Genomic DNA, 72,089 nt, shown 5'->3' with positions numbered 1-72,089 from the left:
GAAATGCTTAAGCTGTGCGATTTCTTTTTGCACATATTAGTGAAGTTTAAAGCTTTTAAAGGTTTGAAGGACCGGAGATAAATTATGAAAGAAAATAATATTTTTGGACACCCTGCGTTAAAAAATATAGCAATAAGCTTATGATTTTTATTAATAACTTTGATTATAATATGTGCACAAAATTTCGTAAACCTAGCTTAAATATTCATGGATATATTGACATACTTATAAGAAAAAACTAATTTTTTTGCTTTACGTTTTCTTACTAAAATTGTAGAAACCTTTGAAAAATCTGAAAATGATTCGTTAAAAATTGTGTTTGATATGAGTATATAAAGTAATCCTCTCATGTAGTGGATGCTCGGAAGGCATTAAAATTTTTTTTTTATAATTTTGTTCTGAATCGTTTCTGGTAGAATATTAAATTATTTGGTTTAAATATCTTGAAAATTTCAGAAATTTTTAATCAACTTTCTAAGTAGTTTTTGCAAATTTTTAAAGAAAGCTGTGAATGGTAAAGGTGTTTCCATAAATTTTATTTTCTACTATTAACTAAGGTCATTAAAACAGACACTGGCATTGTATAGTACCATTCCTTTTTACAATCACATTTTGTAGTTCAGAACTTCTTTGTAGAATGATATAATTTGTTGCAAAATTTTGTAATATGATGCAATATAAAATTTGTAGAAAATCTCTTATCAGTTGAAGGTCTCTTAAAAAAATACAAAAGCAACTTAGAAATTTGCGAAAATTTTTTTTACATTTTCGAGATATTCAAATCGGACTTTTTTCATAGGTTACAAAATATGATATGATTCAGAACAAAATTATAAAAATTTTTAAATGTTTCCGCGCATTCACAGTGCTGAAGGATTAATTTAAATGCTCATATCTTGTGCAATTTTTAACGAATTATTTTCAAAATAAAAGGATATTTTTGTTATTAACAAAAAATTACTCAAAATTTTTTAAAAAAATTTATTCAATGAAGGCGTGGTAAAAAAACGTAAAACAGAAATTTTATTTTTATTTTTATGAAAATGTTTATATCTTCATGATTATTTAAAATAAGTTTATAAGCTTTTGTACAATTATTTCATATAATAACCAAAGTAATTGATATAATTTATCATCGGTAAATCATTTTTATTTGCTATTTTTTTGGCGCAGGGGGCTCAAAAACATTTTGTTTATTTTGCAATTTATTATCGGTCCCTCAAGCCTCCAAGAGTTTTGAACTTCACTGATATGTACGAGAAATCACATGATCTAAACACTTCTGAAGTTTAAAAATAATTCTAAGTATTTCTTAAGAAATATTAGAAAAAGCAGTTAGTATAGAAGTGTTTTCATAATTTTATCCAACACCTGCATTTATACAGCAAAATTTGGTTATTCTTCAAGCATCATGAAGGAAGCATGGATTTATCTAAATCTCACATAAATTGAATAATTGAATTAACAGTGTAAGAAATAATAACTAATGTCATCTACTTCAATTATTTCCTCCTTTCATAGATTACTCTCAAAGGTGCCTGATGATAAAGAGATGGGGTAATGGGTTGATAACATCAATGTAAATTTTAATGTCAAATAGAACTTGGAGCATCTAAGCATTATTAACTTCAGCCTTAGTCAACAAAAAGTATTTTTAATTAGAGGTTTGTCGAATTCATCGAGTTCTTTGCAAGGATGTTTATACTTCATTTCTCATCCACTTGAAAATATTATTAGAAGAAGCTCCGTGTCGACGACTATGTCATTATCTTCAGTGAAGCTAATTTAATACGCGATAAATTCACTACATCTTTTCTAATTAAGTGCAATTTATAGATTACTTGTTCAACTCAAATCTTAGAACTTTGAATCAGATATTAATAGAAAATTTGAGTGATATTTTTATTTCGCAACCTTACTTACTATGAAATGTTCTGTATTTAATACAAATTTTCAGTGTTTTTAACTTTTATTGCATAAATTTTCATTTGATTAGTAAAGAAAGTAGTTATACTACTTAAAAAAAAATATATAAATCAACTAAATTTCTTAGACAATAAAATCTTCATTTTGCTTAAAAATTTTACTGTAATATTTTAATTTTTTCATTTTAAAGGCATATTTATATTACTGATTGGTTGCACGTGGTGTTACCGTTGTTTGAGCTTGTTATGTTGTAGCGAGCAACGCCCTCTAGTTAAAAAGAATTTGTAAAGTAGTTGTAGTTTGTCGTTCGAAGCATTCGAACCTATCGTGTGTTCAATGTTTCATTTTGGATTTTGTAATTGTTTCGTAATAATAAAATTGTTATTTGTTTATAAGAACCAGCGACCTAGTTATTAGATAGTACAACCGTTTCAGGATTTATCAAATTGTGATTTTTAAAATTTTAAAATGTGCAAGGCTTTGACACTAAATGTTTTTCTAAAGATTTTTACTCTACAATAATTTTCATGTTGCATGCATGCAGTCCTATTCAAGGGTCTGAGTAAAAATCTGTTTTTGCCTCCAGAAATTTCCAAAAAGAAGACATCACTTTATCTGAAGTCTTACCATATGAGTGACTCCAGCAGCTTTGAAGAATCTTCCATAGAAAGAAAAAGGTAATACTTTGTGCTATGTAGACTGAAGCAAAAAGCGTAAATGAAGCACGTATGAAAGCACGCAAATTGACATACTATAGATTCAGTTCTATAAACAAGCACCTAGTTCAGTGTCTACACGTCAAATGAAAGTAGAAAAGTAAAGAGACAAACACGTGCTAAGTGGTTTAACCAATAAGGACAAAAAAAAAGGAAAAAAAAAACGTGAGCAAGGAAATAACAATGGGGAGGTAAGAAACAGATGTGAGAGGATTTGGCGGGAATCACAGGGTTCAACAGATTAAGCTAAAATAGAATTCCAAAAACAGAGAAACGGTAAAATACTCGAAAGATTATAAACTAAATTATTTGAATTTTTCAAAATATATAATGACTCCCAAAAATCAAGTTCGGAAGGTGAAGAATAGCGTTGAATGATTTTAGTAGAAGAAAAATCAGACCTGTGATTGGAATTCCAATAGTGTAGAGCGATAGAAGATCAGTTAATCTCTTTATTTTGGAAGTATCGTTTGTGTTTTTTAAGTCGAAGTTTAAGGGTACGTTTAGTTCGTCCAATATACAAGAGCACAATGACACGAAATTTGATGAATACCCGAGCTATTAAGATCAGCAATATGGTCTTTAAGATTAATAAAATTTAGTTTATTTATAGAGGAAAATACGACTTTGAACTCAAATTTATTTAAAATCTCAGCATTTCGAGAATTATCTTCGGATAGTAAGGTAAAACTATCAAAATGATAAAGTTCGATTTGGAGAGTTTGGTGAAATGCGAGATTAATTTTCTATAGATGGAATGAATCAATAATATTCGAAGAAAATCCACTTTTTACCGAGAAAGCTTTAAAGAAAAGCAGCTCTTCATTGAGGAGTTAACTATTTCAATTTAGATAACTATTTCAAATTTTAGAAACACGGTAAACAAGTGTGCCTAAGGCAGCTAACTTTTGGTTGAGGGGGTGGGATGAACGATTATGAGGGGGGAGTGAAACTGCTAATGGTTTTCGAGGAACAGTATTGAGAAATTTTATCGCAATTATGACTAATAAGAACGTCTAAGAAAGGTAAACATTTATTATTTTTCTATTCAAACCGGAACTGGAAACGTGATTTGGAATTTTGCTTTTTTCTATAGGTGATTTTGCTAAAAAAAAGATTGCTTAGCTTTGTTTCAGAGCAAAAAAATAATTATTTATGATTTGTTTATTTAAATTTTATATTTCGAACTTTGTGAAAAAATTATCAAACTAAGGACGTATTAGTATAGTTTGTTCACCAGGAGTTGGCCCTTGGCTCCGCCTTTATCACGTGGTATCGGATGATACTATTTCACTATTTTAGGGAGAAGGATGTGAACAAGGCTGCTATTTGGCGATCGTATGACAAATATATTTATTTCGCAATCTTCAAGTGCATATTTTGAACATGTACATTTTATTTCATAAACTTGTTGATATTTCTCTCTTTTTATTGTAGTTTGATCTTTCTGAGATATTTTGCTGGGAAAAAGTTTTTAAATATAAATCAGCTAGAATAACGAAAGATATAATAGCTGATGATAAAGCGAAGTAAGTGACTGAAAAATAATTCACTGTTTGCGTTTGGCCATCATCTTCTGCATCAGAAAGCCTCCACACGGTTTCTTATAAGTAGTCTGCGCAGACTATTTAAAAAGTTAACAGTTTGAGAGCATGAAACCAAATTCTATTTTAAAAGTGACTGAGAGGAAATTGTCATAGATATTTGAGAATTGAATCTGTAGTGGCAGACAAGTAAATAAGACAGACTAATCATATTCAAAAATTAAACACATTTTTAGACATATATTTGCTGCCACTTTTTTATTTTTACTAGATTTTCTATTAAAGGGCTCTTTCGTAAATTGGTTTGCCTTCAGAGTGGTCTGATTGGACTACCTACAAAAAACCGTGTGGAGGCTTTGCGCGCATTCGAGGTTATCTCGATTTCAAGCAGGGAAATGTTTTTCCTCTTACTCCCCCGCGCTGAAATGAACTCTGCGTCCGAGGAGGTGGAGCCAAGTGCCAACTCCTGGTGAACGAACTATANTATTTTATAAATGGTTATTCCATAAAAAGCAAGGAATATATTTTTTTAACAAGTAATTCAAATCAAGCAAATTCGAAAATACCCGGAAAACAATAAATTGAATCATTTATACATTTTTTGTAACGATTCCGAAATGGGAGATCGTCTGCTTCCGTCTGCTAATGGCAACCGGATACCAACCCTACCGCACCGATTGTTCTTAAACTAAAGATGTAAACTGAAAGTAACTGAGGCCACGTGACCAGTTTACGCCAATGTCACCAGTGTAACCGGTGTGATTATTGGAACTCGAACTCAGCTCTGCAACTATATTTTCGATTTATAAATTTAACGTAACTGGAAATATTTAATAGAATTCTAGATAATGCTGATATATTTAAATAACGGTGATAACAATATTAATAATAATAGATTAAAGAAACTTTTGTAACTTTCAACATATTAAAACTATTTTCTATAATATGTAGCAAAAACTAAGATAAATAATTGCCCTATAAACAAGTTTAGTGCATTTTATCAACAATTAAAAATATCGTGCATTTATTAACAATAAGAAACATCGTGCATTTATCAGCTGTGCATTTTATTAACAATTAAAAATATTGTAGTATATTTCAGAACAGCCATGATCATATTTTTGTGTAAACTGATACTTGGTATGGAGTTTTTAGGAAAGCCCCACGAATCTAATTAATTAAAAAAAAGAGGTAGTTTTTTAATAGCAAGAGATTGTACAGCGTAAAACGTACCCACAAGCACAAAAACGTACTTTTCTGAATAAACATACCTTTTAGTGAGGGATTTGGATTTCAAATCATTAAATTATGGGGTAGCTGAACTGTGATCTCATGCAGAGGTCAAAATTTGAATCCTTAATAATATAAATTTTTATTTTTGTGGATATCTCCATCTCAGAATTTTTTAGTTACATCTCAGGAGTTTTCATTATATCTTAGGAGGCGAATCAAACAATTTCTGTACGCAATTGTGAAATTCGTATGTCCAAAGATTACTCTACGCAAATAATAAGTTATATATTATTTATTTAATAATAATAAAAAAAATTGCAAAATAATAAGATATTTCTGATAATAATAAAATTTTTATTTCAAATTTTTCAGTTCAATTTTGTTAATCCATCATTAAATAGAACAAAAATAGTTACTAAAATTATTAATATATGAAGTTATTGCTGCATAAATGAGTTTTATAACTGAGCGCAAAACCTTTTTTTGGTTCTCTTCGTAAGTTTCCGAGATATAAAGCAAAAATTGGTCTTAACATAAAGGGGCCCACACTTTTGACCCATCTCTTGACCAGTTTGTGGCTACCCTCCATATTTTTATTGTCAAAAATCGAATTCTGTCCATAAAATGAATGCACATTCAGAAAAAGTTTTTTTTATCTGATTTCGTAACTTCAGTCATAGTTAGGACTAATTAATTAGCATAATTGATGTTAAACTGTAACACCTGAACTATTAAGCTTTTTTTTTTTAAACATGTGAAATTCCGATTATTAATACAAAATGCTTCAAGTTGAATTTTTTTTAGTTGTGATCAACGTAGACCAGTTCTTTACTTACAGTTCTTTAAAAAATAAAAAACAAACTTTTTTTTAATGTTTTATGTAAATATCACGTTTACCCCTCTTACCCTCTTGGCCTTGTCATCAAATATAAACAAAACATATTTTCTTAAGATACTTACGTAGCAATTGAATGGCCTCAAGGAAGAAAATCTCCAGAACACGCAAAGCTTTTTAGGCAATAATGAAAGTTCATAAATTCATTCGGTAATAAATGAATTATGTTATCAACTAATTTAAAATCATTAAGTTGAATAAAAAAGTTTTGATTCTTCAAAACTACAAATTACACTGAACTAAAAATAAATTATATAAATTTATCTCAATAATGAAAATAAATGAATATTTAAAAAAACCCCTCATAGCGAAAGAAATAGGAAGAAAAATGTGAATAGAAAGAAAAAAATATATATATAGAAAAATTTGAATAGTATAGAAATAAAAATTTGTAAAATTACTTATTTTAAAAGTGAAATTTCTATTCTAGGATGTCAGATTTTCTTGAGTAATTTAAGGAAAAGATTAAAAATCACTGAAAATCACTGAAATTAGATTTCCATGAATTAAATTTTTATAATTTTAACATAAATATCATTAGATTTAATATAATTTAATAACGTTTACATTTTCATTTGTTTTAGTGCTTGCCTGTCGGTCAACAATTATAATGCCGATTCTGTTTTACCGATTCAAATACTAAATTGTAATTTCTATATCCTTCCGATTTCATTAATGCCTGTCAAAATTCGATATTTATAATGCATTATCGGTGAAACATGAAATTTCCGTTAATGAAAATATCAAGCTAATGATATCCCGTGAAAGTAATAGAAATTTTAATTTTTTTCTTTAACAATTTTTTCTCACTTTTTTACTTTACATTACATTTTATTTTTCAACCAAAAATGTATGGGACTTAGAGACTTGAAATTACGAAGTTTCTTAGAAAAATCAACAAAGAATGCGATGAAAAGAAAAGTTTAAGTTTTGATTTTTAATTCAAGAATTATTAACTGCTAAACTTAAAGCAAAAAAAAAACATGCGTTGGTTAATCTACTACTCGCTGAATTGAAACTAAAGTTGAAACTTGACGTGTTTAAGATAGCCATTTTCAATTATAAACTTAGCGCAAGTATTTTTCGAAATTCTAATTTATTAGAAAGTTACTGAAATTTTAAGTACTATTTTCGTGAATGTTTCACTTTTTTGTTTAAAAAAATGATTGTTTATCCATGTATCCAAAACCCGTTGTCAAAAAATCGGTCTTTCTCGAGATCATCATTGTGTTAGCTCATTCTTAGCTTGATTTCAAAAATAACAAATAAAACAGATAAACAAATAAATGAAAAAATAAAGCAATCAGTTGCTGCCATAAATCATACCATTTATGTCTAAATTTTTAAAACTGTAAAATGTCTCAAAATGTCTCGTTATAGACTGTTAACAAGTAAAATTTATTTTCATTTATTACTTCCTATTGTGCCCCTTTATCTATATTGATAAGTTAAAATTTTTTTTTCAGGTACAGCTAATTATTTAAACAGTTTATTTTGTTACGATTACTTATTAACAAAATGTTCTTGCAAAAAATTAGAATAATTATGCATTTAATAAGCAAAATGATTTTTTTTGTTTGAAAAGTATTGCATTTTAAGGGATAAAAAACAAAGATAAGTGTGAGGCCACTATGGATTTTGGCAAGCGAAGCCTCCTAGTTAATAAAAATCAGCAGTTAATTTAGTGACTAAATTAACCATTAGTTTTGATGATTGAAATTTCTAATAGTTTCAAGTACCTTTTGAAATGGCATCTACGTGTAGCTAATTTAAAGTTTCATCCCCTTTGAACTCTCGATACAAAATAATTCCTAAGTAATTGAAATTTGAAATAATTAGGGTAAAGCTGAGTATTGTATTAAAAGCAGTAGTTTGAGTTACAAGTTTAGTAGTTTAGTAGAAGTTCTGAGTAGTTTAGTTATGACTAAAGTTTGTTTTCACCTTCGAGATGAGCTTCGGTCGCAGCTTAGAATTTAATGAGCTGGTCAAAAGTGGAAAATACTTAAATATCTATATTTAGACAAGCGAAGTCTGGCTTTCTGTGTATGTTGTTTTACGCTGAATCAAATGACACTAAAAATAGGTTAATAGGACTATTTGTCCGCAAATCATAAGGGATATAGTAAATTTAAAGTATAAAACGTACAATTCGTGATTTATATATATTTACTAACTGACATCTTCTGCGGACCAGTCAACATTTGATAATTTTACCGCCAGGAGGGGAGAGACGTTATATAGTTTTTATGATTTATATTGCTTGACTTAATAATTTTAATTTAACTGATAATAATTTTAATTTAACAAGCCTTCAAAATAAAATTCGTGGTATTGGTGATGTCTTTCATCTCCCGGTTAACCTCTCGTCCATGGAAAGTCGTATAAGCCCGAGAGATAATGTACATCAGTATATAAAATGGAAATAATTCATAGTTTCTTTGGCAGCTTAATACCATTTGATCCACAGACCGGTCCTGGAGGTTGGAGACCACTGGTCAGTTGGATCTTGTATTTCAGCAGTTGATTCTTCCCAGCTTTTCTCTTCCTGATTGGCACGTCTCGCATGTAATATGAACGAAGATGCTGCACATGGACAACTTTCAAAAGTCTATTTCGTGGCTTATAGACTTGATCTCGCGTAATGTTACGTAATACTATACACCGAAGAGTCATTACATTATGACCACCCTCTATCTATAGCAATGGGCTCGAACAGGTTTTCATTTCATGGTTTCTCGCCCAGGAACAATGTTTTCATGGGGCACATTAGGACCCATAATCCTCATAGAACAATCCCTGACGTCTGTAAGCTACTTGAACATAGTTGCAGACCAGGTTCACTCATTCATGGCAGCAGTTTTTCCTGCGGGGGATGATGTTTACCAACAGGATAATGCACCATGTCATCAGGGTCGAATTGTCATGGATTGGTTCGAGGAACATTCCAGTGACATTCAAGTCATGTCTTGGCCACCAAATTCACCTGACCTTAATCCATTAGAGCATTTGTGATCCTATTTGGAAAATCAAATTCGTGCTGCCACGCTACACCGTGCAATGTGAGGGAATTACAGGACCAGTTGGTGAGCGCTTGGTACCAGATACCTCAGATTACATATCAGCACCTTGTGGAATCACAACCACACGGCGGGTGCTAGCAGTTTTGAGGGCTAAAGGTGGTCCTACATGTTATTAGCAGGGTGGTCATAATGTATTGGCTCTTCGGTGTATAATCATAATAATGTGAACCTTACACACTGGGATGTGTATGCCGTAGGCTGGTTAAACATGAATTATGGCGTCACAAATCAAATTGTATTGATCATTGCGAATCTTTTTTTTTAGAAATTCATATGGCAGGGTAAGTATATATTTACTTTTTAGAAATTAAAATTTGGAATTTTCGATAAAATCTTTTGGAATAACTTTAAAGGGGGGCATCTAATTCTGAGTTATACTAATAGTTATTCTCAAAATATTCACTACTTATTTAAAATCCTTATATATAAAAATACCACACTTATTTAAAAAAAATAATTAACACTATAAAAACTTTTTCCATAGAGCTTTAGGTTATCCGATTATAGTATATTTTGTGCTAGATAGAGCGTTTTTTGTTAAAAATAGACGTTTTGGGCATTATTTCAATTTCTGTTTCAATTTAAGTAAATGCTATTTAATATTTTTAACAGAATCATTCATACTGGATTATTTTATAAGCATGGAAAGCATTTTATAAGCATGGAATATTTCTATGCCCGGGGGTAATGAGATATTTTAACTTTGAAAGGCTTTCGGAGAAACGAATTTAAATATTCATTTTTAGGAAAAGATAAGGACGACTATTGTCAGATTTTATTATATATTTCGCAGAATTGATTTGTCATTTAACATCTCTAATAATTTGCTTTTGTATAGTCTTCAAATTACATTCTTCCTGGAATTTTTGCTTTAGTCGTATAATTGATAATATATGAATATAGCAAAGTTAACCTTATTAGTTGATTTCTCTGATTATAAAATTTTATCAAATGGCGCATGGTAGCTTTGGGTTAGCATTATTTATTTTAAGCAACTCTTTTTTCCTAATTCTTTCACCTCGTGCTGACGTTTTCGCTTTCATTTCTTTTTTTGTAAGCGATTTTAAAATTTTATAATCAGAGAAATCAACTAATTATTCAATATTTAAGAGCTTAAGTAAAGTTTCAATTTAAAAATACTAAAAAAGAAAATCATTTTCCGACATTTCTTTTTATATGTTTTTCCTTCTCTAAAATTATTTTCTTGAATAACCTACACAAATTAAACTGGATAATAAATAAAACATAAATGCTTAGATTTTTGCTTTTTATTCAGAACATAATATAATTGAAGATTTAAATGCCCTTACTTATCCCAATGATTGAATCGGAGAAACATATTTAGTTTATTTAAAATAGCGAAAACTAAAAATTTGACCTAAAATCCAAAATGGTGACAAAAGCCCTTAATTTTATTTAAGACGCATGTGGTATTTGATTAAAAAATATTTAACCTTTAAATGTATAGGAATGTAAATCTACATCATATGTGTCAAACCTCATTATATAACCACATTTTCACAGCACTTTCTTTAATTTTAATTTTATCAAAACTGTTTTATCATTTACGCAGGCAACGAGAATCTTTGACAGTTTATTTCTTTATTAGTGGCAATTTTCGTCATTGGCGTGCTATCATTTCGGCGTGTGTTGCGAATTACTATTATTTATATAAAAAGAATAATATTTGAAAAAGATCATTTATGTAAAAAAATATGTTTGAAACATTATATTATTATACGCAGTGAAAAAATTTAAAAAATAAAAATGTGCAGCTTTTTTCTTGTTGTATTATTCATCGTTGGCGAGCTAAGTACAGTTTCATTTCGGTTACGAATGCCGATTATTTATATAAAAAGAAGTATATTTGAAAACGATTATTTACCTAAAAATTATGTTTGAAACATTACATTATAGTACACTGTAAGAAAATATTTTGTAGCTTTTTTTGTATTTTTCTCGCTAACTACAGCGATTTTCCGGTTGATTTTAAACAATATTATTAAAATTAAAAATTTATGCATTTAAAGATTAAAATTATGTTGAAAAAATAATTTCATTTATTTTAATTTTCAATGGTAACATATAAGAAATAGTATAAACAATGTGAAGAATATAATATTTATAAGAATAACAAGGTATACTGTTTGAAATTTCTCAGAAAAAATGAAATGGTAAACAAGCAATTTTTTTAATTGTTACTTTACCATTTTCTTACAAAACAGTCAAATAACCTTAAAAAAGAGAGTTTTTAAACTATAAAATGAGAGTGAAACCGTTTATTAACTGCTTTCACCTGATGCGGTTAAAAAACCAGAATTTTATCGCATCAACTAGGAGCACGTAATGAGGCCACTTAGTTCCTTGCTGCTAGATATCATAGCCGAAAAAGCTAATCCGTCAGTCTCATGACATGAGAATAGGCGCTCGAGTCCCAAGTTTAGTTCCCAATTTGGGACCCTGACTATTAGAATACGATACTCTCATTCACGCATAGATGGCAGCACCATGAAGTTGCTTAACACAAAATAACCCAGTATTTTCCATCTCTTACGATAGACCAAACAACTAGATAAACCAATTAAACCACATCCACGGTTCATTTGATAAAACATAACTCAACCATAATCTAACTCCAGTGCCCATTACCTAACGAAAAGTCTATCTCTTACGTCCAGTTAAAGTTCTTTTTTAAATTTTTGAAGCCATGCTAGTTGTAAAAGGTTAAGAAATCGTAAAGTTTTGTATTCATGGTTGTTAAACAACAAAATGGTTGTTCAACAACATGGTTGTTAAACAACAAACCTCAAAGGTAAAAAATGTTCTTTAACCTAATTTTGTTGGTTAATTGGTTGGAGTAATAAATTGCTATGTTCCGGTTTTTTTTACTCCTTATTTTAATGCAATTAAACCAAATGCTCAGTGAAAGCCATTTTAATACATTTAGTTGAGAAAATTGTGTTATTTGTAAGACATAGCACATCTTAGCTAAAATGGAGTTTTAAAATTACTTTTGAGTTAAATATGGGTAAAAATGGTACATTTCTAAAGGCTTCAAGCAAGTTCAAAGACTTCAAAAAAGTGTGACAACAGTTTTATTATGTAATCATTCAAAACATTTGCTCCAAACGGAAAGTTGCTAACATTAAAAAGTAAAAGAAAAGTTGTTAGGATAGAAAAGTCTCCATATTTTTGTCCGAGCTTCGTATATTTTTATTGTTGAAAAAGAAACAATTTTTGTATCCTAGTTGGTAGTCGGCTAGTTAATAAATGTGTATGGTTTGTTCAATTGTTGCTGAAATAAGAAAACGTCTCTTATCCGGCTTCATCAAAATTATGTCTTCTTATTCAACGCCTTTTTTTTTATACCTTTCAGACGTGAGCATAAGTTTTATAAATAAAAACTTAATAGTAGAGTCAGGCTTTTTATGAAATAAAAGTTTCCTAAAAAAGCAATTTATAACAAAATTTCCCTTAATATGTAAGAAAAAATGCCTTTTAAATAAAAAAATAGTATTTTATTTAAGCAAGAATTTCAATCTGAAACATGATTTACTTCCTAAAAATGCATGTAACATATAATTGTACTAAAATATGTATATATTAAAGTATGTATTATATGCTGTTGAGATTTGAAGTATTGAAATGTGTTTTTCTACATTGACTTTAAAATGGCTATCTAAGTTTAAATTAATATTGTGCTCATTTTAATTCATCTTTAAAATCATGGTATAGATATTATTTGTATCTATATACTATACTATATATTATCTATATACTATATCTTTATACAGCATTTTTCTTTAATGCAATTACTTTGAACTATTAATGATTAACAGCGTTCATTTTGCTTTCATTATTTTATTTCATTTCTACTCGTCAGAGCACAGCATGAAAGTCAGTTTGACTATTAACTAAAGCCCGTGAAAAATGTCATAACATCTGAACTTAGTTTCACTGATTTGCTTAAAATTTATGTATAATAAAATTCAGATAACAACTGTCTGTTTATTCACGGTGCATACACAGTAAAAACTGAAACGTATCTTAGAATGTTACCCAAAATGAAATAACACCTATAACACCTTTCCAAACTCCAATATGTATTTAAGGCTATAAAACCCGTAATGGTTCTAATATCTTTCCAAATTGGACGAGTCCCGCAGTGGACTGATCGTTAAGACACGGTTCGTTCCCAGCAGATCACCGAAGTCAAGCATCACTGGCTACGGTCAGTGTGCTGGTGGGTGACCACTTGGATCAGTCTGCGTAGGGACCGAGGGTGTGCGGTATTGGTGCTCGTTAAACTGTGCTACCGTAAAGTGCTCGAGTTCGCGCTCAGGTCGTCGGGCTACCGAAGCGGGGGTGCCATCCCCTCCGCAGAGGATCAAAATTGTGATGGCATGTCTTCGGATCATTCTCAGGGATGTTTCCCAGACCGTCGCCAATAGCCCATTGTGCAGCTCTAGTGCGACGTAAATTAACAACAACAACAACAAATTGGACGAAAAAAATTACATGTTCAACGACTTTCAGCTTAGAATACCAATTGGGAAACGCCAATATTCAAGTTGGTTTACAGCTCTGCTACTTTAACTGTCAACCGCATTCGTTTTGCTCTTTCGGCCGTGCCATATTTGTTTTCGAACAATCGAATGTGCACTATTTTGAGGTTCCCTGTTGGACTCGGTGGAAGCCTGTTGAATTTGAAGAAGAGCCTCAGAGCTCAGATAAATCTTGATAGGCTAAATTAAACCTTACCTATTGAAACGCAGTGCTATAAGCGAAAGCAGAGAGCACGTCGCACTTTACTCTACTCAATACTCAATACAATCGAATGTTGTTTCGACAAGTCAACAAGGTAATTGTTTGACCTTTTTCTTCCTTTTCATAACTTTATCATTATTATAATATAATTTTTAAACATTATGTGATGGGTTCATATACTGCAGAAGTGGATTTTTTGATATTTAAACCTTTGTAATATCTCATAACATATCGCTCATGGGCTGCAATAGCGGCACAACTAAAAAAAACACGATTTTTGGACTAAGAACAGGTGTAAATATGAAAATACAGATTCTTTCAGCAGCAATACTAGCACAACTCATAATTCAACTTGAAGGTAATCTTCGTTTAAGTAAACGAAAGCATTTCTTATGCGTTTTCTTTAGGAATGAAAATTTTAAAACCACTTATCTCAAAACATGATTTTTTGAGTTGTGCCGCTATTGCAGCCCATGAGCGATATAGATAACATTTTTGCCAATATAAGATTTTATTTTTTGTAATATATTTGTTTGACTTGAAAAAAATTTCTGATTAATTGACTTCGTATTTAATATTAACCCTTAAAACTTTCAAAGTTCAAATTAACATAGCAGGAGCATTTATCAAATTTAAATAGTTTTTTCCTACTTTAATTTACCGCAAATATGAAATCATTAAGGCATCGGGTTGACTTTCATTTTCAAGATTGGGCAGATTCTGTACCATCATCTCTGTTTTACCAAACAATTCAACTTTCTCTGTTTGATTTAATCGTATGCTTGAATTGGTATTTAACGTAGACATAGATTTCCTCTTAATGTTAGAGAGAAAAGGATTATATTCGTAACAAACAGATTGTATTGTAACTCTAAATAGTAAAAAATGATAAAAAATAATGATATTGTTATAACCTATTTTCTTGGTACTGCATAATCATTGAACAGTAACCATATTTTGTTAAATTATAGATTTATATATTTATTAAAATAAAATCGTTGTCACAAGACTCGTTAAAAATATTTTTTTTAATTTCCTAAATAAACAATTTTCCTTAGTATAATTTACAAGCTAGAGCAAACGCTTGCATTGTAAGTTAATTTATATAATACCACAGAAGTTTCTCTAATTTTTCTTTAATCCGATTTAACAAATGTTATCAACCAACAATACGTAACGTTTATAAAAAATAAAATGTGGTTTAAAAGTTGTGTGAAACCGCCAAGTTTGATTATGTATGAATGTGATGAATGAATACGATGTATGTGAATAAAAATTTTATAACGAGAAGAGAATAATATTACGTTTATATTCATAAATAGATACAAAAGCAAAGAGATTTTTACAAATAGAAATAAGTGTTTAACTTTATGAAATTTTAACTAATTAATTGGCAATGATCAGGCTGTTGGGTAACAAGATGCATTCCTTTCGAATAGGAATGTTAAGCTCGTCGTAGCGTTTTGGGGTAGATTAAAAAATATGTAAAAAAAAAAGAAGGAAAATTTACCCTTGAAACTTTTGTAATCAATGTTGTAATGCTAAAATATTTATCACAGGAACGAAAGTCACTGTATGTGGAAGCGCATGAAAGATAAATGTAATTTAAATCTTTGCTTACTGATAAAGCAGAGGGTGAAATTCTGGAAAATGATTATTTTTTATGTTAAAATATGAATTCCTAAAATTTTTTATAATTCGGGATGTTCCGTAACTACAGCTATTCATATGTAATTTTTGAATTCTTCTTATAAATGAAGCAAAACACACATTAATACACATTAGGGGTTAAAAATTAGTCAACAAACATGAAGGGTATCACAATTCAACAAAACATTATAGAGGAAGTTGAGCGGAAGTCATTGAACTTGCTTGATTGCCAAGGAAAACAGGGAAGAAATTTTGTAAACACATTTAAAAAAAAAGAGCAAATTTAGTTTGACTGATTCAGATTTTTCACTCCCAAAATAAAGGAGGTTGCGTAATGGGGGAAATATGGCCCCTTAGTTTGGTCAGGAGAGCAGTCCTAAGTTTGGACTCATTTATGCTAATTTAACTTTTTGCGTATATCTTCATATCTCGTGATATTTTTGAGCGATTTGAAAAAAAAAAAAACTGCTTACAATTAAAAAATTCATTTGTCGAAAAGTAATTCGATGCAAGAAATGACTTTAGCAAATATTTATCATTTTTCATAATTTTATCTAATAATTGTTGAAAAAGTTTTGAGCTGTAAGGTATACAATTTTTTAAATCATTTTAACGAACGCAATTTTACATGGCAAATACAAAATTAGAGCGGAGCCCGTCAAATAGAGCCTGAGAAATCAAATTTTAAACATACGATTTTTTTTAAAATTTGATTTTTCAGGAATTATTCAACCGATTTCTCATTTTTGTATTTGGCCATGTAAAATTACATTCTTTAAAATTATGTAAAATATTGTATACCATAAAATTAAAATTTTTTCCTCTTATTATCAAATAAAATTATAAAAATAAAGAAATATTTACAGAAAGTTACTGTTTGCACGGAATTATCTTTGGGCAAATGAATTTTATAATTGTGTGCAAAAATTTTTCAATTCGTCTTAAAAGTTCGCGATAAATGATGAAATATGCAAAAAATAAAATTAACATTAAGGAGTCCAAAGTTTGAATCGGTCAGTACTGTTGAGAACATGTTTCTCTGATTGCAGTTATATTATATAATTTTGAGGTCAGAAGTCGAATCCATCAAAAAAAGGTATGTTTCAATAGAATATTAAATATTTCTTTTAAACTGAACTATATTAAAGATTTCTTTTTAACTGAACTATATAAAATACTTATTTTAAACTGAATTTCTTCATTAACCAAAATAAAAGTATTTACATTTTGAAATCATTTATTCAATTTACCATATTAAGTTATTTATAGTATATGCAATAAAAAAACATTTTTTTCAAGTATAAATTCCTTTTTTGAAATTATTTCTGGAAAAATTTCAGGCAGTCCTAGATTTTATTAATCCTTACTGACTTCTCTTAAGTTTCCCGGGGGATTTACACAGCTCATAGAGATAGCAGAAATACAAATGAATGATAGATGGCAGGCTTTGTGCGATGCAACAATTTTTTTTTGTGCGGCTGAAACAAAGAACTATGTTCCCAGCAGACGTGATACAGGCATTTTTTTTTATATCAAATTTAAATAAATTGTTTTTTGTATAAATATTAGCAAAAGAAGCAGATGCAGATTTTATTTCTGGCCTGAATAATGACATGCAATATTTTTCATGTACTGAAATTTTATTGAATTCAATTTTGATACAAAAAAAAAACAAAAAAAAAGAAAGAAAGAAAAAAGAAAAAGAAAAAAAGAAAAAGAAAAAAGAAAAGGAAAAGAAAAACATTTTTGCGATCAGTAAAACAATTTAAATAAAATAGGGTTTAAGTTAAAAGCTTTTACAATCTAATCTTTTTAAAAGCTTTCCCCTATCTTACTTGGGAACTGCAATTTCCGTCATCAATAAATTAGTCTTCTTTTTGGCTAACTATTGAAGTCCAAAAAAATCTATGAAAAGTGCAAAACTATAATGTTTTGATTGTGCAACTGCATTACTTTGCTTCGATGACTTTTGCTTTTTCAGATTTCATAACTACAAAAAATATTGTTGAAACTCCCAAATTTGCTACAATCAGACAAAAGGTCGAAAGAAAAAGTTAAACATGAGCTACAAATGTTGGAGGTAATCTTTGAAAAATTGTTACTTACAATTTCCTTTACATTCCTTTTTTAAACTCTTCAATTGCTTATTTCCAATCGTGAAAAACTTCTATTTTATTTAGCTATGTAGTTGTGTGTGCGACTGTAGATTACAAAAACTATTACAATTCTATATTGGAAAAAAATGGCTTTCCCAAGGAGACTATATTTGAGATAATTTAATCTTTTGATCTTTATTACACATTCAAATAAAGAAATTATAATTAATATAGTGAAATTAGTATAATAATAGCAATTAATATATAGAAAATTCGGAATTTTTAACTTGATCATCGGTTGGATAGTAAATTAAGGTTCAGAATTTCATATTTTTTCAGTAAATAAATAACTATATACGTATTTTATGTTTTTAAGTTACGTATTTTAAATTAATATTAATATTTTCAAAGCTTGTTTTTCGTGAAATGATTTATATGAAATCAATTTTTAGTCCAGTGCTATAAATTTCTTCTACCGAAGTTATTTCACATATTTCACCCCTTTTCTTTAATCTATCAAGCTGATTAACAGTAATAATATGTCAGTGTTGATATTATTCATTTTAACAGGAAAATACTACCATTGAGGAGACAATTCCACAAACGACTGAGCCATCAAAATTGATAGCGATTGGCACTGAAGAGAGTGCATGTTTCTACTAAGTGTTTAGCATTTACAACGAATAAGGCTGTCAAAGTTGTAACTTTAACTATGGAGACTTACTGGAGTTTTAACATAGAATTTTCCTCTTTCTTGTTACTAAGCAGTGTGTTGCTGACAGAAAAGATTCATGTTGAAAATTTTTAAATATGAGGTGCAGTTGTTGAATTACTTAAACAACTAAAATTATATGCAAATTTCGAAAAAAATAAATTAAATGTGACATTTTATAATTCGTTCTTCTATGTATGTCCTTGATCTTGTATATCATTTTTATTAAAATAAAATCCCTAAATGTACTTTTTCTCTATTTTCCACCCTGTATGAAATACTTTATAAATGGTGTGACTAAAGTTAACTAATGATTCTTTAATAATAGGTTGATGCTTTCCATTGTATTTCTTGTTTATTGTTTTTGAATTTTTTTTGGATGAAGATGCAAATAATCAAGGATAATAAAATAAAAATTAAGGATAAATAACGACAAAATGGCATTTTTTCCACTTTCCACCCTGCATGAATTACTTTATAAATGCTGTGAATAAAGTTAACTAATGATTCTTTAATAATAGGTTGATGTTTTCGATTGTATTTAGTGTTTATTGTTTTTGAATTTTTTTTGGATGAAGATGCAAATAATCAAGGATAATAAAATAAAAATTAAGGATAAATAACGACAAAATGGCATTTTTTCCACTTTCAACCCTGCATGAATTACTTTATAAATTCTGTGAATAAAGTTAACTAATGATTCTTTAATGATAGGTTGATGTTTTCGATTGTATTTAGTGTTTATTGTTTTTGAATTATTTTTTTGAATGAAGATGCAAATAATCAAGGATAATAAAATAAAAATTAAGGATAAATAACGACAAAATGGCATTTTTTCCACTTTCCACCCTGCATGAATTACTTTATAAATGCTGTGAATAAAGTTAACTAATGATTCTTTAATGATAGGTTGATGTTTTCGATTGTATTTAGTGTTTATTGTTTTTGAATTTTTTTTGGATGAAGATGCAAATAATCAAGGATAATAAAATAAAAATCAAGGATAAATAACGCCAAAATATTTTTTTATCAGGAAAAAATAAAAACTTTTCAGCACAACTACGAACTCTGACATTGCTAAACTAAAAGCTCTTTTATGTTAAAATAAATGAATATTTTATTAATAGCAAACCATTCGTACTAGAAGTTACTTTTACTATTATATTAGGTGTACCTGAAAGTAATGTTGCGCATTAAATATTCGTCAGTCTTAAAACCCAATTCATTTTTTTCGGTTCATTTTTGATCCGGCATTGAAAGGTTGTAGCTAATGAGGGTGAATACATTATTAATTAAAAATGAAATCTTGATAACAAATATCAAATGCACCAAAACGACATTACTTTCCGGTCCTGTTTCATTTTGTAGAAAGTTGATTTTGATTTTTGAGTGTTCTCGAAGAGTAACATAACATGCACTTTAATTTAATTTTTACCCTTTCAAAAATATTATGAATCAATTTTATTATTAATTAAAAAGCTTTTAAATTTATATAATTTTTTTTAGTTTTTCCGTGAGTGAAAAAAGTAAGTTTTTGTAAAATAAACCATTTTATTAATAAGTGTTCTTTTAATAAAAATGTATTTGAAGAAACTAAGTATTATAATTTGTCTATATATTGACTTATTCACGAGAATCGATTATTTCAGCTTTTTGAAATAGGATTAGCTTCTACATTAGGAATTCATAATCCCAATTTCCTTTAAATATCAGTTATTTCTCGTCTTAAGGATATTCGTAGGAGTTTAAGTATAAGCATGTGCTTATATTTATTTTTGCGTACGGGCTTTTAACTAATATGTTTATTCACGATTTCATGCACCTTATGGATAAAACTAGCACGATTATCCAAAAAGATGTTACCATGACAACTGTAAACAATCGAACATTTTCCATTCTTGATCAGGAAAAGGATCGAAAACATCATTAAGATTTAAATTTATAAATGTTCGAAAGCTTTATATTTAAGAATGTTTTGATTGCTCGCACAGTTTGAGAATTATTTTGAGGAAATATGTTTAAAAACGAAATAACAATAAACTTCACTCTTAATTAAATTCGCGTGATTTGACATATTTTGTTTTCAATCGATTATAAAAAAATTAAAGTTAGGAATTTTCTTATAAATGGTAAAAAGCCCCAATGGAAAAAAAAACCCGAAATTTAAAAGACAATTTGAGCAATTTGAAAAATAAGAAATTGCAAAGAAAACAAAACTGCGCCAGACATGAAAATTAAAAAAATGTTTTTCTTATATTTTCTTAAAAATTTCAGCAATTGATTTGAATTTCAAATTTCACCTAGAGTTTTTTTTATATCAGAATACGAGTAATTTTAATTTTTTTTAATTTGTACTTTAAGTATCATTTTTTAAATGTTACATTTTATTTATACAATTCATCACAGTAAACGTTTACTACAGTAATAAAAATTAATACTGAAAAGACAGTAAATGAGTGTAGTATACAAGGCTACTCATTCGGAAAAATTTTATTGTATTGAAAAATTCCAGTAGTTTTTAAATTTGATCTTGTTCAGTAAAATATTTATTACAAATAGTATTTCTACAAATATTTTGTTAAATTAAAAAATAAAAATCATTTTAGCCGTAATTGAAGCATTGATAACTAATACAACACGTGGCAACAATTGAGAAATGAAAAATAGTTATAAAAGATCGAAAATGTTTCCTTTTTCTAAAATAGAAATGTCACAATATACTTTGACATGAGAAAAATATTTTGTACTACATAGGCTAAGGCGAAAAAAAAAAACGTGAATAAAGCACAAATCACACAAATATGGACAGGAATTAAAACTATAAAAAAGGCAAATAAATTTACCCAATAAGTTCCATTTATACCAGAATATCCAAAAGAATAGGGTATATGTAGACTGTCCATTTTTGTATTTGATATTCGGATTATTCGCGTTGTTTTTCACTTTAGTATACTTTGGTATATAATAAAAATGACTTCAGAAAATCTAAAGAAATAAAATTAAAATTCATGTTTAAATTTTATTTTCATATTTTGAATTTCACTTTATACAATATGTATATCTTCTTCTGTGTTAAAAAAAAAAGATAATACATTTCAAATGATATTTTTTATCCCAAAATCCAATTATTTTTAAAGTGGGTTTAGAACAATATTTTATTTCTTTTTATTTTGCTAGAAAATCATCTGAAATTTATGTTTAAGCATTGCTAGAAAATGCTTTTTAAATTTCTTACTCTTGACATTTTAATAGAGGTGGAAATAATCTATTTATTTCGAAGGCTTTAGAGGCATTATAACATGGATTTCAATAATGTAATCAAATTTCATTGGGTTTGCTAAAAATATATTTTTGTGGAAACTGCTTAAATATTGTATAAAGAAAAAATTTATTTCGATTTTTTTAATTTTTTTCTCTACACCATCTTTAGCTAACACAAAAATATCAGATTGCATCCATGCGTAGCTTCTATTTACATTTAAGCGCAATGCATGCTAAAGACAAATAAAAACTTTAATTTTAATCGAAGTATCTTTTGAAATTAGTGGTGAAATATGAATAAAATTGAAATCAGGGAGCATGCATATTTTAAATGCACAATATTTTCAAACTATTAGCCAAAGTATTTAAATCACTTTTTTACACTTCATTTTCATACGAAATTGAACAAGATTTATACAGTACTTTTTGATATACTAATTGTTAATAAAACTATTTACATATTTTTCATTTTCATGAAACATAATTCGGGGCGATTTTTGCACATATTTGCTGAATCAATTAATTGTTATTTTAATTGAAGTAAAAAAAAATCTCTACTGTGCTGAGAGTTAATAAAATTGTGATGAGGGAGCATGCATATTTTAAATACAATGTTAATTAAAGAAGATTTTTCACGGATTGTTACCAATATCAACCTATTTTAGATATTTAATAAAAACGACAAAATTAAATTTATTCCGACATTTGATTTCCAATTTGTCATTTATAGTATTCCACTTTCTAAAATAAAAGATGCTCTTTTGAATGAATACTAAGAATTCGGGGATCTGCTAGTTTTGCTACCAGAAAATTCCAATAATTATGTGTCTTTTTAATAGTTATCTCTATAATGTAAATTGTTTTTTACTCAAATGAATAGAATACTACAAGGATAAATTTTTTCGTCACTTCTTTCAAAACTATTTTCACATTATCAGGAAAAATTTATGCTCCAAACATTAAATTTGCTTTTCGATTTATTGACTCAATCGTTCAATTATCTTTAAATTTCAAAATAGTATAATTTTGTTAAATACAGAGTGCTTAAAAAGTCCCGGACCCATTTTGATGCTTAATAACTCATAAAATAATAAAGATAGATTAAAATTAATAACATAAATGGTTAGATAGACTCAAAAAGTTTCATGACCATTGTCAGTGAACTTCCACGTTGCCCCCTTCGTCGCACGAAGAATATTAAGTCGATAGTTACGCCAGGTAGCTTTCTTTTTTAAAGAAAAGACGGTCTCACCAGTCGTATACTTAGACATGTTGGAAAGCTTTGTATTTCCACAACTAGAAGATCTTCAGCCACATGTCCTTTTGCAACAAGATGGTGTACCACCTCATTGGGGTATCATTATTCGTAGTTTTTTGAATGACCATTTTCCTGAAAGATGGATTGGGCGAGGAGGTCCAATTCCTTGGCTACCCAGATCACCTGGATATAACGCCGCTGGACTTTTTTCTTTGGGGATTTATAAAGGACAATGTTTACAGAAGGATCTTGTCGAACATTGATGACCTAAAAGCCAGAGTTACAATCGCAATAGCCTCTGTGGATGCCGACATGCTTGCCGCTACCTGGCGTGAAATTGACTATCGACTTGACTATCCGTGCGACGAAGGGGGCACATGTGGAAGTTCATTGACGAGGGTCATGAAACTTTTTGAGTCTATCTAACCATTTATGTTATTAATTTTAATCTATCTTTATTATTTTATGAGTTATTAAACATCAAAATGGGTCCGGGACTTTATAATCACCCTGTACTACAGTGATGGAAAAAGATTCCCAACAAGAAGAAGAAAAAAAATTGTGGAGTATTGAAATTTCGGCAATGCGTTTGTCTGATAAAAATATTTAATTGATTAAAGTTTCAAGATCACAGGTAAATGCAATTAAGAGAAAAAGCATTTCGAACGTGAAATACTGGTGCATTAATAACCGGTGTAACCACCAGAATTTTAATTGCAAGCATACAAAACGGTATGCATTGCGTCATACAGATGCTGTATGTCATTTTGTGGAATTCCTTGTTTTAATAAGTAAACCTGTAAACCTTTTTCAAGACCACATAAGTTTGTAAAGCATAAAAGCAGACTAGTGTTGAGACACTTTTCATTAGCTGTTTGCATGAGTGAGGGGAGACAAAGGAGGGAGGTGTTTGCTGGGAGCGGAGGGGAATGGGGCTGTTTAGGGGGTGAGGAGAGCGGGACCCTTTGTTAGGAGGCAGGTTTTTTTCCTGGCAATACTTCCACACCTCGATGGAGTTAACCTGTGCCTCCGGAACAGGTTCACATGGGGGCCTATGAGAGTTGGTCTTCTCCTCACTTATATGTTCTTTGTGTTGCACTTGGTCAGTCAATACGGGGATAGTTAATGCCGGTTGTGGATGACGATGAAGTTGACGTCCAATGATGTCCCATACGTGGTCGATTGGTGAAAGATCTGGTGATTTAGAAGGTCAAGGCAGAATGCAGACATTCTGTAGAGCATGTTAGGTTACAACAGCAGCATGAGGGCGAGTGCTATCCTGTTTGAAAATATCCAATTGAATGCTGTTCATGAATGGCAACAAAATAGGCTGGATCACCCGGCTACAGTACAAATTTACCGTCAAGGTGAGTAGAGTAACCACGAAAGTGCTCTTGCTGTCATAGGAAATTACTCCCCATAATCACAGGTGTAGCTCTTGTGTGTCTAGGCCGGAGTGAGGTCTATAGAAGGCCCTCTCTTGCCCTCCTTCTAACCAATATACGGCTTGCACTGACACCAAGGAAAAACCAATTTTCATCAGAAAACACAATAGATCTCCACTCTGTCCTTCAGTGAGCTCTAACTCGACACCAATCACGTCGTAAACGGCAGTGGTTTGAAGTGAGTGGAATGCAACTTACAGGGCATCTCACTCGGTGCTGTACTTAAAGTTTTCGATTTGTAACAGTTCGTTGTGTCACTGCTGTGCAAACTGCAGCTCGAATTTCTGATGCAGACGTAGTACGGTGCACCACAGTCATACGCCGTATACGAAGATCTTCCCTCCGATTAGTGCCGCGCGGCCTCCCAGAATTCGGTCTTCTTGAAGCAGTATCTTCTCTTGACCACTGCTGCCAACAATCATGCACAGTGAGCCGTGGTGGCTCAGGAGAAATAGTGTCCAATGAGGTGTACCGGGTTCGAATACGACCGATTTGAATACGATACGGCTATAAACTGGAAAATATGGTTTCCAGATAAGCTGACCAGCGTCACGAGAAAACCAAAAAACTGGTAGTAAGGTTTTCAGAAGGATATTCGAAAACTCATTCCTTTACATTTTCAATTTAATATCCGGAAAAAGGATTTCCTGATAGAGAATAGCAGAGAGTTCCTAGCAGAGAGCAGGAATTTCGGGTAAAAACAGAATATTCCTGCAGAGAACAGTAATTCCTGGTAGAGATGAAAAATTCCAAGCAGGAAACAGAAATTCCTGTCAGAGAACAGAAATAATTTAAATTAAAAATTTCTGGTAGAGGACAGAAATTTCAGGCAGAAACCAAAAATAACTTTTGCTAACATAAATAGCTTTCTTTAAAGTTATAAGTAAGGAAAAGAGGAAAGTTATTTTTGAGTGATTCTTTAAAAATTTTGCTACCAGTTTTTTTAATTTTGTCAGGACATTGGTCGGCCTAAATCCTTAGTATAATCGCAATAGTGGTCAAATATTTGGTCTGAATCTTAGTTTCGATTTTTTAAGTATTTTCCATAACACGGGAAATTTTTCAGCGAACTGAAAAGTTTTTAAAAATACATCATCAATTTAAAATAATATAATATCAAAAAATTAAAAAAAACTTCATGTTCCTTCATGTTGACCGTTTAGTCTTATACGTAAAAAAATATATTATTTTTGAAAACATTTTAAATACCAAATATTTCCATCAAGCAATTAATTCTTTTGCTAAAAATATTCGGCTTTAATTTTTCTTTGGCTAAAAATATTCGATGTTTATGTATAATTGTTATATTTTATTGCTGCTTCAAAAGAATCCTTAGAGAATAAATCATTCTCCTAAATATTTTTGTAAGAGAGCGAGGAAGAAAAAAAATCGCCTTAAAAACATTTTCCTACCATTGAGGAAAACATAAAGAATAAAAAGATGCTGCAACTTTAGTACTAAGAAAAACAAATTGAAAACTGATTTGTTTAGTTGTGGCTCTAATTTTTCTCGCTTCGGCATTTTTAATTCATCAGAATAGAGATGTAAATTCTTTCTTTCGAATTGTTGAAAAGATTTAAAAATCCCGGAGAAAAGATCGCTGAGGTATCAAGAATATATTAAGCAACACGTTTTCTTTAGCAAAAGAAGGAGTTCCAGTTCAATACAAAGAATTGAGGATAAACTCATACACCTTTGCATTCAAAACCTATTGTAGAATGAGTTGTTTTTCCGCAAGTATTGGAGTTATATAAATATTTATGCCCTAAAGTAATTTACTTTTATTTGATGCTACAAAAGTCTTTGTGTATTTTGTGCCAAATGATGTTCAGTGATTTTAAAATCTTACATGTCTATTCTAAAAATATAGAAATCCACTAAAAATTAGGCTGTTTAAAATAAATGATACAGCAAATAAATTTGGAGTAAAATGATGAATATAAATTATAGTTCTGAAACATAGATGGAAATATTGGAGCACACATAAAGGTGTTTTCTCAATTTCCATCCATCTTAATATAATTTGATATTAAAGCGTGCTTTGTTAGAAAGTCGATAGAATGTTTTTTATTTGCGTTGGCAACAAGGAACTGAAAACTGAAATATCAAGCGAAGGCGCAGTCATAAGAATGAGAGTCAAAACGACATTTGATGAAAGAAAGGCGCTAGCAAAATAGCATTTTCTTAAGAAAGAACAAGACATCTAATTTAAGTGCAAATTACCTGCATTTAGACATGAGTTTTCATTTATTATAATAATGAATGATAAGTTTGTCTGTCTATGTGTCTGTCTGTCTCTCTTAGAACCCCAGAACCAGTCCTGAAATTTGAGCAGTGGGAGAAAAGGGCAATTTTAGCTCGCTATCCTAATAATTCAGTTACATCGTGCAGGTGAGACAATTAGAAAAGGAAATTTTCTCATTGGTATGGAGCTAGTGCAATTCATATAAAGAAAACTGAAAATGATTCTGATTTTTTAAATATTTATTGATTGCATCAGTGATTGTTATGTTTACTTTCTTATTAGTCTCAATAATAAAAAAATAGGAGTTTATTGCACGCTATCAATAATCAATGTGAGCGTGGTAGCACAGCTGAACTACTCGACCAAATTAGTATTCCTTAAGTAATTTGAAACGCCGTATTTATTTCTTTTTTTTAATAATTTTACTTTTAAATGCATTTCTATAAAACTAAATAATGAAAAATAAACGGTATTTGAAATAAAAAAAAAGTTATGTACTGAAAAGAAAAATTAATGAAGAAATTAAATTAAATTGTTCGGAAGAAAGGTAAAAATCGTCGTTCTATTATTGAAGCCAATGATGCTTGAATAATTTTGAAAACAATTAATAAATGATAGTCACCGATGTAATTTAAAAAAAAATGAACTCCCCACTGAACAGAAAAATTAATTGGAGAATGATATTAAGTCCCTTAGGAGAAGCGTAGTAAATCGTCATACAATTATTTTTGCCTATAACTCTTAATTATTTTGTTAATATGTACTAACTGAAATAAAAAAAATGTACTAAAAAGCAAAATTAATGGAGAAATGGTTCTCTTTCGTTTAGAAGAAAAAATAAAATCGCCATACTATTTTTCGCAGACAATGATGCTAAATTAATTTTGGCAAGAGTTATTAACATAACTAAAAAAATTAACTATATACTGAAATCAAAATTTATGCAGAAATGGTACTAATTCGTTCAGAGAGAAGTAAAAAATAATCTACATACTACTATCGAAGCTAACTATGCTTCTAACGATTTTGATAGTAGGTACTTACTAATTAAAATAAAACTATAAGCTACGTACTGAAACGTTTCGTTTTGGGTGTTTCTTTTCCGTTTTCTACTATTTGACTATTATTTGATTGCGGATCTCCTGTTGAAAATCTACCGTGCCTGTTGAAGCAACAAGTACTCCTTGCTAAACTACACGAAAGAGAAATAAAAACTTTGTTGCTATAGCAACGAGAGCTGCCGCGGTACAAATTAATCAGACTGAACTGCGCATTGACAAATGTACTCAAAGAGATGCGCTGCTCTTCAACAGATTTCATCACTTACCTACCTGTTCGAAACTTGGATATTATATTGTCAGTTAGCTCTCTATTTCGACTAAGAAGTTGCTTTATGCTGCCGACAAACAAGGAGAATCTTCGTGATTCGCATGATTCAACAGATGACTCTTCCTCATCTTCTTTTGAATCTTCTTCTGAAGAAGAAGTAAGAAAAAAAATTTTTTTTCTTCAAATAACTATTTATTTTATTTCATTTCATTTATTTTATTTTGTTTATTTCATTATATTTATTCTATTTTCTTAATTTAATTTATTTATTTTATATTATTTCGTTCTATCTATTTTGTTTATTTAATTTAATTTAATTTATTTTAACGATGAAACAAACACTACAGATAAAAGAAATTCAGTTGCAGTGGTGTATATTGAGAAATTTTAATTTAATTTATTTAATTTTAATTTATTTACTAAGTTTTATTTATTCATTTTATTCTAGTCATTTAATGAATTAAATTTAATTTTATTTACTTTAACAATGAAACACGCACATACAAATAAGAAAATCTAGTGACAGTGGTGTATATTAGGACACATTTAATTAATTTATTTATTTCAATTTCATTTAATTTATCCTACTTAAATTTTTTTTAAAATTTTATTTTACTTATTTTAACGACAAAACACACTTTACATACAAAAAAAACCCAGTTACAGTAGTGTTTATTTCGAAAAATTGAATTTTCTAAATTTATTTTAGTAATTTAATTTAATTTAATTTATTTTAACGATGAAACACAGACTATAGATAAAAAAATCCAGTTATTAAAAATCTAAGTAAAAATACAGTAATTAAGTAAATTAAGTAAAAATCCAGTATCCCAGGGATTTATATAGAGAAAAAATTATCTAATCTATTTAACTTTATTTTATTTATTTTATTTTATTCTATTTTTTAATTCCATTTATTTTATTCATTTAATTGGATTTTATCTCTTTTGTTTCATTTATTTTATTTTATTCTATTTTTTTATTCCATTCATTTTATTCATTTAATTGGATTTTATTTCTTTTGCTTCATTTATTTTATTTTATTTTATCTGCTTTATTTTGTTTTATTTACATTATTTATTTTATTTTATTTACATTATTTATTTTATTTTATTTTATTTTATCAATTTTATTTTATTAATTTTATTTTTCAACGATAAAACCCACACCATAGGTAAAAGAAATCTACTTACAGTGGTGTATATAGAGAAATATTTCTTTCATTTATTTAACTTAATTTTTTTAAAATTTAATTTTATTGTATTTATTTGATTTCATTCTATTTATTTCAGCGACAAAAAACCTTAACAAATAAAAAAAACCCTGTTAAAGTGGTGCATATTGAGAAAAAAAAACGAGCATCAATTCAACAATCAAACATTTAAACATATTTTTTTAAAGCATCAAAAGACATATTAAAAATATCAAGGTCTTTAGCATGTTCTTAAAAATATCGTCAAATATGCATACAGAACAATTTTTTCATAGTTATGCTTACAAAATGAGTTTACAAATAATTATTCCTTTTGTATATAGTGACTTTTTTCAGAAAAAGGAATCCTTCTTAAAACACCAGATCAATTGATATAATTATTTAGCATTTTATGGAAAATAATAAAGTACACGAATTTCTACGAAATCAAAAATATTTTGTAATTTAGAAAGATAAACATCCTGAAAATAATAATAATGCTTAGGTGTTTTATAATGTAGAAATAGTAGAAAAATATTTTGAATCTTAATAGCATAATAATACACTTTTTCTTACAGAGTATATTTTTATGCGTAGGCAGACCAAGTAAACTACAACAAATTAAAAAGTTTTTTCTCGTTATAGGAAAGTCAACAAATAAAGCCAATGCGTATTTTACTGTACGTGCCTTACTGTAACTTGCAGTAACTAACTTAAAAACTTTACCGTAACTTACTTTAACTTTAAGTTAATAAAACTAACCTACTTTACTATAACTTACAGTAAGTAGCTTAAACTGAACCATACAGTAACTTTTTGTTACTAAATTACATCTTACTTAACTGTAACTATTTGCTATTTTAACCAATCGAATGCGTAATCCTGGCACTTTCTTTACCTCTTTTCATGTACAATTTCTTCATTTCGAAAATATTCAAATTCGATTTATAAAAAATAGCTTTTTTTTATAACATTCTCTAAAGTTGTTTAACGTAAATAATTTAGGAAGAAAACTGATAAGTTGTGTTTTTTCTATCTGGTTTGCTATCACAATAAAGATTTTGAAAGTGTCTATATATTCATTGTGTAAAGCATTAACATTTAAAAACGTACATTTCTTTGTAGAAATATGGGTTTTTCTACTTCTTTCAAAATATGCGTTTACTTCTTTAAATTTTATTCTCAATTACATTATTTAAAAAGAAATTTCTTCGATTGTTTTGTTTGGTATTGCAATTTGCGTAATACAAACCATACACAATTGTTTTATTAAATGAGTTGAAACAATTGTACAACTGGAAAAAACATCGGTGATTTCATGGCAATCATTTTTTAATTATTGCTTTCAGATTCAACAGAAATAATAAATAAAATAAAAATTTCGTAATCAAATTTCCCTACTTTTCTACAGAAAATGTAATCATTGCGTAAAACAGAAAGCGATACACGATTCACAAATATGCCCTTACAATTGGAATATTTTACAAAAACAAAAATGTTAAATTTTGAAGTAAAAAATTTTTCAGTGTTAGTTTCATGACTTGACTTATGCCCCAGAGTCATGGAGCATGTTTAGAAAGTAGAAGAAGATATTTACGAATTTCGGAAGGACAGTTTTGAGAACCATCCCTTGACAATATAATATCAGGATAAAAAGTTATAATTTCGACATTTATAAAACTTTTAAGAATGGGGCTATCATTAAATTCATAAAACTAAGTAGAATGTGATGAGTAGGGCACGTAATAAAAATGAGCTCAGGTCAAACAGAATTGATGATTTTTATTAGACCTTAAATAACATGAGAGAGCAACAATTAATGAAGATAAAGATAAAAAAAGAAATGGAAAGAAAGTATAGATGAGGCTTTGGCCATCTTCAAAGTGAAGAACTGGAGATCAATTTCTGCAAGAAAAATAGATTAAGAAAAACCTCTAAGGAAGGCCCAGACACAAAATTCTGTCACGCCAATGCTAATGATGACAGTTAAATTTTATTTATTTATACTTCGTTTAATGCCTCTACTAGTTCTAATATGTGTTTAGATCTACCCTCGGTGGTTCAATTTTATCCCATTACCACTTCAATGAGTCAAACAATTGATTGAAATTTGTATCTTGGTTACATCAAAATCATAAGGTATCTAAACACATATATGCTTCTAGATGTCCAAATCTGAGTTTTTTTTAGCTTTTATTTGATTTTTTATAGGACATTTGCAGTGAGGGGAGTTATAGGAACACATATGGTGTTAGGAGAGATGAATTTAACCCACCGTGAGTATTCTTTATTTTTATATCAAATATATTTACCTTTTCCTTAATGGAAGCTGTTTCCTGTTTTGCTAATAATTTTATTATTAATAAAATTATATCTTTGTATTAACTTTATTAATTGCAAGTATTTGAGTGCTTGCGGTAGTGGACAAGAAGTTGGATGACTGGAAATAGGTTAAAGTATCACCACTGTGGCCACTGTAATGGAAATGACAAAAAGTCTCCTCTCAAATTTTGGAAAACAAAGATTTTGTTGCTTCTGCTGATCTAATGTATATAATGAAATCATTCACTTAAGATTGCAGATATTTTATGAAAAATATTATTAATATCAAAGATATAAAAGTTTAAGTGAATATGATTTGTTGCAATTACACAAATAATCATTCAAAACATTATAAAAACAAATAGAAGAATATTATAAAGAGATATTTTTTCTTTAATAAATTTGATGTCGTTTCAATTGCATAAAATACGCTTTTTGTAACTTTCAGTTTTTAAATGAGTAAGCTTTAAGCTTTTAAATGACAAATATGGGTAAAAAGAGAATTGGTATTTAAGAGAAGTGTATTTAAATCATTTAAAAAATCAATAAATAATTTATTTTAAGAAATATTTCTGAAAAGGTAAGAATATTTCAGAAGCATCATCTGATACCGTTTATATAAAGTTCATAAGTTAAAATACAAATATGTTAATATATGTATTTTAGCATAATAATGAAGGCTAGGAAAGAAATAATACAGTCAACAAATTCAATTGATACTGCCATCTAGTAACCATTATCGAAAATGAAAGGTCTTTATTTCTCATATAAAGAAAATAAAGCATCAAACTTTGCTTTTTATTTGGCTAGTATTTTTAATATTAAAATAAGGGTGGAAGCTATATAAGAAATAAATAAATGATTAAATTATATTTTCTATAAATTTGGAATTGAAAAATAAATACTTTATTACGACCAAGCGGAAATAATCGCTACGATTCTGTTTAANATATATATATATACATACATACAGAATTTAGAAATTCTCCATTGTTCAAATGATTAGTCCAATTATTAAATTATTTGTGATTATTCGAAGGAGATTTAAAATATTGGCTCATCTAAACAGTTTAATAATTTGTGTATGTTAGTTGTAGTACATGTATTTGTTCAAGTTAATTGTTTTGCATTTTGAGTTTGAATCATATTAATTTACAGGTAGAGAAACAGAAAGACAGTAACTGACTTAGAAAAATGTATTTATTTTACTTATAAAATTTACTCTTCTAACTCTTCAGTACTGTACATAAGTTTCTTTTTGCAGGTCGAATTCTGAGGATAGTTCGGAGGGAAGTTTCGCAGTGCATCAATCATCACATTCTGATGGTATTATATATTAACCTACTGTTTAATTTTCTGTACAGCTAATTTAAAAGAATCCTCAGTTCTTCGTTTCATAATTTACAACAATAATTTTTTTCACTAGAGGGCTAAGCCTTTTGTTTTTCGTTGCTCACCAACACCGATGATTGTTTTGCAACTTTATTGTTCCTAAGCATAAAACAGTTTTTTCCCCAAAAGTTGAAATTAAAATATATCTACTATAAATAATTCCTCTTAATTATGCCTGTGTCTCCACTACCTTTACCCAATCCTCATTTCTGTGAATTAATTGTCTATTTTAGGTAAAATTTAATTGATAAATAACATGAAAGATCTCATATGATTCCCTAAGATTTTATTAAGATCTATGAGTGAACATAAAATAATTTTCCATGCAATAACTTTTCTTAAATAACATTTAAAATTAAATATATATTATTATAATTAATTTGGTTAATTCACAACCATAATTTAATATTTTCGCTTAGCAAACATGCTGATATATTTATTACAATTTGTTCATGCAACAGATTAAGCATAAGGTGATCTTTAAATTCTCAATTCTTTCATGAATCTCTTCAATCGTAACTTATACTAGCATGTTAATGTAAAATGACAATTGTAAAACATTTAATGAGCTTAGACGTTGATTCAAATAAGATTATTTTACAATGCTCCTTGATACAATAATATCATAGAATTGTGTAAGAATAACCAAACAACTCTTTTAGTTTTAAACTCTTATTTTAGTAAATAATCAGAATAAAAACGTAATAATACCAAAGTAAAATAAGAAAAATAAATATTGTAAATACACACCTTTAAATTTAGGATACGAAAATATTTTAGTGTAAAACACCACATGTGTGGCTTTAATTAATTTCAAGCTGATGGCAGTCAGAAAAATAAGAAAGTTAACTTTTGAAAACTATTTTCCGGTTAATTAAAATGCAGCAACAACAATGGAAATTTGCGACAACATTATTAGATTTTTTTTAAATAGTTGGAAATGTCAGTTTGATTAAATAATTTCATCTGCCTATTTAGAAAAAAGCAGTTTGATAGTATCTAAATTAACCGTTGAGTTATAATATGGTGAATATTAGCTTAAACTTGATAATGTATTAAATTTAACTAGATTCTCATTAATGATGAAACTTAGTATCAGATTTCATAAGTGCGATAATAAAGTTACTTAACAACAGGCGAAACATGCACCACATTTAAACGATAATATTGTAAAACACGCTCTGAGATAATTTTTTTCTTCAAAATTATCGTTAAATCGTGGAAAAATTATCGTTAAATCGTGGAAAAATTATAGTTAAATCGTGGAAAAATTATCGTTAAATCGAAAAAATATGGAAAAAAATTATAGCTAAATCGAAAAAAATTACCTATAGTAAAGTATTGTCCTTCTTTTCTCTTTTTTTGTTTCGTACTATGTAAATATTTGGTTTCAGTATTAGCGTGCCTTACTACTGCTTTCAAAAATTAGAAAAAAAAGAAAAAACAAACAAAAAACATCATGCTGTGCTGACGTCCGATTCCCTGGCATCAATTTCAATCCATATTATCTTAAGTCATAATCATCAGAATCACAGGATTTTTATTTTATTTGCTAACGAAGGCGCTATTGATTTCTAAAAAGGATATCTTAAAGCTAAATGCCCTACTCTGACTGAAGGGGATTTTTAGGACTATAAAAACATTCCGACTGAAGAGGCTAGAGAAAATTGAAATTGCAATCCCTAGGGTAGAAAAAGCCCATAATAAAGAAGTTTGTTTAAAAGTTATGCAAAATCCGTTTACTTTTCACTATTAGAAGGTTCAACTATTTTTTTACTATTTTACATAACTATTTTATTTATTTCTCTAAAATAGTCAATGTAATTTTGCCGTTGGTGAGGCAATTATTATATGATGTTTCGCCACTTCTCCGCCATTGCCTTAACCTCATAATTCATTTTGTCAGAATGCTGAATCCCTTTCCGGCTAAGTGTTTTTTGAATAACAGAAAAAAATTCTCTAGTCACTGGTTACTGAGTGTAGAATATAGGCAGAGTGTAGGGTGTTGGTAATGATAAACTATTGAAACAGAGTAACGATTTTGAGAAGTGGTGAATCTTGCCATCAAAAGAACTTGCATATATTGCTCAAGATTCTTTTTTTCTCGGTTCTGAAAAGTCTGTTTAATTTTTAGCAGTGTTTCAAAGTATTTTTCAGTATTTAATTCAGTATATTCAGACATAAAGGTTATTTACCTCAACTTTAAACGCTTCTAATTCGTGAATAAGGTGAAATGTGAGTCCAATGCTTTCTTGTGGACAAGGTGGGGAGCTGGTTTCCAACTGGCTTATACAAAAGTGTTTGATGTCTGCATTATTTATAAGCATTGAACCATATTGTGGCGCTAAAAGGGATCAAAACAACTATTTTACTTTAATACAATAGAAGTCAGTTTAAGGTTATAAAAGTATCCCTCCTGATTAGCTAATAAATCACTTAAAAGGAAAACCCGTATTCTAATTTTATTGATAAAAAAATAATGCTTGGATTTTAATGAGTGATGATCGGTAAGATTTATTAAAATCGGATGATTTATTAAAAAATGATCACTCTAGTCCTCTCTTTCCTAAATTTTAAGTTTAATATACATTGAATTAGTTTAATATTCATTGAATTATTTCACTGCTCTATTCATTGGTTTTCTTGGGATTTGAACAAAAACAAATCCAGTAAAGAATTGTTTATTCATTTCTCATTTATACCTTTTATTTCTTTTTGTGTGTAGTTTCATTGTAATTCATCTCACACTTGATTCGTGCAATATTAAAATAGTTCTTCTTTAATAAATAATATATTAATATCTTTTCGTCCTTTTTCGTTTTTGTTTCAAGTTCATAAACATTTGACTTGAAATAGCGAAACTAAGTAAGAAGTTCTTTTTCTCCTAAATTCTAGCTAAATAAAAGTCATATAGGAGTTATTAATTGAGAATGGTCATTTGAGCATCATTGAACTGATTGCTGATTAATGTTGCTGATAAATAATTGCTGTAGTTAACAAAAACGATATACTAAGACGCAATTAAGAAGAGGAAATGGAATAGGATTCATTGAGATAAATTTGAAATTTATCGCATGAGAAGAAGAATATAATTTTTCTAGAATTTCTAAGTATTTTACATTCATCACCTTTAATTTGCCAAATAAAAATTAATCACGATAAGTGTTTCAAAAAGAAATTATGTCTTACTTTGTACCTTAAGATTATTGATTTCAAAACTTGTTTCTGGATGCAAAAGCTTAAATTTATTTTAAATGAAAAATACTAAATAATTTAGATGAGTGCTTATCGCGAAAACATTTATTTTTTCACAATCTTTTCAGTAATAAAATAAATAAAGTAAAAAAAAAAGTGGGCAATGTTTTGAACCAGAGTGCAAGTTATTTTCTTTTAGTAATAACTTTTGGTTACAAGCCTACAATTATCCATAGTTTTTTCAAAAATTTAATAGCATGAACATTGAATTTTAATATTTTAGCATAAAAATACATTACTGGTTTAAGTTAAAATATTATCACACAACTATTCATTTAAACTTATGTACCTTTTTTTAAATTTATGTATCATTATAAAGAAATTTAAATTTTGACACGAAATTCATACCTTTTAAACACGGCTGTATAAAATATGTACCCTATTTTTTTGTTTTAAAAGTATTTGATATATAAGAGACATTTTATGTTGAGACACATAATATGTTGAAGAAAAAGCAAATATGGTATCTCAAATATTTAATAATTGTTAGGATGTATATCAAACACTTTTATAACAATAAAAATGACATAGGATCCAACTGTTGATCTAGCCGTTTCTGAAAGGTTAAGTACCATCGTTAAGAAAAAATAATTTCCTGTGGAGAAACGCCAATTAGAGCAATTTTGAATGATATTGAGTTGAGGTTTAAATTGACAATATTATAATAAATATTTATTCAGTAATTAAATAATATTAAATATAATAAATATTAACTGAGTTAATATTTATATTTATTATAATAATATTATTATAAATATAAATATTAACCCAGCCTCAAATTTAACTTATCTTTTCAAAATTAAACTCTTGGTAAATTGACTGATGCTGATAAATAATTTGAGATTCCACCTGTGTTTATAATGTTCTTTAGATAGGAAGTAATCTTAATAAATCAGCATGTGCAAATGTTAAATTATTTTTTTTGATGCTTTTCTAATAAAAGTATTAAAATTTCAGGAGGTTCATCTGTAAATGATGAAATTACGATCAGAGACTGGTCAACTTCTACAATTTACAGAGCGGTGATCTGTGTAAGGCTCATTGAAAATATATCATTATTATTTGCAGTTCTTTATGTAATGATTTTGCTTGCAATCTGGTATTTATATATGACTTTTGCTATTTGGAACTGGATTGACTCATAAAAAACTTTAATTCATTAACAGTCGCTAAAAACATGAATTTCCTTGTTACACTAACACCAAGGCTGTTAATGTTCCTTTAAATATACTATCAACAGTTTTTGCAATATCAGCATTTTCATCAGTAATGGTTGTTCGTGTAAGAGGTAATGTTATAAATTAAAACTTGTCGATTTCTTGATTTGTCTATGGAGGAAACGGCTTTAAATTCATTTGCATTAATCACTATTTCGATTTTGTTTTATTCATGTGTAATTGTTCCTTTGGTAAGAAAATCATGTTGAATCTTGTGATATGTTGCAAGAATAATTTTTGTATATTTTTGTTAAATTTCCATTGGCAAGGCAAAAAGGTACAAATATTTAAAGAGATGAAAATACAAAAGTGTGTACATGAGAAGACCAAACATGACAGAAGTCATTGCCCTAAATGTTCTCTTGCTTCCCAATACCTTGAAAACCTAGTATCTCTACTCAGAGCCTAGCATGGCAGCAAATTGTCCCTGCCCATTTCTTCTCCAGTATCACAAAATGGACAAAAAGGCGTGGCGAGAAGGCCTATACGATGCAGATGAACAGAATGACAATCATGATCCGTAGATGAACGGTAGGCCGCAACTGCATCACGTCTAGGTTTGTCGGTTATTGAGGAAAGGTTTAACTTCCTGCAACTTTTTGGGGCTATGCGAGTCCGAAGATCCTGCATTGAATTAGTTTTACATAGATATTTCAGAAACAGTTACATTTTCCAAAAGGAAATTGCTGTATTTGAGTGTTGAAATAAATTAATACCTTTTTTTGCAAGTAAATTTGCCTGCTCATTATCCCAGACACAATGGGCAATTTTTTTCAGCATTTTTTTTTATAGATGAATGACAAATTTATGCTGCAAGGAAATCTAATAATTTTGTTACAATCGTTTAAATGGAAGAAATGTTACATTTAGTGAGCAAGTATTAGTTTAATGTATTATTGCAATATTTTATCTACTTATTTAAATTCAGATATTATGAAATTGGGAGTAGTTAAAAGGTTCCCTTACATACAATTTTGATGCGCGAGATTAGCTCGAAAAGCATTATTTATTATCCCTAAAGTCTATAATTAATGTACAATTTTTTTAAAAATTCCTTCATAAGAGGTTGTTTATGTTAGTATATTTATGTTTCAAACTGTCGTTTTCATCCCTTTTTCCCTAAATATAATAATACCAGCACAATTAAATTAGAAAAAAACGTCGCTGCAGAGCGTGATTATCGTTACGTGAATATGTCGAATAATTATTACAATAAATGTTATATTGCTACAATAAATGCTAAATGCGTAATTTGTATATTAATTGTTTTTATCTATAGAGTTTAAGTAAACTTTTATTCCTTAAATTTTTTTTAAAATTTAGTGCAGTAAAAGACATTTTGTCAACAAAATATTAGTTCAAATAAAATAGTTCTGATGTAAAAGACTTTGCACGAGAGTACAAAAACTCGTATTCTTTGTGCTTTTTTTTCTCAATTTGCAGCTGTAAAAATATTTTTTTTTGGCATAATATTAGTTTAAATCAAACTGTTCCAAGGCATAGACATTTATTTTTTGTATATTTTCTGTGCATATATTTTTATTACTGTCATAAGAGACCTTGATTTATAGGCATAGTATTGGTTCAAATAAGGCTGTTGCAATGTACAAGACAGTGAACGATTTTTACTTTAAGTATACTTAGCACTGAAAAAAATTGTGATGTTTTCAAAGATTTTCTTTAGATTCCAAAATTGAGTACGGTTATGTAAGCTAGAAACAATGGTGTGAAAATTCTGTCAAAGTAAACACTCTCCTGGGAAAGGGATTCCTTAAGAAATGGGTGTATACAGGGTGTTTCTTAATCATACAATTTTAGAAGCGTAGTGTATAATGATGGAACAAATGAATACAATTTAGGGTCTACTATTTAGAAGAGAAAAAAACAAAAAGGGCATGGAATTATCATTACCAAGAGGGAGAATATAAAGAATATTAAAACATGAACGCAATGGAAATTTGAAAAAGAATCGCCAAAACAACCATAAGTTTCAACTGGCAATTGAACTTGATTCATTGTTTTTCTTTTAATGTTAATTGTTGTTCCCATTAGTTGTTATTGAATGTTATTTATTGATGTTTAAAAATGAATTGGAGTATAGTGTTTAGCGTCAATTTAAGTTTCATGATATATATTTTTTAAATTTTACTTGATACTCATTTAAATCGATAAAATGATTTAAATACTGAAAAAGACCAAAGTATATTTCCCTCATCAAATGAAGTAAATTATAAGTTTGAAATTAAAAAAGAAAGTAAAATTTATCTGCCGAGTGTTCCGTAATCACTGATCTCGCAAATTAAAGCACATTTGGGCTCACTAATTAATATTTAAACAATGAAAAAAATGTTATCAAAATCTGCAAAAAATTATTTATTAAAGCAGTAGTAAAAATATCAAAATCTGTTTGATTACCAGTTAAAGCTTGCTGGAGTTCCTGATCGGCTTTTAATTTCTAATAGTTTTCTCAGATTTTATTGTATTTAAGACAACCTTTCTAAACAGGGAGTGACAGATTTAAATATTTTTGATCCAATTTAAATACCAATTTTTGAAGCGGACACTTAACTGTTTCCTTTATTATTCAAGATGGTTATAAAAATATATATTTTATAAATTTTTTAAATTTAAATTTGAAAGATTGTTGTCTTAAAATTATTCATTGAACATAACAAAAATATACAATTTTTTAGTTACATTGTGCATGATATTAATATTTTTCACTCGAAAAATTGGTAATACAGGTTGAAAAATGTTGTAAACTTTATTTCTCGATGATTATTAATTTTTGACAATTGTAAATAATGCCGTTTTTGTTGTTTTTTAATATTACTCCAATGTAAGCGTGATAATATCATCCTCGAATTGTGATTTGTGTAAAATGTACCTTCAGAGCACTTAAATCAAAGCGGTGGTTTTTCATAAATATAAAACATCATTATGATTATAGAAAAATGAGATCTTTACCTAAACTTAACTGTAGTGTTCGATGTGATAAAGCATTGTTTAAACGTAACATACTCAATTCCATGAGTTCCACTCACCTGAATGAAATTGCTCAATTGTAAATAAAATAATAAGTACGTACGATTTTATATAAAACTACAAAAGTCATTTCTAACAACATGTACATCACCGAAGTGAACAAGCAAAAAAATATACAAGTAAGAAATGAACAAAAAACAAGAGAAGATAACAATGTTTACTGTTTGCAGCATTGAATGGTCCCGTATTTTTATTAAAATTTAAATCATTAAAATTATTGAAAAAAAATATTATTAAAGTTATTAAAGAAAGAGATTTTATGAGATATTTATTTTTATTCTATTTATTCTCTTGTTTCTGAAAAAATGAATTTTTTTCTTCCTGAGAAAGCAATTATTTTTCTGTGTGTCTTCTGAAAAGCTGAGATGAACTGAGTTAAAGCTTTTTTTTTTTTATCGAATACTTTGTGTTACGTTACCGCTGCTTTTTATATTTTTAATAACACTTGGAAAAAATGACGTCAAAAATTTATAAACAATAAGACAAATTAATATTTTGGATAACATTTTTACCGAAATCTGTTGAATCACAAGAATATATATATATATATTAATATTTATGAAATATACACTAACTATTGTCAAAACCCCCGGAAGATGGCCGTGTTTCTTGATCTTGAATCGCCAAATATCTCGATGATTTTTCTGGAAGCGCTTTGTTAATGATTTCAATAAATTTAACAATAAAATATGGCTTTATAATGTGTAATGGTAAATGTTGTAAAATTTCGTAATTGTATTACGTTTCCTAAGAGCATGGCATAAAAACCATTTATTCGGTTAAGTTTACTTAGCAATTATGCATTTTTTCCTCACGTGTGGTAATAAGAACCATAGTATTGGAAATCAGAATTTCTTGTAAACCGTTATTATATAAACGGAAAAATTATCAAATGAATAATTTAAATATCGTTTATTTTGGTTTTATTAACAGGAATTATGTTTTTACTTCTTTTTTCAAAACCAGAAATGTCATAATTATACTGGTAATTTTAAAGAATTTCTTCATGTAATAATCATTAATTATGGAAAGCTTAATATTGTTATATATGAAATAGTCTTTCTATTTCTTTTCATTTTATGCAATAAAACAGTTTTTTACGTTTTTAGTTGCGTCAAGCGCAATAGTGATTCATTAAATTTAGACAAACCTTTGACACGATTCCTTCAAAATCATCAAGTAAAAAAAACTTCAATCGAAAAGGCAAACAATAAAAAAGTTAAAAAAATGTATATTTAGTATTCGGCATTGGAATTTGTATCATAAAAATAATTTGTAAAGGAATTAATGAATACATTGTCAATTTTACAATGATTTGCATAAAAGTTATTTTTTATTGTTATGAAATATTTTTTCTTCTTCTCCCTTTTTCTGGCATCTCACTTTTTCGGATAAATTTTCTGAAAATGCTCCCAAAAATGCATATATCTGCCAGAAAAAAAAATGAATAAGAGATCATTGAGTTTTAATTTTACTTAACACTACTAAAATTAAACACTAACTAATCCTTATAATGATTTATATTACTGTTATGAGCCAGTAGATAATAGTGAAATTTATTCTGCTCATCTCTAAATTTTTACATTTTTTTGCTGTGTTTTTTTAATATTTTAATTCTATTTTGAAGTATTTATCGATAAATTCCTTTAAATGGTTGCATTTTTAGAAATTAAGCTAAAACTTTTGAGCTGGAAATAGATAAAATTTTCTCCGAATTTTCATGGTTCAGTTTAAATAAAATTTTTTTTCTCTAAAATCTTTCATTTCAAAGGTCATGCGTTCCCCTAAACATTGTTGTGATTCACTACAGATATATATATAGATCCTGTATATTTAAAGAGTAACCTTTAAAATAGCTCATCATTTTTTGTCTTTATTTGATGAGTTCCATTTATTGTTATGTCTGTCAAAACATTTGAACTAACTTATTTTACAAACTAAGAATGTTTTAATTTATAAATCTATGTTTTTGTCCATGTTTGTATTCCAGTCATTATATTGAAAATATAATGGCTGAGCAAGCGCTTAAGAGGACGGCAATTTTTTTCCTTTCCATGTGCTTAAATAGCTGATTGTGTGTGTTAAGTACTTTGATAATGCTGTGTGTACGCAATGCACATTTTCAAACTTATATTTTAACAAATCTATTTGCTGGCTTTCGTATTGTGTTCCATATTTTTACAAATAACATCCTCCTTAACCACTATCTATCTAAGATATTTGAGTGATGTACATGGTATAATAATACAGAATAACCAATATGCAGAATATATTTGAATATATAGATTTCTTTTAACCTTCTATAAAAGAATGGAATTCATAATATTTTCACAGATTAACGCTCACAGTAAACAGATTGTTTTAAGCTGTTTAAAATGATAGATATTTCACATGAAAATCTAGAATATGATAATTAATTAATTTGAAACAATGTTAACATATTTGCAAGTTTTATGAACAGTATTGACCATGCTTTAAGTATTATAGTGTAATATAAATTTGAAATTGTGTACGAAAGTTTTAGTTGTTTCAATGATGTTTTATGTAATGTTGTGTGTGCACTTTAAAATGGCGTTTGTGAAATAAATTTAATATTAAATTGTGAAAAGTTGTATAGTTTTTTTTCTCCATTTCACTGTTTGAATTTTTTCACAAAACGTATAAAAACATCAGGTGGCAAATATATTATTAAATCAATACTATGAATAGAATTTTAATATTAAAATGACACTGTTTTATAAGACCTTTAACTATTTAAAAAATAAATGCAGAAGCAATAATAATCTAGTAATGATTACATTTTCTATAAAAGGTATTTTATTGCTGCAAAGGTTCTGCAATACTATTTCCATCGTATCCTGCAATATGTGAATAAAGAAAGATTTTTAATTGAGATTCTCATGAATTGATATTCATTTAGAATCGTTTAGCTTAGTTTTGTATTAAAATGAATATGTAAAATTAATATATAATTGTTGATAAAAGAATAAATAAAATAAGAAAATAATAAGTTTCCATTTGCAGCATTTTTCTTAAATATTAATACTTATTTGTATTTTTTTTGTTTTTCAACATTCATTAATGCAAAAATCTGTTTAAAGAAGACTGATAAAAAAAGTTTATTTAAAAAAATATTAAAGATGTTGTTTAATAACTGTCGTAAGATAATGTTAAAACCATGTTTCTTAAGGATGTAATGAAAAATGAGTTTTTATATCGTTATAAAATAATACATAACAATTAGCATAACCCAATTGGAAACTAACAATTCAACTGGTGACTACGGAACTTCAACTCAAAGATTTTAGCGTATTTTTATATTAGTACATTCTTTTCCATTAAGTTGTAACACTCGGTGTCTAAAGAGGTCACTGAATATTGTTTCGAAATTTTCAATGGTTTTTTACACCGACTTATATTAAAACAAAGATTACAGACTTTAACTTTCATATACTAATTTTAGCTGCTTTATTTAAAATTTAACGATGTTTTTATTGTTAATGCTTTAGGATTTTCCCTGGATAAAAATGTTATGTGTTATGGATTGTAATAAATAAAGATTTAGTTATGTTTAACTGTAATAAGCAAGGAGTTGTTTATTTTTAAAATCCTGTTTGCGCTTGTTGAAACCTTTGTTTATTTATTAATAAACGATGAAATTTAGATATTTTGTCTGCAATAAATTTTTTTTTACGTTCATTTATTTAATCTTCTTCGTCTCCTTTGATTGATCATGTTAACGCATAAGTAAATAAAAATATATTTTTCAAAAAAACATTTTAGTTTGGAAATTACAGAACAAGTTTAGTCAGAAGAGTCATGTATAAGAGTTTTTTAATCTTATTACAGCTAAGCATATCTAAATCTTTATTTATAGAAATTCGTGTCAAAAAAAAAGAAGAAGAAGAAATGAAAAAAAGAAGAAGAAAAAGAAGAAAAAAAGTAGGGTATGAAAAGTACACATATCAGAAGAAAAATACATGAACAATATGCAAATATAAAACATAAAGATGGCAAACAGGAGTGTCAGGTTTTGCATGAGAAAGTTGGACATAATAAAGAAAATTCATATTAAAAAAAGGGGTGCATAAATAACTATTACAGATCAATTAATTTCTTAGATACAGGAAAAGTAAGACAGCTTAATAATTTTTTGAAAACTTATTTACACTGTAAGTTACTTGCGTTTTGAATTTCAGAAGCCATTTTTTTAAAGCATGAAGCTGATAAAAAGGAAACTTTTCAAACTTTTAAGCATAATATACAATAGTAATAATATTTTTAATACACAGAGAAAAGAAGCAGGACAGAAATAACAAGAATATAGTCATATTTACCTTTTTCAGGCTCTATGGGAACATCAAAAAACTAGGTAATTTTTATCAAAGCGCTTTGGTAATGACTTTTTTGCATAATCAACAATAAAATATGGTTATTATTACCATATTGTTTGTCAGGAAATGTGGTTTAACTAGATAATTTTAAACAAAAGTCGGTAAATTCAACAGTGTCATGAACACTTAACGTCGGTTGATTTTTTTTCCCTATGTTAGCTGTAAGTTAGCATTTACCGACATTTAAAATTATAAAAAACATGCATTTGTAAATGTACGAATGTCAGGACAAATCTGTTACATAGCTTAAAACTTTCTTTAAATGGAATCATCAAGTAGTAATCTCTGGAGGCTAACATGCAACCATGAAAGATAAAGTTCTTTCCAACCAGGATATTCCCTATATATGTTTTGCATAAATTTATGGAGGTCATTATTAGAAGCATGTTTTCAATTCCCAGCATGTTTCAGGCAAAATTTCTTCGGTAAAGTCACGCATGGAATACACGCAAAGACAGGAAATAAAAATAATATTTTTTATGTTTTATCTTTGTAAATATACAAAAAAATAAGTAAATAAAAAGTCAAAAAGTAAAACAATAAAAAATTAACAACAATTTTTACTAAAAAAGAATTAAAAAATGGATTAATTAAAAACTGAAATGGAAACAAATTAATGACAAAAAGATATTAACAAAGAAATTGATGTGCACAAAGTCACAACATATTAAATTCAAAATTCATATTTAATAAAATGTCGCATTTTAAATGCAACTTTTTAATTTAATGTTTTTGTATCGAACTTTTTGATACACATAAAATGATTTTTATTACTTGATTAAATATAGGGAAAGGTTGATAGATCAACTAACCCACATTTGCGTTACATGAAGAGGAAAACCTCTAAAAGCTCCCACAGTTAGACTGACAGCAAGAGAACTCTAATCCATGATCCATTTACCACTGGTCATATTTTACGTCAGCACTGTGGTCAGTGCAAGCCGTGTGCGGAATTCATATTGCTGTGATACGAACCTGGGTTACTGCATTGGTTGGCGGGAGTTATATCGTCTGAGCCACCAATGCTCTGAAATATGGTATTTATATAAATGTTTCTTCAATTATTAAAATTTCATGCGATTACTTCATGGATATTTCAGCTTATTTGAGAAATTTAAAGGGCCCTGACTCATACAAATTATACCTGATTTAAGAAGTTAAGGACTTACTTTAGTTTGGTAACTAAATTCACTCTAATATTTCTATTTAACAAGATTGTTAGATTGAAATTCTTGGAATTAATTATAGCTTTCTTGAAATTTCTATCCCTGTTTCAATTATCTGAATAACTTCAAAGATCATTTTTCTTTAAAACAAATTTTCAATGCTTTTTATTCATTTTGGGGCATTCGTGTAGATTTTATGCTTCATTAAAACAAATAAAAACAATGTTGAGATAACTGATATTTTTGAAGTTACCAATAACTTATGTGCAACTAAAGGATAAAATTTTTGTCATTTATTTTTCAAGCGCCTGACATTGTTACTTAGACAAATGGTCATTCTTTCCTATCTATTTTGCTACTTAAAATTGAATGAGACTAAATCCAACTAAATAAGAGTGATAATTTCAAATTTAAACCATAATATTCGAGTTATAAGAACTTTTTTTCTAATTTGAAATATTAACACTGGTAACTTGCTTGATATTGCTATATAGACAAATGTGACCATAGTTTCTTATTTACTTCGTTACTTCGAATGAGACTAATGAGGATTAAATAAGAGTTTCAAATTTAAAAGTACTGCATTTGTTATGCGAATTTCTGTTCCAATCGGTAACTTTAAACCCATTTACACTGGTAAATCGCAATCTGAAATTTGAAATTCCTATTTTTTTTCAGTTTTTTTTCTTCATAGATTGATATTCATTGCTTTTGAGGCAATGCTTCACCTATAACTTTTAGCTATTCATTTTTAAAACTTTATAAATCAATTTATGAAATCGTGATTTAGAAACATTATTTTCGTATAAGTCGATTTGGAAATTTTGAAAAAATAAATCTATTTTTGCCCTACCATCAAACTATATATATATATATATATATATAAAATTGTAGTGCGTCATTGCTTTACATTAATACTTTCAACGTATTATGAAACATTTAAACATTTTACTGTTTAAAATGTAAAAATATTCTTACAGATTTGAGGAATAGTTAAAAAAAACTTTGTTCTTTGGAATATTGTTTCAACGGGTAACTCAGTTTTTGAAAATTTCAGTTTGGTATCGCTGGCGTTATTTAAATAAGTTATTAAAGTTATATCTATTTTTTATAAGCTCTTTGATGCCATATTAAAAGGATTGGTTTATTTACATGTTTCCGCAAAAAATATACAAGCTAATGAGGTGCACAGTGATAATAAACACTCTATTATTGAGTTAAAAAACGTCGGAAATTTCAAGGACCAAAGGGAAAAGCTCGATCTACATCCATTTTTCACGTAAATAATGGATAGATCTTCCTCTCTTGCATTTTGGGGATTACTATGTTTAAAGTGTGAAATCAGTTCTTCCTGAGAGTTATCATGCAGTGAAATCGGGTCATAATGCGGAAAAAAACCCTTTTGTTCGCTTCTTTGAATCAATTTTTATATACATGAAGAGTTCTTTTTCGTGGTCATAATTTTTTTAATTATAAATATCTATATTATACATTATAAATATCAGTATTTTAATTTATAAATATTTGTAACATTGCTGAAAATTTAATATCTCATCGAAAGATAATAAATCTTAGGAAAGAACATAAATAGTTGTAATGTCATATTTTTGTAGACAGGTCTCTTCAGTCTGAATTAATAGTGAATGGATTTAAGTCATAGCCGATGGAAAAGAAAATATAGGAAATTTAATTTGAAATCAACTCTTTGAATGAATTATTTTATTTTCATCTTTTTGATCTATCGACTTTGAAAAATACCGGTCACTTCAATAAATGATAAATATTTTTTCTCTTTATTCAGCAGAATCATTTATTTATTATTGTTATTATTATTATTGATAATAATAATGAAATAAGAAAGCAAGGTAAATGAGGATAATTTTGCCCTAACTCCCGGCTAATTTGAAAGATCCTCTCTTGTTAAGAAAGTAAGATCATTTCGATTGAAAATTATGTTATCAAATAAATTCTTCTTATTTTATAAATTTTTAAGATTTCTTAAAAAATTATAAACTATAATAACTTTGTTAATTATTTAAAAATAAATATACAAAAATTTTTAATCAATTTTCAAAATAGTATATAAAAGTTTATATCATTCCTTTAAAAAATATTTTATGCTTCAACCGAACTCTAAATTTAAAACNAATAAAATTCATCTTTTTATAAAAAAGGAATTAAAAATTTATTTACGCAACAGTTATAATTTCATTTGAGTTGATTAAAATTTTAATCAATACGAAAAAAACTGTGATTATGAAGAAACATGCTTTTAAAAAAGTATTTAATAGATGTAAACTCTATTTTATTAGTATGAGACTGTAGTTTAAAAATATGTTACTTAAAGTTTAGAAATTAATGAGATTCTTCCTGACTTCATCCTTTCATATTTTATAACTCCTTGCAACAATGATTTTCTTTTATTTCTGAAAACAATTATGAATTTTCATGGGTGAAACTCATTCATGTGTAAATGTGAATTACCCTGAGTATATTAGTCAAGTAAACAATATTACCTAACATTTTATCTATACCTTATAAAGTGATTTTACGTGAAACAAACCATTGCTCGATTTCCCTCCTACTATTTTCTTAAATTTTTTGATGGTCGAGTGGATCATCTTTAAGTGCGAATTTTTAATGAACTTCAAATTTCTTTTTTTATTTGGATATAAGGAGAACTTATTTCTTTTTTACGAATAACAATGAGTTTTCACATTTTTACTATGTGATTATCATCTCCTGCTTGTTATCACTTGTTAACCGGCAAGAGAAAAAATTTGCACACTTTTTTGAGGATTAATTCAGAAGTACTGCTCACTTCTCACGCTAAGTACTAAAACGGTGTGCAGCATTTTTGCTTAAACAACATGTCATTATATATATATATATATAATATTCGACAGTACTGGATAACTAACTTATGCTACCTGGGATTACTGGAAACAAAACATGTTTAACAATGAAAATAGATATTTCTGTTTTATATAAAAATGTACCAGAATTTTTAAAGTAAAAACAAACCTTACTTGTAATTCCTTTTTTAAAAAGGAATTCAATTCAAGAAAGCTTATTTTGCAAATAACTGATATTCACTGCTTACAGTAAAAAGAAGTATGGTCAATCTTTCCAGAATGTAATTTACAACGTGTTTCTGGCTCTATGAGAAAACAAAAATTCGGTAATTTTAACCGAACTACTTTGGCGATAAGGTTGGGAAAATAAACATTAATGTAGGGTTTTATAATGTGTGAGATTTTTTTATTGTAATTACTATGATTATTAATTATTGAATTTATCAATATTAAAGAGAGCTATAACTCTAACTTAACTTTATGAATTTGTGAAATTGTTCAAAATTTTTATGGTATGGATTATTCTTTTTCATAGATTATTCTCAGTTAATCTTGTTTATAATAAATATTAATTTTTTTACGTTAATTATTTTTTCAGTAGTGGAAGGTGTTAATATAATACAATCATATTCATTAACAATAAATGGAAATGTTTTACTTCAATTTTCGTGACCAAATGCGTGATTTTAAAGTTTGATATTTCCAGAGAAAGAAAATGCATATTTAGTCTAAAGGAAATAAAGAATTCTAAATGACAAAAGAAAATAAATTTTTACAAATTCAATAAACATCAATAAACATAATTTAATTTGGTCTAGTAAAATTCAATAATCGTTATTAGTGTAACCATATTAATAAAATTAAAATCGCTAATTTATGTTGCACATATTTCGTAAATTTTAGTCGGAACTAACAACATTAAAAAGTATTTTATTTTTCAGAGAAATATAGAATATGGTAACATTTTGCAGAATACTGTAAAATTTACAGTGTTCTTGTCCCAATGGGAAAAGTAAAGAACCTGGTAAACTTTATTTAATCACCTTGACTATGAGGATAGTATAATAAACAATAAAATATGGTTTCATAGTGCGTGAGAAATACTTTATTGTAATTATTATGATTATCTAACTTTATCAATATTAAGGAAAGCTGTAATTCTGTTAAAAATTTTGTAAATTTCATTGATGATTTTTTTTCATTACTAAGATATTTTTCAGAGAGTTGCCACTGGATTCAGGAAGTAAGTATTTCCGTTTGAATGCTCTTGTCGTTTTATATTGTCTTAAGTTTTAAAAGCATGCTTAAGATCGTAGGAAACGACAAAGTAATCAAATTTGAGCTACACTTATCCTTTGAAGAAGGCTAATTACTAGATGATTGAAGAAATTGATAACCAGATCTTTTGTTTCCTGATCTCATATAATGTTTATAGTCTCCAAAATGGATGAAGATCTAAGATATAACATGCATAGTGTAAAAAATATCCTTTACTTTCTTATTTTTCAAATGTTAATTCTAAAAAGGGAAGTAGATATTGCGCTCTACCCTGTTTTTTAATATTTTGTTCTATTTCTTGCATTGACTACTTTTCTTCCATTGCTAGGTATCAACATGTAACTATAATATTTATAAGCAATAAATGAAAGTGTTTGTTTCTTTTTTGGTGACCAAATATTGGATTTTCAAGCTTGATCCGACCAAAGATACAAAACGTTTTCAGTCTCAAAGCAATAAAGGACGTCATGTGAACAAATAAGAAATATATTTTCAAAGCTCCATAATCATCAATCACGATCAATTCATTTGGTTAAATTAATAAAACAAAAAAAATTCCAAAATAGTTATTAGAGTATCCATACCAGTAAAATTAAAATCTTTAATGTGTTCGAATATGTAATCGTAAATGTGTTGGAATGTAAAACCTACAAAGTGTTCGTAAGTTTTTGTCTGAAATATATACAGTTAAGAAAAGTATTTCCTTTTTTAGAGAAGAAAAAATATTTATTTATTATATATCGAAGAAAATTCTTAAATGAAATATTTGTGAAAAAAATGCTCCCTTAAAGACTCATTTTTTAAGTCTAAAACATTCATCAACATCCATTCTTTCGTACTTTTCAAAGCAAAAAAGAAAAAAAATTATTCAAAGTCAAATAACATTCCTATCTTTAAAATTTAACTATGATTCTTGCAAAATTAACAGTAAAATGCGGTTTTATAATATATCATAAAATTCTGTAAACGTGGTAAAATGTGGAAATTTTATCTTGAATCTTAGAGCATGGCATAAAAACAATATTTTTGGTTAAATTAACTTCTCAATTTTGTATTTTTTACGAAATCTGTGGTAATGAGAACTCTAATTTTGAAAACCAGAATTTCTAGTAAACCTTATGAACGAAAAATATTATTTTCATGTGAACAGAAAAATGATTTAACTATGATTAAACGATTAAACGGAATTAATGGTTTAAATCCTATAGTCTTATTAAACAGTTTATTTTAAATCAGAAATGTTTAAAAAACAGTTTATTTTAAATCAAAAATTGAAATCATCATTATTTTAGTCTTATTGAACAGTTTTTTTTAAAATCAGAAATGTTATTACCAGTTAGTCTATTAATTTTTTCATCCGTTTACAACTGTCGCATAGCTAGTATAAGAAATTAAAATTTAAAATATCTGATTTTTATTTGTCTGCAAATATATAAAATTTAAAATAAAATCGAAATTAATAATTGGGGCTAGCCATTAATGCTTTCGCATCGTCTTTTTTCAATTATTTTTTTAATTATATATTGGCTTGGAAAAATATTGGTTGGTTTGGAAATGGTAACCCTATGAAAGTTTGAAATGCCTCACAAATACATTTGTAAGAATAAGTATTTTAAATAACTATATAATTTTGAATTTTGCTAATTAGATAACTACATTTTAAAAACTTTAGTGTAATTCAACAACAAAATTGGTATCAACTACATAAAAATTACGTATCACTAAGAGTTCCAATACACCAAAAACAAGATTAGTTACTTGTATAGTGAAACACCTAATATGTTCTCTTACATTTTTGGTGTTAAGTAACCGACACCATGTTTGTTATTCAGTACAGCAACTATATAATTTATAAGATATGGCCCACACAAGACTTTTACTACATAAGACTTTTAAACGGAAGAAGTAAATTTGCTTTTGAAATACAATCTAAAGCAAGAATCATATATTTACGATGCATTTATGCAATATTTTTTACAATAAAATTAGTTAGTTAAAAATACAGACAGCACCAGCACAGACATAACATTAATATGATTTCGGACAGGATGGAAGTGAATAAAAGTTAAATGTTACAGAATTATTTTATACAAATTACAGATTGTGCAATTCCAGCGAGGCTAACACTAAAAAAATACACCTGCTTTATAAATGTTTAAATGTAAAATTTGTTAAATCAATTAGACAATGAAATTGGAAATACTTAAAGAATAATCGACCACGATCAATATTTCTTTATCAACCAAGAAGGAGGATTGAAACTCGTTTGGTCTTACATAAGCTATGACAAGTTTGATAATTAAGACCAACAAGAAGTATATCTTATGTGAACAAATCGCCATCTTAGTCTCCATATTGTTAAATTTTTGAAAGTGCGCATTTATACGCATTTGAACTTCTAACAATGGCTCCAAAACATTTGTTATTTCTTTAAGACGTGCCCTGCCATAATTTCACTCAAGAATTTAGTTTAATAATATAGATATACAATAATTTCTCACCAAATTCACGAAACTCAGAAAAACACAACATTCTTCACCAACGAACATCAGAATGGTGTAAACTTTATCAATTATTGGTGTTAAAATTTAACTACACCCTTTGAGGTGTGTAAGAACGCTTTATTTGGTATTAACTGGAAATAAGGTAATCATTCTCAGAATTTTAAATGTTTTTTTAAAAATTATATTATTTTTTTAAATCGTAGCAGAACTTCGTACAATAACTGTCAAGTTTATTTTTGGGCATTACGTAATAGTTAACCTTATTGAAAATGTTTGGCTTATTGGCTTTACTGAATAAAGCTTATTGATTGTTAGCATAAACGTAATATTACTTGTACTTCAAGAAGAGGAAGATCTGGGATACCCACACATGGGACCTATGACGTCAGCGCCAGCTGATATTTATAAACAAAATGGCGCGTTAAAGTGGAGATAAATTTCTCCACGTAAGTTAGAATGTCAACTAACGTAAAACTAAATAAATGCAGTGTTGCGTCGCACCTCAAATTTGTTAAAATATTAAAAATAAAATTTTTTTCTCGTCTACGTCTTTTACTTAGCTTAGATTTATTATTTGTTTATGTATTTTATTGTAACTGTTAGATATTTTTGTTTTATGTACCTGGCAACTTCGATGCATAATTTTTTTTAATATATTTTTTTTTATTGAAGAACAAAATTATTCCTCGTGCACCACTGAAAAAGTACAACACGAGGCTTACAGACGTAAGTATGGTAGCAAACAATGTAGGAATTTTAAACAGAAATACATGCTAAAAGGGCATGTAAAATTTAGAAGAGAAATATAATAGTAACAGAAAAAAAAATAATAAAAATAAAAAAAAAATTACAAAAAAGATAAGAAAAAAGAAAAATTTATAATAGTACACAAAACAAAGTGATCTATAAAATTGCATTAAAAACTGAATCAATGAATTTGCAGAAAAGTTTAAAGATGGTTTTGTTTCCCGCAAGAGTACGAAGAGGGGGAGGAAAGTTAATTAAAAATAATTAATTGTTGCATAATTAGTGTGTTCATGTTCTACAATATTTTGCGTTAAATAAGAAATATATGGTGAAATAATTTAAATCTTTACTAAAAAAATCTTTGTGAAAGCATAATGATTATGACACTAAAAAGAACTAATATATTTGTTCGGATTGGCTTACTCAAAATAGAATGGAAAGAACAGTTGGTAACATAAGCAATGCCACCAATCAGGATCGAGACACCCACACTATGTCACGTGCTGGCATCCCCTTAAAGTTAGGTTTCACAAAAAAAATAATAATAAACTTTATTTTTCAGTTTCATTCGTGCATATTATTATTATTATTATTCTTTTAAATGTTATTATTACTATTGTTGCTGTTTTTGTGGTAAGCATTTTTAACATAAAGTTAACTTAATGAAATACTTTACTACTGGTTAGCAAAAAAACGCAATAATTATCACGAAGCTGGAGAAATAAAGCGACATATTTAAAACATGCCACACGATGATTAATCAGAAATTCTGAACTTATTTAATTTTAAATTCTTCAACGAGTTGTCCTAGTTATTAATAAATGCGCTTTTATAAAAGTTCTTTAATCATCCATTAGATCAATGTATACACAAAGAAAAGGAAAGAAAATATGCATGTAATTAGTAAAGATAACTGCTGACCATCCTGGTTTCGATAAAATATTATGTTACATTATTGTTATATTGTTTGCATGATTCTCGAATTGTCAGAAAATAACAGCTCTTAGAGTATAAAAGTAATTAGCAGAAAATAAAAAAAATGTAATGTAATTATACTCTTAAAAAACTGTGTTTGGAAAGTAATGCCCATATTATGGCAGAACTAATTATACTGTGTTGTTCATACGTCAGTAGAACTGTGCATAAAATCATGCTAAATAGGCTACATATTCGAGTAAAGAAATTGGTGCTCCAATTTAACAGAACTAAAAGCAGGGTCATGTACCTCAAAATGAATTTATATGGGTTTATACACATTTTATCATATTTTATTTTAACTGATTTATCCTTAAATGTTAAATTAATAAATAAATAAATATTTTTTTTCTGAAATAAATTGATTAATATCCTGGAAGGTGCTGGAAAATCCATTCTTAGATGCTAATGTCCCTATTTGCAGGAGTAAGAACTAGAAAGTTAGCCAACTAAGTTATTGAATTACCTTTATTGTAAGTATTTAATTACGTGGCAATGTTTAAAATAAATGATTTAGGAATGTTTCAGTCATATTAAAAAAAGTTAAAATATTTTCTTCGCCTTAATTGCTCTTCAAAAGAAAATAAGTAAATTAAATGCAGGAGTAACGAGAAAAATATTGTTGTGACGTAACAGTTTGTAAATCGATATTGATAACACCACTGTTCCCTTTTTCACTTGTTGCGTGGATTTAGGTTTCAGTTTTGGTAAGCGAAAAACGTGGCTTTTATTTTTAATTTAAATCCATTCCATAAAATCATGATTGTCCTCACACCTTAAAAAGCTGTTCAATGCAAACTAAACTCTCAATTTTATTAATTATTCTTGAAAGAAAAGCGATGTTAATGTTCTAACTCTTAGTTTGTCCATTTCAACCCACATCTGGAACTTATTTAACACCTTACACGCAGCATTTCTTACATGTGTGAATATTTATTTGTCGGTTATAACTTCTATACACTTTTAAAAGAAACATTTGTTGCTAATTGGATTCAGCGTGATTCTAGGGCTCCCATAAAGCGGAAAGCGTTATTTCGTATTTATTAAATAACAAAATAATGTTTTTGGATAATTTTTGTCCGTAAAATTGGAATCTTTTTAATATTTACCTAATGACTAAGGTTATATTTTATCTTTTGAAGTTCAAAGATAAGTTCTGGTTTTGAAAATATCAACTATCCTAAAAATCTAACCTTCATAAGTATATTAAATAAAGCACATTTCAATGAAGAAAACTGAACAAAAAATATTAAAACTATAAATTTATTACTTTCATAGGATGATGCGGAAAAAAAATCTAATCATTTTGTCTGAAAAGGGTACTTAACCCATTAAGCGGCAAAGCACCTGCCATGGAGCAAGTATTCTTTATTTCTTACTGTCTCCCCTTCACCGATTAATATGCATTTTATTAATGTATCACTAAATATAAATTATTATTATGTTATATTATTATATATGAGGGTGAATTCAACATTTTTGTTTTTTAAAGCTCTTAACTTTAAAAAATACTCAGAGTAGAGTTTATCGGACAAATGTACACCAGGCTGGGACACTTAACCAAAAAAAAAAATCTGTATGAATATACCTGGCAAATGCGTACCGGCAGGTGGCACTTAACATTAAAAGCACCAATGGTCCTTCAAATAGAAATATTGGTACTACTCAGCGGAATACGTTGGATATCCACAAGTTAATGCAGAATTTTTATTCTAAAGAAGATGAAATTAGTCTGTATTTAGTAATTTTTGAGCGTCAAGTAAAACGAGCAGAGATCCCTAAAGAAGAGTGGGTTACTCATCTATTATCTCTTCTTTCACCTGATGTAAATAAATTGAATAGCAAGAGAAACTGAAGAACAAACTTACAACTATGATCATGTAAAGGAAATTTTAAATACTTGAAACACCTGTTTATAGATAGGATTGCGAAAATAAAAGCTTCGGTATTTTGGCTCATACTAATATACATCATTCTTTCCCTCTTTTCCTTTATTTCATTGCACTTCTTTTTATTTTAATATAAGTTTAAATTTAAGTTTAAATTAAGTAAAACATTGATTTTAAATATCGTCTAACACTGAGAAAAAAAGATCTATTGATTCTCAATCGAATCCAAACAGAATTGCCAAATAAATCTTTAATGGACGATGCCTAGTCATCTGTGCCAAAGTAAATAGGTGAATATACTTAGTAAAAATAGGTGAATTGAGTAATTACATTCGCCAAATATAGATGAAAGGATTGGTGAGGAATAACTTACTGCGGTTTCTAAAGATTGAATAGAATAAGTAATTAAGACTGCATTGAATATTTTCGGAGTACTTTTGGAGCATCTTCATTGGCAAAATTACATTAATGCAGATAGTCGAAATATACCAAAATCAAAAATTAACTCTGGTATTTATCTATTTTGGGAAGTCATAAAAAACTTTTCAGTACAGTTACTGTATAAGGTACCTAGTACCTATATCAGGGTGTTTTCTGTATATTAAAATAGCACTAATATCAGCACCAATACTTTCTAAAAGTAATTAAGCAACATTTAGGTCAAGAATTTCATTGCCAATTTTTAAGATGTAATTTTGCTCCTTTGTACGTATTAATTTTTTTAAAATTGCAGTTAACAATTGATTTTCATGCCACAATTTACATAACTTGCAATTTATATTGAGACTTAACCTGAACACAGGTCATCAACGGTCAATAATTGAGCTTACTTGACAGATCAAATAAAAAATAACTAAATATTAAAGAGCGTAGAATAATTATTTTTTTATTTATTAAATAAACCTGCTAGCTAGCAAACATTCTTCCACAAATCATCGGAATGAAAAGTTCTTTTTATTATGTTATATTGTGTTCTAACCTTTAATATATCTTATCATACGCCCACATTAGCCTACATCTTTTATTTTGTTTAGTACACAAGTTCCCTTTCTTTTTATACATTTTGAATAAATGTACAGTGTATCAATTTGAAAGGTTCACAGATTATTTAAATTTTTATTTTGTTATATTTTCAGAAAAAATATTAGCTATACCTTTTCGCCTCTTTTCCCAATCAATTCAATTAATATTCATTGACTTATAATTAATGTTAATTTCCAATGTTCAGAGAAACATATTTACAAAAAATTTGTTGCTTTTGGATGTATAACATTTGCCTAATTTATGATGAAATTTAACAGAAAATATTTATGAAAAAATATTTTCTCTTTTTCTGAAATTATAAAACAATCCTGATGATTACTATCAGTATTTATTTACTCACAATTGAAAGTAATCTTCTCTCACGCTGAGTTTAATAAATTATTTTGTGCTGTGTATTCTAAATGCTTTTTTGAAGCATTTTACTGTTCAATTTATTTCAACAGAATGGAAGAAGATAATTAATTACGTATAAAAATTAATTTAGAACATGACTGACTTACAACTTATATACATTTTAGGAAAAAGAGTTTTATTTATTGACTATAAACTGTTGCTATTTTATGCTATATATTCAAATGGTTTTTTTAAAGCAATTTACTGTTCAATTAATTTGAACAAAATTCATTTTGACAGAATGAATGATAATAATTAATTCCTTATGAAACTAAATTTACAACATGACTAAAACTTACAACTTGTATATCTTTTAAGAAAACAATTTTACTTGCAATGTTCTCCAATAGATGGTAGCAGCAGCTGCTTGATCGAGATTGAAAGTCGCATGAAATTAGACAAAGTTATAACATTCAGAACAAGAAAATAAGTAGGCATTAATTTTAAAAAATATCTAATTAATATAAGCGTAGCGAGAGATGATCTGTAGTTCTAAGACTTTAAGATAAACCTGTGTGCTACTATCTACAATATTTTAATTACTTTCTAAATTATATTTTATAATTTAATTTAAAAGAATAATTAATAAAATAAATGATGAGAGATGATTGAACAACATTTGCTTGTATATATAAAATTATCGGTTATAAACTGTTTTAATCTTTGATGGCGATTATATCATTAAATCTATTAAATTAAGTAGAATGAGATGGGCCGGGCATGTAGTGAGAATGAGCCCAGAACGAACAGCATTGAGAATCTCTAATGCAACCCCCTCCAATAAAAGGCCAAGAGGAAGGCCCAAAAAGAGATGGAAGGACTGTGTGGATGAGGATTTTGCCATCCTAAAAGTAAAGAATTGGAAAACAATTGCTCGGAGAAGGGCAGAAGGGGAAAAGCTTTTGAGGAAGGCCCAGGCTCACAAAGGGCTGTCATGCCAATGCTAATGATGATGAAACTGTTTTAATATCCTTCATTTCCTATAGATGAAGGTAGTAGGTATTGATTATGGCTTCTGAAATACTTCTATTNACAACTTGTATATCTTTTAAGAAAACAATTTTACTTGCAATGTTCTCCAATAGATGGTAGCAGCAGCTGCTTGATCGAGATTGAAAGTCGCATGAAATTAGACAAAGTTATAACATTCAGAACAAGAAAATAAGTAGGCATTAATTTTAAAAAATATCTAATTAATATAAGCGTAGCGAGAGATGATCTGTAGTTCTAAGACTTTAAGATAAACCTGTGTGCTACTATCTACAATATTTTAATTACTTTCTAAATTATATTTTATAATTTAATTTAAAAGAATAATTAATAAAATAAATGATAAGAGATGATTGAACAACATTTTCTTGTAATTATAAATTTATCGGTTACAAACTGTTTTAATATCCTTCATTTCCTATAGATGAAGGCAGTTGGTATTGATTATGGCTTCTGAAGTATTTCCATTCATTTGAAAAATAGATAATTTCAGAAAAAAAACGTTTTTGTAAATATTGCATGTACGCTTGAATTTATATACTCATGGGAAAATGTTTTCTTTGTTAAAATAAAGTAAAACCACAAAAAGGTATATTTAGCTACTGAAAATACAAATTTTAGTAAACATTATCAAAAAAATTATTATATTTTTGAAAAATTAAAATAATGACATAATATCATTTTACTGCCGTTTAGTCTTTTAAGCAGCCTAATTCAGTTAATAGATCTTTATAGTTTTCTAATAGCTGAGGATAAACAAATTATATGTTAATTTGCACAGAGTTAACCTTTTGAACTATTCTTAAATCAATTTGAGAAGGCAAATTTGATACAGATAAACATTTGCGTTACAACACATAACTTGAGAAACAAAGTACAAATGCAATTAGTATCTTTCTACCTTCCAATCAAAAATTAGTTACAGAAAGTTATATATATCTAGAAAAAGACATTTATATTTGTTTTATTTTTGTAACATTGAAAATACTTTGATGACTCACATTGATTAAAATATAAAAATATTAAAATGCATAAATAACAATTTTTTCTTTTACAAACGCTTGTACAGTATGCAAAATTGAAAAATGGAAAACTTCATTAATTTTTGACAAACATCAGGTTTTTTAAAAATTCAAATGCAAAAAAAAAATTTCAAACAAAGAGGCATTTAACTTACTTTAAATAAGTCAACATACTTCTGCAGACTGGGTTTGGATAGAGGTATAATGTGACCTGGGGGTAATGTAAAACTTTTTTGAGGTTCTAAAGAAAGATTTCAAAACAATACATTTGAAAAATATCTAATAAATTTTCAGAATTATTTTTAAAATCAATTATATTGTTACAAACTTTAGAGATTCTTTGTGGGACCCTAAAAAATTGGATTCCTGAGGTTACAGCTCTAGCAGCTCTCCTCTTAATCTGGCCCTGCTTGCAGACGATATTTTGGATTACAAAATCAAACACAAAATATTCTTTCTCTGATAAAATGGCCTTACTTTGGATGAGTTTGACTTTTTTATGCCTCAAAATTAAGGGATACAATATGGAAAAAAGAATACAAAAGGTTTAGCTTGGAGAGTGGAAGAAAATTTGGACCCCTTTGTTAGTGCCCCTTCTTGTGTATTATCGTATCTCTGGAATAATTTGAACTAACCAAATAATTTTTGTTTACAGTTATATAACTTAGTAATCCAATGATAATTCTACTTGAAAAATAAATATTATAAGTGTTTATTATTTTTAATATTTTTTTTTCTAATGATAAATAAATTTGAATTATAAGGTATTTTTATTTCATTTTAACTATGCGAATTTAATTCACAAAAGCCAGCGGAGTTTCAGCGGAATTGAATAAATAACGGAACATTTTAAAAACGGAACATTTTAAAATACGATTTTTTATGCTATTAAAAAAAAGGGAAAATTGCAACAAAAAAAAAGAAAAAGAAAAAGAAAAGTGAGATAACATGAAAACATGATCTAGAAACTGGGAACCATGAAAAACTATAGATTATAGAGTGTGGCAAACCCCCATATTTTGATTGTCACAAATCTAAATGTCTTCGGAAGACAGAGATAAATTTATACAGAATAAGCACGTTTCTGTACCTGATTTCATAACCAAAACTATTATTTGCTTTAATAAAGTGCCAGATTTTAGTTTATTCCCTTCAGTTAATAAGATTGGAAGAAATAGTCCAATCTGTAAATCATAGGTTATTAAGGTGTTCAATTATTTTTTATTTCATGCAGTGCACAGAGTAACTCAATCAGAGATATAGTAAAAAAAAGTTGACATTCTTAATTACATCCTAATGATCAGATTCTTACGTACTAATGCTCAATCTTAATGGTTACTAGGTTTTATCTTAAATAGGGTGCAGGCGATATTTTTAGTTATGAAATTAAATTTAAAAACGTCCTTCTCTGTATAAGAATACTTCTTTTTGACGAATTTGGATTCTTGACTTTTAAGGAATAGGGGAGAGCATGACTCCAATAGTTTAAGCAGGAAAACAATAAAGAATTAAGGAGTTTGGATTTCTTAATTCTTTTTTTTTTATTTTTCATTTATTTATTTATTGTATATTTTGCTGTATCTCAAGAACTTTTTGTGCAAATCAAAAAAATTTTGCTTACAATTATAAAATTTGTTTATAAAAATAATTTCATAAATTTTTTTTTTAAAACATTTTTTTTATCATTTTATTATTTTAAAGTATGAAATTTTTAAATGACAAAATGCAAACTTTGAAGGAAATCAGTAGAATAGTTCTATTTGAATCAAATTTTAAAAATAGGATTTTTAAAACAAGAATTTTTGATTCTTTACGATTAGTTCATCAAACCACTAAGATTGTGTCTTAGTACTATAAAATCCGAGCATCAAATCAAAAGTTATCCAGAGTGTTCTCTATTTTGCGCATTTTACAATAAAAAAAGTTGCTATAAGATTCATTTAAAAATTTAAAACTAGAAATATAATTTATATAGATTTCGATACCAGTTTTCAACAGTGAAACGTTAAAATTGTTATATTTTAATTTCATTGTGGAGTACAAGCACAAAAAAACTATTGTACACGCAATTTAATGTTTTAATTTTGAGTGCAGTATGGAATATATAATAAAAAAGGACATATCATGACAATTGTTTCATAAAAAATAATGACAATTTTTTCATAGCAAATAAGGAAATTTCTTTTTAAAGGATCATCCTTAACTTCATTTATTTATTTTGATTTTTTCAGCCAAGTGATTAATTTGTCTAAGTATCATACAAAGTTAATAAAAACGTGAATTCGTTTTGTGTCCACTTTTTTAAACGCGTAAATCAAGACATGTTTATTTTCTTTTTTAAAAGCTCATTTTGACTTTCTCTAATTTTTAAAGCGTTCATGTCAAGTTACATGAAATTTTTAAACTAACATTTTGAAATTCCTGTTTCCAAAGTAATTGATTAACTAGACCATTCAGAAATATCATTATTCTTAAAAAAAAAAATCCTCGTCCTATTTCTGCCTTTTGTCACAAAGTGCAACTATTCTTTTGACTCCAGCCTCCCTTGTCCCGCTACGTTTTATAAGAAATATACCAACAGTTCAGACACTAAACACGCGTTCGTTTCTATATAACTATGCACTTTAATGAAGCTTGATAGCATAACTATAATAATAATAGCACGTTTACTTCCTTTAATGAAAAACAAATATAAATACAACATCAAGATTTAAATGTTTCTCATCCTTCTCAACCCCTTGTCACAAACGGGCACAATGTCATCATTCTCCCTTTGCTTCTTAAGCGTGGAATCATTTGTGGACAGCCCATTGACTCAGAAGTTTTTCTTAAACATTCTCCAACTCTAATAATTTGACTTCGCAAAGGCAAAGAGCATGATTAATTAAGTACTTAAATGCATGACTTCGAATAAAAGCTGAAAAGCATTCATCGAAAATCTCAGTTATGGTAGTAATTCAGCTCACGACTTGTAAAGGAATTTATCGCTGAGCTTCCGAGGAAGCAATATAATCAAATTCAGGCATTCTGTAATCCTTAGTTGAGGATCCAAAGTGGAATGTGGTGGGGAGGAAAGAAAAGTTAAAGAAAAATCTATTAAATCAGAAGACGTGAAGATGAGCTTTCATGACAAAAAGGATTAGGGTTGAAGGCTAAAGAATTAACATCGGGGTAAACGTGCGTTTTAACACAACACAGTTTTTTTCTTTCTTCAAAGGCTATTTTCCAAACTTGACTATTTATAGAATTATTTTTTGAAATCGTAATCGTGAAATGATGTATTGATATTACTTCTTTTTTATTAGCTTGCTTTCTTGTCCATATACATGCTTTCTTGTCTATGTCAGTCCCTGTACGACTTGCTAGTAAGCTCACATTTTTATTGTAGCTCGTACGATGATTTCCATAATTTGCTCGGGTGTTCTCAATTTCAGTGGAGTGAAATTCCTCGAAAAGAACGCTTTTCGTAAAGGCTTCAAATGAGGGATCTGCATTTAAGAACAGATTCAGAAACAAGAGTTTGGAAGAAGTATGAGCTAAACATCGCAAATTGCTTTTTTTTTCAAAAGATTTTTTAAAACAATTTTCTAAAAATCTTTTTTAACGTTTATAGTAATGAAGTGAAATAAATAAATTGCAAGCCAGCTTCGTTAAAGTTTATCATGTTATCGTTTATCAATTACGTTATTTTTTAATTTATTGACAGCAATAATATCTGGTACAGTTTTAAGGCAAATTTCTTATGTACACTCTATAACAAAAAAATTGACGCACCAAGAAGCAATCATCCGATTGCTTTGAAATTTCGTATGCATGAATGTTTTGGCTCGATCAGGCTGGAATGATGCTGACTGGGGACGTATAGTCTTTAGCGACGAATCCCGCTTCCAACTGTGTCCTGACGATCATGGAAGACGTGTTTGGAGAGGCACAAGCCAGAGGGGGGATCCTGCCTTCACTATTGCACGCCCCACCGGCCCTCAACAAGGCATTCTGGTCTGGGGTGCCATTTCCTTTGGCAGCCGGACCCCTTTGGTCGTCATTAGAGGTACACTTACTGCACAGCGGTACGTCGACGACATCCTAAGACCTGTTTTGCTACCGTTCCTTTTGCAGCGCCCTGGGCTGGTTTTTCAGCAGGACAATGCCAGACCACATACGGCACGTGTTGCTATGAACTGTCTGCAAGCTTGTCAAACTCTTCCTTGGCCTGCCAGATCACCAGATCTCTCTCCCATCGAGCATGTCTGGGATATGATGGGAAGGCGATTGCATCTGGCACGGAATGTTGATGACCTCGTTCGACAATTGGATCGAATTTGGCAGGAAATACCGCAAGAGACCATCCGGGAGCTTTATCGGTCTATGCCACGCCGTGTGGCAGCTTGTATCCAGGCTAGAGGCGGGTCAACACCTTATTGAACTTGTTACTGTAACTCTGCAACAAATTATTCAATTGTTCTGAAATTTTAATCATTTACTGTTCTGTACATTGTCTTCCAATCCACCAATTTTCGTTTCAATCGGTCAACTCCTTCTTGGTGCGTCAATTTTTTTGTTATAGAGTGTATTTAGTATTAAAAGCTGTTATCAGTATTTATTTTGTATGGCAAAATAGGTTTAATAAATATTTTAATGTTGAAGGGTAGAGTAGAAGCTTCAAAGTTCAATCTCACTACTAGGACGCACATGATTCCTGCTTAAGCAGAATTATTTTTTCAGATTTTTCCTTCATGTCACCTAAATGAGATTTCCAATTAAATATTAGAAGTTACTCCTAAATATTTAATACTTTCACTTTCATCAACATGCTTATTTTCCTTCAAAATTATTATTCAAAATGCATAATTTGAAAATTCGTGTTTTAGCATTTTGATAATCCCGTTTCCAATTAGGGTGTAAAGGGTTAGACAAAAGGGATTCAAATGGATATTTTTTTTCATGTGAATGAATAATATTCTTAATATTTATGAAAAATGGTTAATTGGTATAATTTAGTTTCTTTTTTTCAAAATTATTTTTCAAAATACATATTTAGGGTGTAAAGGGTTAGACAAAAGGGATTCAAATGGATATTTTTTTCGTGTGAATGAAAAATATTCTTAATTTCACGAAAGTTTTTTAATTGGTATAATTTAGTTTCTTTTCTTCAAAATTATTTTTCAAAATACATAATTATTTGAGCATTTGTATCATTCCCCTTACAATCTGTCTTCCCAAGGGTCTAAATGGATAATATTACCATGTGAATGAATATTATACTTAATTTATTAAAAAAAAAGTGTATTACTAATTTTTTGCTTTTGGTTTATTTCATTTAATATACTGGCGAAAATAAACGACATTTTCCTTATTTATTTGTACATTTTTTGATCATCCTACATGCATCTAATCTTTAAAGGGTAAAGGGTTTTCAAATGGATATTTTTATTATCTGAAAATATACTATTTAATTTACCGAAAAATTTTAAGCTATAGTATTGCGTAGCTTTTGTTTTAACGATAATTATTAACAAAAACAATAGGTCGCATTTTTTCAGTGAAATTTATTTAAAAAATATATTTATAATAAATTTTAATATCAATTCTTGCAACGTAAATTTTTTAAACCTTCATTTTATGATATTTTATCTCATCCTTCTGTGACATTTTTTTTATCAGAAGGTTAAAAAATGAGGCATATTTTTTTTTCAATTTAACATGTTTAATATCGAAATAAAAAGATAAGTAAGTGTATTTTTAAAATTTTTCTGCTGTACAACATTTAAACATCAAATAATAGCGTGCACGTTTTAATCAACAAAATTCCTCTAAGCAAAACTATTTATGACTGACAAGTTACTGAAAACCAATAAGACTCTGACCAACCACCGTAGTTTTTCAGTTTGCGCATGTTCTTCTTCAGAATATTCATCCAATCAAATTGAGGCTCTTAAATTCCGTGTAAAGAAATCGCATAGGTGTTTGATTCTGAGAAAAGTATAAATTAAGATCCAGTTCAAAAATTTCATTATATTCGGTGAATGCTGAGTCTTCCAAATGCTGAGCAGCACTGTTCAAGAACGGTAGCTATTTTCTCATTTATTTGAAATACTGCATGGAACTTGAATTTAACATTTTTTAGTTATGACAGTTATTACTTTTCTACTACAGCCAAATGTGATTCCAAAGCTTAAACTGTTATAAAGATAAATGCTTTTCATTAACAAGGTATAAAGGTATTTAAATTACTGTTTTACATCAAATGGTGATTCAATTGACGGAAATGTGTATTGTAAACAATTTTTATAGTAGTTTACACTGTGTTCCCTTTTATTACATTATTAAAAATCATACTCAACTGGAATATTTTATTTCTTGTTAATTTTAATTATAATTCTATAATTTATACATATTATAATATATATTAAATATTATATATAAATATTATGGATTTAATATTATAATATATGTTTAATATAAAAAGATATATTTAATATTAAAATATTTAAGAAAAATATGTAATTTTAAAAATGATTCTTACATCAGTTTCTTGTTAAAATTGAAATGAGAAATTAATACAAAGTAAAATAGTCTATATTTGTGTTTGAATTCAAATATTTCAGTCATTAAGTATAAAAATGGAATAAGACCAGTTGAAGCTAAATGTAGTTTAATATTTTTTATGATTTTTTAAATTATTGCTACATTTTGATATTTAGTCGAATTATAGTACTAAAAACCCCACTCAAAGAGATTAGTATTTGCCAATATTCTTGAATTGATTCCAGCACTAACAATTAAAAACTTCAAAAATAAAAAAATAAAAAATTTGCTTACTCCACTTTTAAAAAATTACGACTAATTTAATCGTCAAACATCTTTCTAGATGAGCATGTGACTTTCACCCTACTCCATTTATTTGCACCAACAAACGCAAAATTTAATTTGAGATAAATATGAATACTTTTTTTGTATTGAGAAAATGTTAGAAAAGTGCGTTATTAAGTTGAAAAACTAACTCTTTAATTGTTAGGAAATTAAAAAAAATTATAAATATGTTGAACTAAATATTTTCTCTGCGTTGATATTATGTTTTTTTCAATACTTTTTAAGCTGGTTTTACCGTACTCACTTTGGCTTCTTCGGCAAAACTCGATCCCTTACACTGTTAAAATTTTCATTCTAAAATTATGGTAAAATAACTGGCAGCTGTCTGTCCATCCGATTAACCGTAAAGTTCTCGGTAAAGAACAATTTTTTCCTTTATGGGTTTGAAACCATTTACAAAATGTATGGTTATAAAACGATGAATATAAAACTATACTCTTTTTTTAACCATTTACAACTAGCATTTTTCAAAAACGTAAAAAAAAAAATTATCTAACTAGGCATAGGAGCTCGATTTTTCGTAAGGTAATGGTAATTAGAGAGTGCCGGACACTGGAAATTCTCCATGTGATGAAGGAAATTGAAGAAATATTGCGGTGCCACCACTAGGACTCAAACTCTAGTTCTGCCGGTCATGAGAATGACAGATAAGCCATCTCGGCTATGATATGTACGACGCTGCATAGAACTAAGTAGCTTCATTAGGTGGTTCTAATTAGTGAAATAAAATTCTGGTTGCTTAACCGTATTAGGTGAACGCAGTCAATAAACAGATTTTCTCAAACTTAACAGTTTGATTACCTTTTTATTTATTTTAATTTGACTGTTTTGATTAAATATTGTAAAATAACTATTCAATAAATTGTTATTTAACCATTTTTTCCGTGAAATTTCTGGCACTGTAACCAAAATTTTATAACCAATGTTTATACTAATTTTTGTCACACTTTTGTATCGTAATTACTGATATGAAATGAATCTGGATATGACACTCCAGTACAAACCCCCCCCCCTAAAGTTTGGTTTCAAAAACAAAATTATACTGTATTTAAACAATTCATTTAGTACTTTTCCTTTCATATGGTGATGGTTTACCGGTTCTAATGTTTTGATCTATTATTGGGTTATGTATTGTACCATTGATGTATCATTTGTTTTTGCTCAATGTTTCTAACTATCATTTGAGCTTCCTAAAGCTCATAGGTATTAAATTAAATAGTAGAAAAGTTTTTTCTTCGTAAATTTTAAATGTATTTTAATATGCAAATATGATTCGGAGAAATATTTTATTGGATTATATTTTGGATAGACGCTTCATGCGAGCCCTCAAATAATGTCTAATGCGTATCCTTCAAGTATATGGACTGAACTTTTCCATACAGCACCAAATATAACTGTTACGTTTCAAAAACGTCACATAGAAATGCTTCCGTGGTCGCAGAAATGTAACTAAACGTTGCAAGTAATTTTCTTGTTGATTACAAAAATGTAATGTCCACGTCTGAACGAAAAATAGAAACATAGCAGAAATGTTTTTATCGTAACTTAAAATATCGCAAAAATATAACAATTGTTAAAATCTTGTTTACGGAAAGGTTACTGAAATCCTTTGATATCGGTTTGATCCCAGGAAGAAATTAGGTTATAGAAAGCATGTTTTAAATGTGGCTTCAAAGAGGAGGAATGGCTATAGGAAACATCATTTAAAGATGTGACTTCAAATATGCTTAATCAATTACTGCAGATGAAACTTTAAGGTGCGAAATTTATCTCAAAAATGCACAGTGCTCAAAAAAGTAAACGGGGGTTCCCCTAAATAACTTTTGAACTAATGATCGAATCTTCGTGTTCTAGAATTAAATTTTAGTAGTTTGAGGAGGTGACCTCAAATTTGCTAATTAATTAGTGCAAATGATGTTTAAGTTACGAAATCAGACAAATACTTCCTCTTAATAAACATACCTCTTTTTCTCTTTTTTGGATTAGGATTTTTAGAATGTAAGTAATCGAATTTTAATAATACGACTTTTTTCAAAATTTGATTTCTCACAAACTTTTTGACCGATTTTGCCTAAATTTTGTATTTTTTCATGTAAAATTGATTTCTTTCAAATGATGTAAAAAATTGCCTACCTTACAATTTAAATTTTTTTCAATTATTATTGAAAAAAAATAAAGATTTACTAAATATTATTTTTTGCATGGTATCACTTTTCTGTAAATAAAATTTATATTTATGTGTAAAATTTTTTCAATTCATTTAAAACGTTTTGGAGACATGAAAAATTAAAATTAACATGAGTCAAAAATTAGTTTTTTATAAAATTGTCCATATCTTCATGAATATTTAAGTGGTTTACGAAATTTTTTGCAGTTATTTTATATGATAACCAAAGCAATTTATATAAGTTACAAGCTTCTCACTGTAATCGCTGTTCTCGTAATTTATTGCTAATCCTTCAAACCTCTAAAAGATTTAAACCTTATAGATACGTATGAGAAATCATCTGAATTAAACACTTCGAAAATTTTAAAATATATCTCTAAGCATTTCTTGAGAAATATGAAAAAAATGAGTTAGTACTGAGGTGTTTCCATTATTTTGTCCAACCCCTGAATATTATGAATTTAAAGTTTATATAAATTTTTGTAAATTGCTTGAAAAACGAATCAATTTATAAAAACAGCTTTTAGCTTTTTTAAATAAATATTAAAATTTCGTTGAAAATAATGTTTACGACTCTGTCACAAAATTTCATGACAATATTTCAAATAATTTGTAAGTAAGGATGCCTATAGTGAAGTGAAATAGGGTATAAAAATACACAACTTTTCTATGGCTTTGCAAGGAAAAAATAGATATAAAATATTGAATAAGAATTGAGATGCACTGAAAAAATTTACGCTGAAAAGTACCGCCATTCCGGGTGACTGAATTTTTTTCTCAAATCCTTCCTTCTCGCTCCCGTGAAAATTACTTCACATTTTTCACACTTGATAGCAGTACCAGGATATTTTTAGGGTAATTGTAGATAGTTAGTTTATTTTAAACTAGATGTCAGCACTAATCAAATACATGTATTTGTGATATGTGGAAAAAAAGCACTTTTATGACCGTTTTCTTGAAAATTAACCGATAGTTAAGGGATTGACGTAAAATTTTACGGAACAAGAAAATCTGATGTGCTGTAAATTTTACAGAAATATTATCTGTAAAATCAGTGATTCACTGTAATTAAATAAGTGTTACTGTAAAAATTACTGTATAAAGTCTTACTATGGTTGATGTTACTTTTGTATGATGGTTACGGTTAAATCTCTATGATAGAAAATTTAAGAATGGATTTTATGGCAAAATGAATTTTACTGATAATGCACCTTGAGTGCTAGTAATTTTTACCATAATTTGGTCCGGAATTTGTCAGAGCGTGATATAATTTTAGAATGTTTTCAGATAGTATGCTCATTTTCTACACAGTTTATATGAAATTTTCACCAAGAGTTTCTGACAACATTAATGAAGAAAGCAGGTGTAAAGTGAGTGGCTTATTCGATGTTATTATTATTATTTGAAAATCGCTCAAATAATTTTGTGATAAATGCTTGCAACACACTAAGTTAGATTTTATATAAATTAAACAAAATGTGAAAATTAACATCATTTCGATACTCATTGATCACACCTACTACTTTAAGTCGTACTTTATAAAACAATAGACAAGTTTTTCCACTTAATTTTTTAAAACTTTTTCATACATTCTCGTCTTAGTATGTAAGTCTCTTTTTTGAAAAAAAAAACACGCTTTTATCTTTCCCAATATTTTTCCTCTTTGTTAATTTGGTGATGACATTAAACCTCAATTTGGGATCAAATTCTTTTGTATTTTGAGTAAATAGAGATAAATTTTTATATGAATCTGTTTATCTAATCTGCTATTACTAGAAGGTACAATGAATAGAGTTCAAAAAGGGAGGTATTATCAATAGTATAGCAAGTTTCTTGCAACTTCCTGCGTTGCTTTTTGGTCTTTCTCTTTAAAGAAGGAGCTAAATGTTAGAGGTTTTCCACAGATTTCTTTTCAAACTAAAAAGCCAAATTTATTAAAACTGAAAAAAAAAAAATCTATGTGAATCCTATGTTTTCCCTTATACCACCATATCTTGCTGCATGGTTATTGTAGGGTAGAATCATTAGAAATTTGCATTTATAGGACGATCTGTAAGATTTCTGCATAATTCGGAGAATCGACTATTAATCGACAAGATCAATTTCATCATTGATAAAAAGAAAAATCCTGAAAAATTTGCTGATAAAAAGAAAAATTGAGAAGCAATTCACAAACATCTAAAGTGACAGCACAAATTTATTTCCGCACGAACATGAGGAAACCATATTTCGAGTTGTGAGAATAAACCTAGGCGTTTCAAATGATCATGAATAGATGAATTCGACTAATGTAATCTCTCAGTTATCTAAAGAGTTGCTATTCACCGAAATTGGTGTTTTGCTCCGAAATAGAAATATTGCAAACCAGTTTTGGCAGACCATCTTCTCCACACATATCGGGTAATTTCCTTCTTGTTTAAGCAGCATTTTTAACTTTTCGATTGTAAAAAAGTAAAATATGCCGAAAATGCTGCTTTTCACTATCCATATTTGAAAGGGCATCAACCAAAAAATATTTTGTAGAAGCAACTTTTTCAATAGTAAGCATTCTTCTGTTAGCTTTCGAAATTTCGAATAGTTATACTATTTAAGTGTGGAATTTGTTGTGAAAAAAATTAATTATGTCCTCTGTTGGGAAAAAGAAATTACTTTTCGATCAACCCAATAGCTGAATATGTAAGGGTCAAAAATCGTTTGCTAGTTAGTTTCTTATTTCCATGCTAAGTCGCCTCTTGGTTCTCTAATCTACCATTTCTTTTACTATTCCTAAAGATATTATGAGACTGAGAAATTATATCGGAATTATTATCTATATTTAAGATAGTACAATTTAAAAAAATTTAGCATTGAATAGTCAGAGAAACGTTCGTTCCATGAACTCCCTTTTCTGCAAAATTAGACGGAAAGCAGCCTTTTGTTCAACGCAAATTTTTGCCTTTTACTGCTTCAGATGAAAAATTCTTTTACCCTTTCCTTATGAGAAATTGCCCTAGACGAGCATTCCGAAAATGTGTACCGACTTGATCACACAATGCAAGCATGCAATGCAATGGTTGTCGTACGTCTATGAATGCATTCACATCGTAATAGAATGGGAATGACAAAAGCAGAATTCTACCTGGAGGCATATTTCTAATTAACTCGAGTTAAATATAAGTCAAAGTCCTAAGATGCCAAGGATCACGGAATATAAAAATATAGTTTTCAAAAACGTT

At 28.2% G+C, this 72,089-nt stretch overlaps 1 protein-coding gene across 2 annotated transcripts; it reads left to right on the top strand.

Moving 5' to 3' along the window:
* Nucleotides 1-14,024: 14,024 nt before the first annotated feature.
* Nucleotides 14,025-43,188, top strand: LOC107440029 (uncharacterized). Of its 2 annotated transcripts, none has more exons than XM_071183578.1 (4): nucleotides 14,025-14,255; nucleotides 31,561-31,625; nucleotides 32,936-32,997; nucleotides 37,276-43,188. In XM_071183578.1, the coding sequence occupies exons 1-4, from the start codon at nucleotides 14,232-14,234 to the stop codon at nucleotides 37,461-37,463; spliced, it is 339 nt and encodes a 112-aa protein (XP_071039679.1). In that variant the 5' UTR covers nucleotides 14,025-14,231; the 3' UTR covers nucleotides 37,464-43,188. The 2 variants fall into 2 exon arrangements, with proteins under 2 accessions (XP_071039679.1, XP_015908293.2); XM_016052807.3 differs by lacking the exon at nucleotides 14,025-14,255 and adding an exon at nucleotides 28,043-28,314.
* The last annotated feature ends 28,901 nt before the right edge of the window (nucleotides 43,189-72,089 follow it).

Source organism: Parasteatoda tepidariorum, chromosome 7 (assembly GCF_043381705.1).
Source record: "Parasteatoda tepidariorum isolate YZ-2023 chromosome 7, CAS_Ptep_4.0, whole genome shotgun sequence".
NCBI classification, from domain to species: domain Eukaryota; kingdom Metazoa; phylum Arthropoda; class Arachnida; order Araneae; family Theridiidae; genus Parasteatoda; species Parasteatoda tepidariorum.
The sequence above is the reverse complement of the archived record's forward strand: the minus strand, read 5'-3'. Positions and strand labels throughout refer to the sequence as shown.

Coding starts and splice junctions, on each gene's coding strand:
- LOC107440029 (XM_016052807.3), top strand. CDS start 28,123: ATGCGCTGCTCTTCAACAGATTTCATCACTTACCTACCTGTTCGAAAC. Junction 31,626..32,935: donor AGAGATGAATTTAACCCACC/GTGAGTATTCTT, acceptor TTCTTTTTGCAG/GTCGAATTCTGAGGATAGTT. Junction 32,998..37,275: donor TCAATCATCACATTCTGATG/GTATTATATATT, acceptor TTAAAATTTCAG/GAGGTTCATCTGTAAATGAT.